Raw genomic sequence first — 72,089 nt, forward strand, 5'->3', positions numbered from 1 at the left:
ATCCAACAACTTTATTGATATTATTTTTATCACCCAATAACTTTATTGATATTTGAAGACCAACAACATTCAAACAATTGCAGTCCAACAATAATTTTATCATTGATAAGATTTTAATTAACTTGGCTTCCATTTCTAGTTGTTTTCACATATGAATTAAATAAATGCTAGTTTGCATTAATTGAAAACTCATCATTTTATTCTATACATTACTATTAATTAATTCTTTATTATTATATTATTTTTATAAAATAAGGGCATTTTAGGTATCTAAATTATAATATGATATTTCTTATAATTTTCTTGAGTAAATTTTCTTCCCAGTCAAATACATACTAGAAAATCAATTTTCTCTTCATTTTCCATTTCTTTTCTTACTATTTCTATCTAATCAAATGGAGCCTTAAGCACTTTACCAACTACCAACTAAGTCACTGAATAATTTTCAAAAAATTTGTTTTATGAGATGATGGTACTTTAAATGCCCTAAATAGTCCTGCGGCATTGTTAAGTTGCTGGTATGTATTGACAAAAAAAACTACCCATATTGTTATTGATTTCCTAAAAGTAAGAATTTTATAGAGTTATTCAATATGTGGATATTTTGGTAGAGAATTCTAAAGAGTAGATTTAACCATTTATCAGAATGCATTCTTAACTCTCACGGTAGATTGATCTATCCTTCCTTTTATTCTCAGTTACCACATTTTCTCCATATTTTGAAGCTTGAAACGTGTTTGTTCTGATTCAATTTACATTCTTTGCTATGAATGTCTCTTGTTTTGTACAATCATCTCAACTAAAACTGACAAATATGAGAACAATTGAGTTAATATATGGTGGTGTGTATTTAATTAACAAAAGCTTGGAATCGCTGTACATGTAATGCAATGTTTATATCATATATCATCACTTTAAATGAAACTATGTTTGAATTCAAATTTGAATTTGGTAATAAATCTATTTCAGAATAGTAATTGCATAAAACCTTAAACTTGTAGCTTTTGTAATAAATTATTATTTTATTTATTTATTTCTGAAAAGAAAATCCTTCTACCAACCAAAGAACTTACTTTTACTAAAATACTCCCACTAAGTCAAAAGAAATTTTTATGCCATTCGACTAATTAAAAAATGAGGCGAATGGTAAGTGTATTTTTGACAGTGAATAAAAAAAGTAACCCCTCAGTTAAATGTGATAATGCTAGTGAACTATAATTGAAACCACAAAGTAAAAAAAAATGATGTTAAAATATCATAACATGTGTCACTAGGACCAAAGAAAGTAGAACAAAAACAAAACAAAAAAAAAAAAAAAAATTGAGTGAGATGATATCACCAAATTCATGCAACATATTTATTCATAGGAAAAATTAATTTCAGAAATCATGTAACATAGATAATGTTACACGTGTTTGGCTCATAGATATTTTGGTATGTGGAAGAGCGGACATTTCAGAATTCAAGTGAGATGCAGAATATTGTTATGGTGGAAGATTAGGGTTCAGACCATTTTGAGAGTCTAGAATGACCACATTCTAAAGTTCTTTTTACCTTCTAGTAAAAGGACTTGGGGATTGAAAAATGATAGAAATTTTAACTACTAAAAGCAAGTAAAATATTTGAAGGGTTGAATTGAAAGACTGGACTGAAAAAAGAACTTCATTAACTAAGGAATTGAAGTTCATAAACTGGAATTTGAAGTGCTCACAAGTAAATCTAGACTATTAAGGAATTGAAAGATGAGTGCAGCAAGTAAAATAAGGTCAAAAAATGTGCTAGTAGTGTAGGCTTGCAAATGCTCCCAAGTCTTTCTATTAATGGAGTACCTGCAGTTCAGTCGAGTCTTTCAAAATTTTCTTCATAGCCCATCCAATTCGATGCTGCCATGTACGCTATGCAAACCATTTTCTCTCCTCTTGTTCCTCATTTTTAAGCCATGTGTGCTGCCACGTGGCAAATAAATAATCTCAAGCAATAAGATTGCAACACATACTTTCTTCCGATGGAATGCATCATGGGTGAACCTTTTCCCTTTTTTGCATTCAAGCCAAGTGTCATGCGCTCATTGGTCATTAGCGACAGTTTGATTAAGGCTTAAAAACAATCTTCCTCATGTCCATTTCAAAAATGCAAAGCCACCATCTTTTTATATTGGGAGGAGAGGTTATGCTATTGAAAACTTTAAAAACAAAAAAATAAATAAATAAAGTTTCGCTATATATATTGACTAATATTAGTGATTTTAGGTTAAAGAAAGGACAAGTAATGGTGCATTTGGATGGGAGAATTTGAGAAGAAAAGAAAAGATCTATAAAGATTCGGAGGGATAACTCCAAATCCCCCTTCCCACAAAAAAATGAAAAGATTTAGAGAGCGGAGAGTGGGTAATGACATTTTCATAAAGTCAAAATTAGTTTCCAAAAATATAACATTAAAGTATTTTCAAAATTATAGATGGAAAGTATAACAGTAATTCGATTAGTATCTTTTCTTCTCTTTTATCTCCTCTATCTTGAGCAAATAAGAATACTAATATTTCATTTTCTTTTCCTACCTATACAAACATAAGTGTAGATTATTATTATTTTATTTCATTTATGTTCTCTCGTGACTAATATTATTATTATTATTTTTTTTTCCCACTGTATCCAAACAAAGCCATGGAATTAAACGACAAAATAAAAAAATAAAAGGTGAGGATTAGAGTTTGAGTTGACAAAATTTATTGTGTGAATTTGCTCAAGCTTCTAAAAAAAAAACGAAAAAAAAGAAAAGCTACTAGTTAGAAAAAAGAAAAAAAGAAAAAGAATTTCAAGTTTGCAGACTACCAAGGTTTTATTAGAGGTATGTTCCAAGGGCGGGAAATCTAAACTCGAGCTCCTCTCTCGCGCCCTCATTATCAACTCATAAAATCTGGATTGGATTTTCCTGTTATCGTTTCTTCACCACTTATTTTTCAATCAGCTCTTGAAACCCAATTGGACTTTCTTTCCAGTGAAGAAGATGGGTTGGTCGCACCCAGACATATCACTGACAGATCTGTTGAAACTGATCAAAGGGTTTGTAGACATCTTGATTTTGGCATCTGGGTATCAATCAACTGGTAATCTTGCTCACTGGGACGCCCAAAACATCAAGAAAGTATTTCAATGGGGTCTGTTCTTTGAGAATGTGAGTACCCTTTCTCTATTTCACTGTTGCTTTCTTCTCTTTATTGGTTGATTGAACACAAACACGCTTATACTGATTTCTTCAGTTCTTCATGCTTTGAGCTGTAATTTTGATGATACAATGTATTAGGTTGGTCTTAAGGTGTGTCATTTGTGTATTTAGAAATGATATTCTTCAGTTTTGGGTTTTATTTTTCCCCAAAATACTTTCTTATTGATGTGTACAGTTGGTGTCCAGATTTTGATTTGTGAATTGCCGCTTAACTTTGATTGATTGAACTCTGGCAGGTTGTCACCAAATGTCAAAAATTAATTTTTCTTATTGATGTGTGAATTGGTATCTTATTGATTAATTGAACTCTGGCAGGTCGTCTCCAAATGTCAAAATTTTAATTTGTTTGGTTGAATGTTTTGATTTCTACTGTTCTCAAATTACTTACTAAATTATACTGTATATACCTAGTTGTTTCCTGCGAAGTGCATTGTACATTGAAAATGGACATTTAATGGTCAGTTGCACAAAACCAGTTTATTTTCTTGCTTCTTAAATATAATCTGTTGATCTGGCTGAATTGATTCCGATACACCCTTTGTTTATTGAATATAACTAATTTCCTTGTTCGTATTTCTTCTTTGAAGCAATATCTTCATCAATGGATTTTCACTTTCAAAAGACGTTGGGGTTAGAAAGGATCTTATGAACTTACTTGATAACCTTCTTTGTATAGAGTCATCTTTACGACCCATGATAATACCTTCTCTTAGAGAAAACTTTTGTTTTTGTTCTCATTGTTCTTCTGTCCTGTGTCTATGCATATTGCAAATTTGTAGCTTCTAGGGCACAAATGCAAATCATGGATGTCCAACTTCTTCTAGTCCTTGGGAGGTAGGTTCTCTATAAGTTGTAACTTTCTCCACTAAAATTTAATGTTGAATCTTTTGAATAATTGATAATAAAAGGCTGGGAGTTGCAACCCTTTAACTCCTAATCATTCGCCAAAAGATTTTGTATCTGACATGTTGGAGTTCACTGGTGCAGCACATTTATTTGGTTTGCTGCATTAAATCATTGGGATGCATATATTTTCGATTTTGTTGCTGCCATTTACTGATTTTAGCTTTAATTTCTAATTGACATCTATTTGAGGTGAATTTCTAGTTCTCTTTTAAGTTTGTTGGAATTCTGGTAACCAGTGAAGGGTTAAGATGATGTTCTTTCATTGCAATGTTTAGGTATTTATGCGCTTGAGCCACTTAGATGATTACCAAGACTCAGTAAAGGAGCTTGATGCTGCTTTATCTGAAATGACATCTAATCCAAACTTCCCTCAGGTAGGGGATTATTTAACTTTTTGCCATTGAGATAAGAAGGTTCTTTTTGGTAGTTAATTTTTTTTCTTTACTTTTTCTTTATTTTCAATGAAAAAATCCTTCAAAAAAAAAAATAAAAAAATGCAGGGTCTTGCACATCTATCATCTGTCACACTTAGTAGAGCAAGGGATTTTGTAGTAAAACAGCTGATCCATGCTCTACCAATGAGGGATCCACATCTCAGAGCTTCTATATTAGCAACCATTGAGATGGATCTTGATGAGCTTCAGAGAACAGAAAGTGATTACCTTCATGTATATCTCGAGAAGTTGATTCTGCAAAATAGCTCATGGGATCCAGTTTTGTATACGAGGGATTTCTCGGAGGACTCAACAATTTCATCTCCAAACATTCAAAACAGGAAAACTCAGGATTGCATTAGTGGCGAGTTTACAAAGTTTACTATCCAAGAACTCAGAAGGAGGCAATTGGTAGTGTCATGCATATCCTCAGCGGAGACTGGGTTGGATATTCTCTCTAAGATTATAAGGCAAACCAAATGGACTGATTCAGACATTAGCTTATTTAAGAAACAATCAAAGCATGCCACAGCTTCTCTGTAAGTTTTTTTCCCCCTTCTCTCTTCTGGATTTACATAACAGTATAACACAATATGGAAGACTTAGAGGTTGATTAATCTTTGATTTACTTGGTATTCCATGCGGGGTTGCAATTTGGGTGGGCCTAACCAAACTTTGGACGGGCTTGGGCAGCTCATTTTGTTGCTTGAGTTTCACTTGGGTTCCAAAATTTCAATCTGATCTAAATTCAGGTTGGGGTTGGACAGAGTTCTAAGGCAATCTGAGTTGAACTTGAACCTGACCTATGTTATTATTCTTATTTATTATTACTTTATTAAAATATAAATAACCCGAGTCCAAGCCTAACATGCCCAAGGCCCTAGTCTCACACTCCTACTCGTCTGAATTGACCCTATCTCGTCCAACTGAAGTCTAACCCGGCTTAAATTGAGTTTAGAAAATAAGCTTTGGCTTGGAGTAAGGCTTGGGTCGAAATTTTATACCTCCAGTTGACCCCTCAATCCACTCGCCGAGTTGCTGGCCTATTCTTTTGTTTGGCTATTTATTAATTTGTAAAATCTCCCTCTAATTATGAACTTATTCAATGTATTAGTAGCACACATGTTATTTGCCACAAAGAGGGAACAGTTGACTGTCTACGTTTGAATGAAGAATAGAAATAATTAGTGTTGTGCTTTAGTATCTCATGTTCTAAGGTATTGAAATATGAATGTCAACTTTTTTCATTGAAGTTGTTTCAGAACACCTTGTCGGGCTGGAAAATAAAATATTGATATGACAACAAATGTTGCATGGTTAAGACTGATGGTATATATATATATATATATATATATATATATAGACACATATATTTCATTCTTTTCAGATTTTCTGCTCAATTAGTTGCTGCATCTGATGGAAATTTAACATTTAAATTTGTACTTTGTGGTGTATGATGGTTGAACTCGCGTTTCTAATGATAGTTATAAAAAAAGTTTTTTGTGTATGGTGTGGTTGCAACAATAATCACTAAAGAGAAAATAAATTGTGGCTATTATTTGATATTATAATATTAACAAATATACTAATCTAAATGCAATTACAGAGGAATGGACATATCCAAATTCCACATGACGTCCCACCACCTATAATTTGTGTGACTTGTCTTTTTGATTTGCTTTTTTTGTCGAGATTCTCCTTAAATATAAGCAGGTTTTCCAGGCCTAATCATGACCCTCCCTCAATATGTATGATTTTTTTGCACAGTCCCACACCCAAAGGGAGTGGAAAAACCCTCCATTATCAATGAAAAAATGAGGATGGTTCTTGATTAGTCCTAAAAGCCCCAAGCTAAACATATTTGGCCATTGAACTCAGGACTGAAGAGCAATTGGTTGACCCTCCCTCAATATGTATGATTTTTTTGTACAGTCCCACACCCAAAGGGAGTGGAAAAACCCTCCATTATCAATGAAAAAATGAGGAAGGTTCTTGATTAGTCCTGAAAGCCCCAAGCTAAACATATTTGGCCATTGAACTCAGGACTGAAGAGGAATTGGTAGAATCTGTCACGTGGAACCACTGGAGATCAGGGAATCTTTCGTATTTGCTTGACAAGAGAACTATTGGATTGGTTTCAGGTGCCAGCATGATTTTCTCTGCTCCTAAGATTCAATGGATTCATGTGTTAGAAAGGCTAAAAGTTTCTGTGGATTCCAGTAATTGTGATTTGCATGAAATAATCGTAAGTTGATTCAAGTTTTCTGGCAATTATTACTTTTGAAGCTACTTATATGTGTGTAAAAATATCATAGGGTTCTATAAATGTGAGTATGATTATGAATTTATATATTCATCCACCCATTCTTACATACACGTATACTAAATATGTCGTAAGTTGTTTGTAAGAATGATATGGTAGTGCAAACAATGCAGACATCTGCACTCTTAATGGACTACTGAATTTAGAAATGATGCCATTATATGGGAATTGAGCTGTTTAATTCCAATGCTTTTGTGACATGTCTTAGTATCATTTCACAAAATAATACATAAAATTGTAAGATGCTTAACCACCATCTACCCTGAAACCTTAAGCTGTTAGAGAGGGAGTAACTTTATTATTTAAATCCTTCAGCATGCCCCCTCACGTGTGGCCTTCTTTTGGTCCAACAAGTGTTTCAATTTTAATTATTAGGGTGACGGTGAGGTTTGGACACGGGACCTTGCTTAGAGAGGGAGTAACTTTAATATCTAAATCCTTCAACATAAGAAATGTTTTACATTTTCAGGGGTTCAGAAAATGTTGGCACTTTAATGAACTTGCATGCAGTGTTGTCAATTTCTGCAAAATTGCTCCTTGGTGCTGCTGGCATGTAACCTATATACAAGGTTTGGTGATTAATTGCTCATTAGTATTAGGTTGAACAATCCTCAAGCGTTTTAGGCCTTGTGGAACAATTTATTTCCTTTATGAATTGTTTCCCAATGTCTGCTAGATGTTCAGAATTCAGATTAGTGAGTTTGTATATAAACTATTCTTTTGTAGGATATTTTGGATAAAAAATTCTCTCTTGCTTGTGTGCGAGTGCATGGTTTGATGCCAGTTTATGATGTTTGTGAATGTTGTACTAATGTTGCCTTTGATCATGAACACATTGAAGTCAAGTGAGACTGTTTCTTAGATTTGCAGAGGGAGGTGAATCTCTTGTTTGTTCTAGATTGAATTGGTTTATGCATTGATGTTTTTGTAGTTTGCTGGCTTTGGTAACTGCATGATTGACTTAAAGTCTTTTCTTTTTTCCCTTTATTTTTATTTCTTTTTGGTGTATCCATTGCCAAAGGAACTTCCATGAATTGTCGTTTCTTTATGTAACATTGTGTTTATAATTTCCATCTTGCAACAAACTGGTTAAAATTGTCTAATTCACTAGCTCAGAGGTGTGAGCTTGTAACTCAAGCAGAAGTAGTAAAGTGATTTAATTAGAAATACATTTCAAGTTACATGTTTAATGATGATGATTCAGGTGATGTAAAAAATGTAATACATAATAAATGACATGTATGTTTGGCAATCACACTGACACATATTTAACTAGCAGCCATTGCCTACTTCCTGTTCATTTTGAAAACTATGATTATTATCTTCAATGGATTTGGTAATTTTTTAAATTTTGGTCGGCTTTGATCCTCTCCCACACAAATGCTCCGCAACTTTTAATTAGTTTGGACCATTACAAAAATTGCTTTTGGGTTTTGTTTTGGAATTGACTAGAAGTGAACAATGTGAGAGGCAGATTTTTTTTTTAAAGTTTATTCCGAGACTCTCACTGTCAGAAGTTAAAGTAAGGTCGAGACCTATATCTATTACTAACTTAAAAATCCTTCTTTATGACACAATGTTTGACAATTTATACTACAAGGTTTGTTGCTTTTCTTTTTAATTCTGTGAAAATATGAAGCCATCTGGCTTAAGTGGGAGGTTGCATAAATGCCAACTTTTTTTCGTTGGGACACAACCCCGTCAAGAATGAACAAATAGCTTCTTTATTATAAAGTTGATCCGATGAATGCCCATATGACAATAACATTTTTTATATGAATAATGGAAATCAAATGCTTTCTTGCTTAGTGGCTCATTATATGATATACTGTTATTATTCTTTGTTTCTTGATGTTACATTAGTGGATGGCAATTTCATGTGAACATCGCTGTGGTGAATTCAGTTTGGTCCACTAAGCTACTCTTCTTTTGGATAGCAGTTCTTCTTTCCAAATATGAATTTCTTTCTCTCTCTCTCTCTGAATTATGGCAGGAGCTCCTGTTACTAGGATGTATTGCAAGCAGATGGAATTCTTTAATTGAACATTTTATGTCAGTTTCTAAGGATTCTCTCACTATTTCAAAGCAATACCATGAAGTGCACAATCTACTCCAAGTGAAATTTCAAAATCGTTACTCTAAAGAGGAAATGATAAATTTGAAGGTATATATTATGCTTAAAAACTAATTATTTGTTAATTTAGCTCGTTTCATACTAGAAGCATACATGAAGATGCATGTATATTCTGGATATTACTGCATCCTTTTGTAGTTTATTTATTGCATATTGATAATTTTTTCTCTAACCATTCTTTCTGTTTTTAATTAACGTTATACTTTGTCTTGGTTTTTGTGTTTTACTATTTTGTTTTCTCAGTCAAGATTGGGCCTTAAGTTGTGTCTTCTTATTTACTACTTTTTTCACTCATCTTAATGCCAAGTTTGATAGATGCTGCTTGCTAATCAAGAGAACCCTATATCCATTGATCTCTAAGTTGATTGTATCTTGGAATCCTACATGGATCTTATGAGATTAATAGACATCAAAGGAATATCTGGAAATTAATATGATTGAATCTTTAATATAATTAGATATGATTAGCCTAAGACAGATATGTAACCCCATATACAGATACAACAAATTGTTGTAAAGGTTTTTACAAACTGAATCAAAATTTCTTTATCTTGTGCTCTAAGAAGTGTGTGTATATGCGATACTATTAATTCTATATCTCTTATTAATATTATTTGAAAATTGTGTTATTAAGTTATATAGGCTTAGGTTCTTTTCTGCCAGGACCAGCTTTTCAATAATTATAACGTTGATGTTGTGTGGTAATAACAATTACTGATTTGCTTAAATTGGAAGTCGTACCACTATACCAGAGTGAGAATTTGAACTTCCAGTTCAGATTTTAAAGTTTACATGCTGTGGAGATTGTACTAGAGAGTATTATAAGTTTTTTTTTTTTACTAGATTGTACTAGAGAGTATTATAAGTTGACTTATTTGGTTTTATTATTACTATTATCATTTCCCTTCCAAATCTGGTGGTTTAATCTAGGAAAAAGGTATTCTCGATTATCTGGAGAAATTGTTGGCTGGTCAACTTCATCAACTGTGGAAGCTATCTCCTGCCCTTGGTGCAGCTGCAATTCCTTCATGGTACACATTGTTTTTCTGACATGACATTAAGATTTTACATGAAAGTTGAATATGTTCATTTGAAAAAATATTATCAAGAATTGAAATAAGATATTATGTTCAGTTTGTTTTTCTCTTAATACTCGTCTAAAACAAGGGCATCTTTGAATTTCAAGAAATACCATTATTATTACTACATCATCTTGGTGATTGTGAAGACTGAAGATGTCTCTAATTTGAACAATGGTCAAGTCCAATTTTCATTGAATTCTCAGCATGCCTGCTGAAATTTAGTTCTTTCAACTTATATCAGAAGCATTGCGTACATTTCGCCAGTATGCTAATATGTTTTATAATCCAAAGATTTGGACCATCTTGGTTGCAGGTCGCACTTGTTCAGATTATATCTAAGCGAATTGGAGTGTCAATTCAAAGGAGATTCTCCAACAATTAGGTTTTGAATTTCTTACACTTTTCTCATGATGTTGCTAAACAAAATTTTGCTATCCTCATGGGCCAATGTTTCCTTTCCTGTTAATCTTGTAGATGCTGCAGTTGTATTCAAGATAGAAAGGAGCACAAAGACTGTGAGTTCTCTCTCTCAGAACCTGTCTGCCCGTGTGTGTAGTGGACTTGAGGACCCCTGACTGCCTTCTTTAGATTATATTTCTACCATCAACACAAACAAATAATTATTTACAATCTTGTTACCCCTTCTATATTTCTGGTTTTTTTTATTTTCTATTTTTTTATTTTATTTATTTTTTATTTATATATATATTATGTTTAATGTCTTCTAAGGTTTTTAGAGTTCTTACTCATACAACTTAATCTATGCATTAGCTTTATATATTTGAATAGAGAATTATCCATAGCAACCTAACTAGCATTTAATGTGTGGTTTTCTCCCAGGTGAGCTTGCTGAGAGGATTTGGTGCCTTCACATCTTTCATGTTCGTGGCTCCCATGTAATGTGTCCTGCAAACGTGGCTTGAAAGTCACTCATTACCATGTCAATATTTGGTAAATGTCCATCTTACATGCATTGCTGATTGCTGGATGTCCTTACCTTTAATTCTGTATCTTTAACAAGAAAGATTGCATGCAGAAAATCTTCTTCTGAGAATTTCTATAGCTCTTCTTTTTGCTTTCTTTTTGGGGTTGGGGAAAAAATAAGAAAAGAAAAGAAACGAAAAAAGACCTGTGTTTAATTACCCCACTGTAGGGTTGTGTAACAAATTAACAATGTGGGAAATGAGGGGTCTGCTCAGACTGCAGGGAAATTTTTGGGATTATTAACCAGAACTTGTCGTAATGTATAAAGAGTACGGAAACATTAAAGATAGAGCATGCAATACCCATATAAAAATAGAAGAGTAAATGTGTCATAAAAGTGTTATTTACTAAAATACATAAATATGTAGTTTGAAATGTCAACTACATGTGTAATGGCCCTCACCCTACTCAGACATAATATTTTTCGCTTTTGTGTCAAAGAAGGGTGTTGAACCTTACATATAGGACTTCACATTTCCCAGGTGATATGGGATCGTGACACCCTGTAGCCTGCTAGTGTGGAACCTCGTCCAATGTCTCGCACCCGCCCACATCACACCAGCCCACAGAGATCGACACAATATGATCAAAGTTAAAAATTACGTAACAAAGCAACGGTACTCATATCTGATCCAGCTCTACACAATCATTATCTAATCATTTTTTAAAACTGGGGTGACTTATAGATGATCTAATCATATTTTTGAAACACTGAATTCTGACACAGTATTAAGTTTCAACAGTGTATCTACTTTTGAGTCCTCGGATGTTGAGTTTTTAACAATAGCCTCTACATCGCCATTGATTACATGGGGCATGTACATAAGATTAGTCTTCTTGACAATTTAACAAACTGCATGTAATTTGCTTCACCAGGAATGACTATTTTTCCAAATGAGGCATGATGCAATTGTTCTAGATTGTTTGTGTACATACATATCTATTGTAGTGCTCAACCCAGTCCTGTCTTGCTCCTCTTTGACTGTTGATTTAGTCCATATATTTAGATCTGTGTATACGAGGATGTTGAGGTGGATGATATGAGTGACTAGAAAAGATAAGAGATACTAATCAAAATGTGAGGGAGACTCTAGGCATAGCACCTATTAGTGACGAAACAAGAGAAAATAGACTTAGGTGGTATGGACACATAGGACGTAGACACGTTGATGCACCCGTTTAAAAGAGAAAAGTAGTTTGCACAGACGGTCAGAGAAAACCAGGACGGCCAAAACTAACGTGGAATGAAGTAATTAAAAACGATTTAAAAACATTTTAATCGTAGAGGAGACAGTATATAATAGATTTATGTATATGCCTCATAAATTTGTAGACTTCGATGGTTTCTTGTTAACAGACATCTGAAGTCAAGATTCATTCATATTAGGGAGACAAGCAATGCCACTGAAGATATTTCAAGATTTTCAAAGGAGACTGGGAAATTTGAGCAACATCACAGCAACCCGCAATCCTGTTAGCCGATTTCGTGGGTAAGCAAGCACAACAAGAGCTCTTTTGATGTTTTTCCTTCATGGTGCACAGAACAAACATGGCCACCTGTAGATTGATTTTCTCATGATGACTTGTTATATGACTTCCACGGAAGGAGAAATATCAGTATCACCCGTGTCCCGAATCGTAGAAAACATTTAGGGATGGTCAACCACCATTTTTGTTTCTGCTACTATCAAAAAGGTTAAAAGGTCCATGTTGCGGTTAGAAGGTACTTGTTAGATGTTAATATTTCTCTTAATGTTTGGTCTTTCTGTTGTTGTCCATTGTGGTTAGAAATGAAATTCTGTTGATTTTTTGTAAAATTTTCTCCATCAATGGTTGGTGGTGTGTCGTTTGTGAGGTTCTGGAAGCCACACAGAATTTTATGCCGGCTAATCATATGTTTTTTTCTCATGCATTGCCTGTTACAAAGCTACTTTCAATTAATGGTAATTAATAATATAGCAGAAATTAAAAAATTACCTATTTGTAGCTATTAATCTTATATATATAAGATTACAAGCTAATGAAAAATGGCCATATTTACCACCTCACTTTTTTTATTTACGTCTGCATGAACTCGAACTGTTCCCTCTCTCTTTGAGGATGGAACCCACTTCGCTATTGGCTTGTCTTAGTTTGATATTCGTGAAATGTATATTATATATATTTTAAAATTTTCATTATCTTTGTTCACTTTTTTGTGTTTTATTATCCTACTTATATTAAATTAGTATGAAACTTTTCAAAAAGAAAAAGATTAAGCATGGGATCATGATTTCATGAGCCAAACTAGTTGGGTTATCATTATTAATTCGGCCCATTTAACAACCTTGTTCATATTTGATTTTCTCATTTTATTTATTATTAATTTTTTTTTTTGGGGTCAATGTAAACAATATCCATGCAACCTTGCAGCATGCTCAATTGGGGACCTGTTTTTTTTCTTCGGGTTTCTCTTGAAGCAAATATATTTCCTGCAAACTAGGGAAAATATATATATATATATATATATATATATATATATATATATTTCCTGCACATGAAACACCTATAAATCGTTTAAACACAAGACTTGAGGGAAACTCATAACTTTTTCCGGTATACCTAACTATTTTTGTTGTACTTAAATAATTTAATATAAGAATGTAATGCCCCGTAGAAAAGCTGGATTTCATTAATAAACCATGACCCAATCACTATTGTGGACACATGGAGCTTAAAGGGGTGGGTCATGTAGAAGAGAGCGGGATGGAAACATGGGCCCCACTGTCAGTGGGGCATATAACAGAGGAAAAGTGTTAGCGTCAACTTTAGGCATCTTTCGGTACAAGATAGATATACATATATATATATATATATATATATATATATATGTATGTATGTATGTATATAGTATGATGATGTTCAATCTCATAAAACACTTCATAATTTATTATTTGAGAGATGCAATTTTGTATCACATGCATCGAGTAATTACCAAAAATAAATCTCTAAGAATGGTCTCGACCTCCCAACTTCCAAATTACTTAAAGGTCTTTGATATAGTATTCCAAATATAAGACATCCTACATACCAATTCTATAGAAACTTTCTTTACATCTCCAAATACCATGTAATGGCTCAAGTAATTATAAAAACAAATGAGTGGAATTTTTGTCAAAAATAAAAATAAAAAAACATTTACTTTTAAGGATATAATGGATATTAGTGTAGGCCGTATAAGCTCTTTCCTCTGAGAATCCCCCTTAAAAAAAAAAAAAAATTAAATGCATCAATTATTTTCAAGCTCGAAAATTTTCTAATTTAGAAGTCCTTTTTATTTATTTTTTGAAATAATTTAAGCTGATGTACACTCATGCATTTTGAGCATAAAAAAATAATTGACATACCAACCAAATCATGATCATGTTATATATGCTAAAATGGTGTCACCGTAAAAGGAAAAAAAACAAAAAAAAATCAAATCAAAGCAACTTAAATGAGACCACAAGTGATAAAAAAAAATGTTAGTTTTATCTTGATCAAATCCATTTAAACGACAGAATAGGATTGATAAAAAAGTATGCGATTAATTTACTTTCTACCAAACTATGAAGTGGGGTGTGATTATATTTGTACTTAATAAGATACACACATACATATATATAAAAATATGAAATCTAAACCAACTAAAAAGTGGCGACTTGGAAAGTTATTTTTTAGTTGGTTTATAGTTTGCACAATGAATAATTATATATATATAAAATTTACTTACGTGAGGTCAAAGTCAATCTAGGCCTTGTCTCTTTGAAATTTCTTGGTCATAATCATCCAATTTAGTAAAAAATGGCAAAAAAAGAACAAGCAAACTGTCCCTCTCCACACCCATCCTATTAACGTCTCTTCCAATCCAACCTACGACCTCCCAACTATCAGTTGGTAGCCTCAACACACACACACACACACACACACACAAAACTTCATTTCCTTAAAACCCCTCCTACCTATCTCTCTCCCTCATCAAATCCCTTTCTCTCTCTCCTCTCTGGCCATGGCTGGCTTAGTTGCAGGCTCTTATGGCCGCAATGAGCTTCACGTTTTGCATGGCACTGATGAGGTACATTGTTTGTTTTCTTCATTTTCTATCTTTCTTGTTTCATACTATACATACATACACACACATATATATTAATTATTGAATTCTCTGTTAAATATATGTGAATGTGTGTTCAATTGATTGTTGACACAGCCTCGGTCTCCAAGAGACAATGCTGTGGCGTCAAAGATATGTCGAGTTTGTGGCGATGAGATCGGATTGAAAGAAAATGGTGAGCTTTTCGTGGCGTGCCACGTGTGTGCGTTCCCGGTCTGCAGGCCTTGTTATGAGTATGAGAGAAGCGAAGGGAACCAAAGCTGTCCTCAGTGCAACACACGCTATAAGCGTCACAAAGGTACCTTCTCTTTCTCTCTCTCTCTCTATATATATATACATACATACATAATCACATTCATAAATCTTGAGTTGATTGTATGTTTATATATATAATGCACAAATACTTCTAAATTAAGGAGTATTACCACAATTTTGGTAGACGACTAATTCTTAATTGAGAAAAATGTAAAAGGACGAATCCTATGTACGCGGTTTAATCATTGCCTTACTTTTGCATGTGGAGAGACCGTTTCTTTATTTCGAATGTGTGAACTCCAAATTGTGTCATAACCTCATTTAATTTGAAAAAAATGTATTTAATTGTTTTTTGTTTTGATATCTGATGTTCGTCAGTTATTAAGGAAGACATACTTTTCCTAGCAAATAAAATTTTATTAATGAATAAGAAAGTACAAGACCCCTTCTAACTATCTATAATGAATGGATTTTGATGTCCCATACATCATCATCGTCTTTGTCTTAATTCCACGTGAACGAGATCAATCACATGAATTCTTTTTTTTTTCTTTGGTTATTTTCTATCACAAGTCATTTCTTCTATTATATTTCACCTTTTAAAATTAATTTTTTTTCAATAAAAGGTAAATTATATGAAAATAAAGGAAACTGTACAATGGCATTCCCCAACCTTGGAACTCAGCAATGCAAAGACAACTAGCCTAATCACAAGCCAATTAAGAAAATCCTATTATAGGAATTAGCAAAATAAAACAAACAGTCCATTAAAGAAACTATCAAAACCACCAAACTACGATGTTTCATAGATTCTAATATTTTCTCTTGCTGCAGGTTGTCCTAGAGTTGCAGGGGATGACGAAGAAGACTATGATGGAGAAGATTTTGAGGATGAATTTCAGATCAAGAACCACCATGATACCCCAGATCGGCAGCAAGTCACTAATCAATCGGTATTTTAATTTGAATACATCATACTTAAATTTTCTAGTAGGACCTTTAAACAAATTTCACACAAATTGAATTAGACCAATATGAAGAAATTTTTTATTTTTTTTCCTGGGAATTTTAAATGAAAATGTTAGTTATTACTTTGACTGCTAATGAATAGCTTGGTAAAAGAGCAGTGTTAAACTGAGTTCAAAATTTGATTAATTCCATCAGATGTTATCATTTTGAAATATATCACACACACACAATGAGAGGAAAGAATGGAGATAATCTAAACTGTTGAATCCCTAAATTTACTCATTAATTATATATATATATATATATATATATATATATATACCATTTAGTTTTGAATTTAACAAGCAAGAGAACACTAAAACCATGTTGGCATGGTGTGTTTTCAGGAAAATGGGGACTATAATCCACAGCAATGGCAGAACAACAACCCTGCTTTCTCTTCCTTTGCAGGAAGCGGTAACCAAATTTCTTTTATTTATATTTTCGGGTTTTTATGTATAAATTTATCAGATAATTAATTGTAGTTATTTGAATTGGTGATGGGTGGGGATACAGTTGCTGGTAAGGATTTTGATGGTGAGAAAGAGGCTTACACCAATGCTGAATGGAAAGAGAGAGTAGAAAAATGGAAAACCAGGCAAGAAAAGAGAGGACTAGTGAACAAAGATGATGGAGGAAATAATGATCAAGGCGACGAAGATGACTACCTGTAAGTTTTCCCTCTCCCTCTCTGCTCATTTCATCCATATCATGCACACAGATCTTCAAAATTTCGAGTCCAAATAGACTTTGTCTTCCATAGGGAATATATTTGCAGTACTCATACTAATTAACACCTTAATGTCCTCCTCCAGTATGGCCGAAGCTCGCCAACCAATGTGGCGAAAAGTCCCCATCTCATCCAGCCTTATCAATCCATATCGCATAGTCATTATCTTCCGGCTTGTCATTCTTGCCTTCTTCTTCCATTTTCGCATCTTAACCCCGGCATATGATGCTTACCCTTTATGGCTCATCTCTGTAATATGTGAGATATGGTTCGGCTTTTCTTGGATACTTGATCAGTTCCCCAAATGGTTCCCCATCAACCGTGAAACCTACCTGGATCGCCTGTCCATGAGGTTTGAGCGCGAAGGTGAGCCCAACAAGTTAGCCCCAGTTGATTTCATGGTGAGTTCTGTTGACCCTCTCAAGGAGCCTCCAATTATCACTGCGAACACGGTCCTGTCAATCTTGTCTGTGGATTATCCAGTTGATAAGGTGAGTTGTTATGTATCGGATGATGGTGCATCAATGCTACTTTTCGATACCCTGTCAGAAACTGCAGAGTTTGCAAGGAGATGGGTGCCATTTTGCAAGAAGTACAGCATTGAGCCAAGGGCTCCCGAGTTCTACTTCTCACAGAAGATCGACTACTTGAAGGATAAGGTGCAGCCCACCTTTGTCAAGGATCGCAGAGCCATGAAAGTAAGCAAATAAAACACACACACACACACACACACACACACATATATATGTATGTATTATCACTTGAAGCATTTTATGCAACCAAATACAAATTTCTTCAGCAATGAGATGGTGTCTGATTGGGATTGTTTATTTGTTTATATATAGAGAGAATATGAAGAATTCAAAGTGAGGATTAATTCATTAGTGGCAAAGGCTCAGAAGAAACCAGAGGAAGGATGGGTCATGCAAGATGGGACCCCTTGGCCTGGGAACAACACTCGTGATCATCCTGGAATGATTCAGGTTTGATAGTTATATCACTTGTTTTTTTGGCAAATTAACCAATATTTCCTAAGATTTATCAATAGTTGAATCAAAGTAGTCACTAGCTAGACTTCATAAGTATATATATATATCTTAAACATATAAATAAAAAAAATCCAATTCAAGCAACTTCCACTTGAAAAGGAAAATTATTTGAATTCATTTCTTTTTGATCCAAAGTGCAAAAGTTGCCTGTATCTGGTCATTGTAAAGCCCATTCATTTCCATGTCTTTCTACAGCTACTTTATCGCCTATAATCACAAGTTTGATGTTGGACGCAGTATTCATACTGGAAATTATGATTGAGGATTATTTATCAATAGTCATTTATTTTAGTGATTGGCTGAGTTGACACTTTCTTTGTTTGTCAACATATGCATTCTACTTCCAATTGCAGGTTTATCTAGGAAGTGCCGGTGCACTTGATGTGGAAGGCAAGGAGTTGCCACGGCTTGTCTATGTTTCACGTGAGAAAAGGCCTGGCTATCAACACCACAAGAAAGCTGGTGCAATGAATGCTATGGTGAGCATCTCTTAAAGTTAGTTAATTGGATGGTGAGACTATATAATAATGCTGATTATTTACCTGGAAATGTTGTATGTGAACACAAGGTCCGAGTCTCAGCAGTGCTCACCAATGCACCCTTCATGTTGAATTTGGATTGTGATCACTATGTCAACAACAGCAAGGCTGTAAGGGAAGCTATGTGCTTTTTGATGGATCCCCAGCTAGGGAAGAAGCTCTGCTATGTCCAGTTCCCTCAGAGGTTCGATGGTATTGATCGAAACGATAGATATGCTAATCGCAATGTTGTGTTCTTCGATGTAAGTTGCTCTTAAATCTGTATAATCTCTTTGAATTTCTCAGTGCTGTGGTTTTGTAAATTCTGCTTCATGTGCATTTCATATGTATTGCTGCAAATAAATAAATCGAGTTATTCATAAACAATTGAACTTGACTTTTTAAAAAGCTCTGTTCCTACTCTTTCAATAAGAAAACTAATCGAGCTAGAGCTAGACTTCATAAGCATTTTTTGCAATTTGACAAATTTCATACCTATTTATCGATGATTCAATAGATAAAATAATAAAAATATGAAAAATAATATGTCTGTGAGCCCATGGTTGAGCCAAGCCTACTCGTTAACAACCTGAGTTGAGTTCTTGAGTTTGTCAGGAGCTGAGCGTGAACTGAGCCTGTAAACAAACAAGCTCAGCTCGAAAAGTCTCAAGCTCGTCTTAGTCCCTATTCACAAATGAGAATGGAAAAAACATCAGATCAATGATGGGCCTTATGTGGACTTTGAGAATATTCAGCAAAGCACATTTAAGGCATTGGAAATTTGAAATCTAGCTCTAACATCTCTAACTGAAACTAACACATACCTTCAATGTTACTTCGCTTATAGATCAACATGAAAGGCCTTGATGGCATCCAAGGACCAGTATATGTTGGCACTGGATGCGTCTTCAACCGGCAGGCATTGTACGGCTATGATCCCCCTGTATCTGAGAAGCGCCCCAAGATGACATGTGACTGCTTGCCTACATGGTGCTGCTGTTGCTGTGGCGGTTCAAGGAAGTCAAAATCAAAGAAGAAAGGAGTGAGTGCTTTGTTAGGCCTTGGAGGATTATACAACAAGAAGAAGAAATTGATGGGCAAGAGCTACTCTAGAAAGTCATCTGGACCCGTGTTTGATCTTGAAGAGATAGAAGAAGGGATCGAAGGCTATGATGAGTTGGAGAAATCATCACTCATGTCTCAAAAGAACTTTGAGAAACGGTTTGGGCAGTCACCGGTTTTTATTGCTTCCACTTTGATGGAAGATGGTGGCCTTCCTGAAGGAACCAACTCTACTTCATTGATCAAAGAAGCCATTCATGTTATTAGCTGTGGTTATGAAGAAAAAACTGAATGGGGCAAAGAGGTGAGTAAGCATTACACTAAGCTCCTCCTATTTCATATCATTTCCAAGTCTTCAATTATGTTTCAATGATTTTTTTTGGGATTTTGACTTAATTTTAATATTTTTAAAATTTCACCTCCAATACATGACATTTTAGAGAGCTATTTGTTTTCAATATGAAACAAGAATGTCAAAAGTAGAGTAGTGTAGTGCCTTCAATGTATCAAATTCAAAGACCTTTTTATTAGTGTGATGTTGATGAAATTGTTCTGCTAACAGATTGGATGGATCTATGGTTCGGTCACAGAGGACATTTTGACAGGATTCAAGATGCATTGTAGAGGGTGGAAGTCAGTGTACTGTGTGCCAAAGAGAGCGGCATTTAAGGGATCGGCGCCAATCAATCTATCAGATCGGTTGCATCAAGTTCTGCGATGGGCTCTTGGTTCTGTTGAAATCTTCCTTAGTCGTCACTGCCCTCTTTGGTATGGCTATGGAGGAAAGTTGAAATGGCTAGAGAGGCTGGCTTACACAAACACTATCGTTTACCCATTCACTTCCATTCCTTTAATTGCCTATTGCACAATTCCCGCAGTCTGTCTTCTGACTGGAAAATTTATAATCCCTACAGTAAGTATGAGAAAAGTTTGTTCTGCATTTTATTTGGAGCTTACTATTTAAGTAATTCCTAAAATCAGTCACAAAAATCTGATAGAGAGGCTAAATGAATTTTGTAGCAGAGAGTAACCAAAATAGGCATCTAGAAATTTTTATGTTTCTTAATGACAAATAATTGTTTCACCAAACTTTTTCATGTGTCGTTTAAGGTACATTTGAGGCCTTCTCATCACTAGTTTTCTTTTATTTATGCAGTTGAACAACTTTGCTAGCATATGGTTTATGGCTCTTTTCATCGCCATCATAGTTACTGGTGTGCTAGAGCTTCGATGGAGTGGTGTTAGCATCCAAGACTGGTGGCGCAACGAACAATTTTGGGTCATTGGTGGAGTCTCAGCACATCTTTTTGCCGTCTTCCAAGGCCTCCTCAAGGTCCTTGGTGGAGTTGACACAAACTTTACTGTAACAGCGAAAGCAGCAGATGATGCCGAGTTTGGGGAGCTCTATCTCTTCAAATGGACCACCCTTCTTATCCCACCCACCACTCTAATAATCTTGAATATGGTTGGTGTTGTAGCTGGAGTTTCTGGTGCCATTAACAATGGGTATGGCTCATGGGGTCCTTTATTCGGCAAGCTATTCTTCGCCTTTTGGGTCATTGTTCATCTCTATCCTTTCCTCAAGGGTTTGATGGGAAGACAAGACAGGACTCCTACAATTGTTGTCCTTTGGTCAATTCTTCTGGCTTCAATCTTCTCATTGGTTTGGGTCAGAATTGATCCTTTCTTGCCGAAGCAAACAGGGCCAAATCTTAAACAATGTGGGGTGGAGTGTTAGGAGTGCCCTCACTTTTTTTTACTACAATTTTAATGTCTACTACCAGTGCTGGGTTGTTTCCTCACTTGTCATCAAGCATTTATAGAGAACAATGTCTATATATATATTGTTCATAAGAGAAATTTTGCTTGTATTTGCTAGTAATGCATGAAAGGTCTGGCGAGGTGTGTAAATTTGATGAATACATGAATGAAATGAAATGTGATGTTTCAAGTTGCAAATGGATGTTTTTGTGGACATGTTTTTAGGAATTTTATTACTCAAATCCAATGACAGATATTTGATTTTACAACAACTAGAAATGTTCATTCCTTTTTGATGGTCCATTTTGGGAAATTGGAATGTTCTTTGGCAAGAATAAATCTACAAGAAACACAGAGGCCCTTTGATGATTCCTAAGAGAATCAAATTGACACTTCAATTCTTGAAATATTTCGCAGGCATACATTTTTTTTTTTGGAAAATTAGACCAAACATATCTATGTCTATTTCAGTTTTCGCCTGCAATTTTTTTTCTATCTAGACGATAATGTGTTAAATGCCATAGCTATTAGACAGCTCTGATTCTCCCCTCGAGCTTTATCTTCTTATCCTCCTCCTCGCATTGTCTGCTTGCTTTGTTTTTCAACAAAACAAGACATGGCATTTTTCAAAAGCACTACATTTTCCTTTTTCTTATTCTCGTTCTCTCTACACTTCCATTGACGATCATATCATCAGCAAGAACAGAAGCAAAAGCTCTTGTAAAATGGAAGAACAACTTCCCATCTTCTAGTTCAGTAATGTCCCAGATTTTTCTAGATTTTTTTCAAAATTTTATTTTATTTATTTTTTGTGCCTCGTTTTGCATGTCACGTGCTCACCGAGGGCCGTTTAGGTCATTTTCTTGAGCCGAGGGTTTTAGAAGTGCATTTTAATTATTTTAAGTCAATTAGAGACAACGGGATTGATTTTAAAATTTTTGGAAGTCGGGTGATTTCTGGGCTCAGGAACCTCTCCCGGTTTTGCCATTTTCATTGAGGGGTATTGTGGACATTTCACACACATATACATTTGTGTATATCTATACATTGGGAAGATATTTTGTGGGACAAGGATGGCTTTGTAATGGATGAATGAGGGCATGTTGGTAACTTTGCCAAAAAGGTTGGATCACTCACAAAGTGACAAGTAACTCAATGAGGGCCTTTTATAAGTTTGCAAAACCAAGCCAACTTCTTCCTCGTCTTCATTTTCCGGCATCTCCTCTCTTTCTAAACTCTTTTCTTTCTCTCTCTATATCTATACACATGTCTTATATGTTTTCAAACCAATTTTGAGGGGTTTAGGGTAAGAATTTGAAGAAGACCAAGAAGGGAAAATTGATGAGCTTGGCAAGGGCTACAATTTGAGACCACCGTTGCTAGAGTTTGGAGGATTTTTGAATTAGGGCTTGGCTAAGGGCATGTTTGGCTAGCACACATTGGAGGTAGGGATTCCTAATACTCTAAACTTTGCCTTTCATTGAACAAAGATACTTGAATCCTCTTGAATTCGTTATTGTATGTAGATATGTGAATTTAAAATGACTATGTGTTGATTATGAAAGCATGCTAGTGTATGGTGCAAGAATGTGTTTATTTTCATGCTAAAGATGTGTATAACATGGCCTTGGTGCAAAAATTGTTTAAATATTGATTATAGCATGATTTGTGATGATACGATTTTATGAAGAACAAGCTTGTGATTGAATCAAATGAGAATGCCATACTTGGATTGAAATTAATGAAAATGCCATGGTTGTGACTATTTTCTAATGAATGCCATGCACATGTCAAGAGTATCGATCATAGAAATGAAATTGAAGCTAAATTTATGAAATTGATATGCATGCATAGCATAAAAGAAAGTGGAATGAGAAAGGGTATGAAATGGGAAATTTTTTATAAATGAAACCGGATTTCGCGAGTTCGGTGCTAATTCGACCTAGAGGGAGTGCGAGTCAGTTTAGGACGTGAAAAGTTGATTACTAGGCCCCAAATGGTTTTAGGATTTAAAACCAAGGATAATAATTCAATCTTGCATCGGTAAGTCGGTTAGCAGTTTTCGGTGTGAGTTAGGGTTGGTAGAAACCAACTTTGGGGAACGGTTATGCATTGCATTACATTCTATGCAATATTTTGATGGATTGCTTAAATGCTATTGTTGAGATTGATTTGTGATTCAAATGTTATAAAATCCCCTAAGTATGATCCCGGTTTCTCTTACTACCCAATGTGTGATGTGTGGCTCAAGGGAGTCCAAAGTTGGCGCCTTAGGCATCTTCTACTGAGCCTCTGTGCTCACCACTTCCATTAACATTTTTTAGGTTATTGCAAAGGTGTGGTTGATAACGGACCCTCACAAGTATAATTAGGGTTGACGGGAACATTTTTCGTTATTCGTGTAATCAATGTATAACTTATGTGATCTTAATTGTAAAGGCATTGTAATTGTGAATGAAAGTGGTCTAAACTTGTACCATTATTCTTTTGGACTATGTTTAATATAAATGATGTAACCCAAATGTTATAAATTGATGAATTGTTTTTCTTATCCATATCTATGTATGTTTGTGAGTTGAGTCAGGGGCAAAGAGGTCAAGTATGGCCAAAGAGGGGGCATTAGGGAGCAGGAACGGGGCATGAAAAGGCAAAGTGCCCATTTTTTGGGCAGTTTGAGTGCTCAGAGCAAGGGCCTGAGCACTCGGCTGACTAAGGGCCCAAGTGCAACATGGCCCTGTGTGCGCGCAGGGGGCGCTTGGAGTGTCCTCTGAGCGCTCTAAGGGCATAGCCCGAGCGCTCGATATTAGATTCTAGGGACTTTTTTATTTTTTATTTTCATTGGCTCCGAACTTTAACGTATAGGTCCCACATGCTATGTTACCCAGACTCGGGTACGGGTGTCGGATATGGGTACGTGTTTAGAAGTTGGATTCATCTATGTATCAAATTATAAGACACGGGGACACGGAATAGAAGTGTCCAAAACTTGGACACTTCATATACATATGGAAGTATGAAGTAATTACAACTGGATTCAGCTTGGGCTGAAAGCCAAGGCCCAACGTTAGAAAGAAAACATAAATAGATTGCATAGGCACAAAGCCAGGACAACTAAAGTTGATTGTTAACTAGAAACCAACCACCACAAATAAAAGCCCAGCCCAACATATTTGTGTGAGTTTTTTATTTTTTATTTTTATAATGATGATCCAGCCTACTTTGACAGCTTTCTCGTCTTTTTAGAGAATATTGAGGATTCAAATGCACCAGTTGTCTATTTTTATTTATTTTTAAGTAAAGTGGGCATTGTGGACCACCTTGCACCAGCTGTCTTTTCTCCAAAGCTTTTCACATTGTTTCACATGGCCTGTTCAAGCAAAACTATAAGGTATATATTTACAAGAATAAAAAAAGTCAAGGCACGATTAACAAAAAATGTTTCTCTTCTTTCCACAACTCCTTCTTCAACCTTATTTTCAAATTGAAGACTACTAGAGAGCTTTATCCCATTTTCAAATCGAAGACTACCAGAGATCTTCATCCTATTTTCAAACCGAAGACTACCAAAGAGCTTAATCGCCAGCTGATCAGCCGTGTTCGATTAAAAAACGAAGTGTCCTACACGTATCCTGTATCCGTGTTCGCGTCCTGTCAACACGGACACCCTCGCTTGAACTAGAGAGTTTAGGTAACACAGCCCACAGGGTATTTAGGAGACTTAGATCACTATGGCCCCGCCGAAATATGAGCGGAATTGACTGGAATGACATTTTTACACTTTTTAGCCTTAAAACGGGTGACCTCGAACCAAATTGTCTTTTTTCATTTACAAATGAATCTAACTGACTAGATATGACCTCGATGGCAATTTTAAGGTCCCTAATGTGTCGCATGGTCCAAAAAGACCAATTTACCCTTGTAACCCTAAGTGTTCCTGGGTCGGGTTACAACCCGGTTAGTGATTCGGACCCCCGGGTTTGGGTCATTATAAGTCCCTTGAATTCAATGCCTGTCACCAACCTCAAAAACCTTTGTAGTTGGACTAATATTGTCTATGAGAAAGTTATTGAAATTGTGTCTGAGAGATTGACGGCTAAGGGCTTTTTGTAACGGTAGGAGTAGTGATAATGGTGCTTAATAAATATATGAATGAATGTTTTGATAATTCATGCTTAGGGAAGATGAGTTGTATTACATGGTATATTCGAGTAGTTAGGTAGTTAATTCGTGCCAACTGAAGATGAGTTATGGCTTATTGTTTATTCATGTATACCTTCTTAATTGAATTAAAGTGTGCTTGTAGCCATTTAATTCCCGAATGTATATAAGTATGAATTCCCCTATAGTTGAGACAATTGACCACGTTACGAGGCTAGCAGTGAAGTCAATCTCTAAGTCCTTCTTACCTTGATCTCATACCTTGATAACTTAGTTTATTTTCAGTTTTGTTGCAATTTAGAAATATAAAACAATAAAATCATATTTCTCTTAAATCAAATCAGGATTAATTTATTACTTAATTAATGATACCAACACGGTCCTTGAGGTTCGACACCCTAAATGTAGCCTTATCCTTTAAGGATTCATTCTATTACGAGTGGTCTTTTATTATTGACATACATCACGGTGGTAATGGTGGTCGAAGCAGTGGTAGAAAGTGTTACTAGGGCGGCAAATGAGCCGAGACGAGCTAAGTTGAGCTGAGCTTTGGGTTACTTGGACTCGGCTCGTTGACTCCAGGGCTGTTCTTGGGCTCGGATGAGCCTGTCGTATCTAGCGCTCGAGCTCGACTCAATAAAATTTTCACAAGCTCGGGCTCGGCTCGAGCTCAGTTATGTACCAACGATCCCAAATCTATGAAATCCGATCTACATAAAAAAATATCGAAAAAGAAAAGAAAAAAGAAGGAGAATAATAAATATTACAGAACACTTTTCAACATGAAATCAAACCTTACAAGGTTTTATAGATCAATAAGGAACAAGTTTTTAAGGTGAAATCAAACCTGATTTTATCGACATGATCTATATATATTTTGCACTACTTGTATTAGAGAGAGAGAGAGAGAACAGTGTCGTGGAGGGCTGCTAGAAGATTCATGCGGTGGGGCTGATCCATTAGAGAGAGAAAGAAAAAGTTGTGTGGTGGAGGTTGCCGACGGAATCATGCGATGGAGTTAAAGAAAGACAGCCGTTGTACGCTTCTTCTAGTTCTAGGGTTAATTCTTTCCCTTAACATTTGCAAACCAACGGCTGAGATGAACTATAATCTAATGGTTAAAATGAACCCCTATTTGGATGGTGGGCTAATGAACTAAACTATTTGGGCCTCATTAATAAAATGAAATGAGTTGGGCCAACTTATATTCATATGGACTAAACTGTTTAACTATAAAATGGTAATACAATTTGGCCTTTGTGTTAATGAGTCTGCTTTCGAGCCAAGCTTTTAATGAGCCGAATCCGAGCTGTTCATGAACATGCAGCTCGATTAATTTGCAGCCTTAGGTGTTAGTGATGTAGGTGATGATGGTGGTGGAAGGCAGTGGTATAGGTGGTGGTGGTGGTAGGTTGTAGCAGTGGTGGTAGAAGGCGGTGGTAGTGGAGGGTGGTGGCAGTGATGAAAGTCGGTGGCGGTGGAAGGCAATGGAGTCGACGACAGTGTGGCAGTGACAATGGTGGTAGTGGTGGAAAGTAATAGTGGTTAGGTGGTGATGAAGGTTGGTGGTGGTGGAATGCTGTGGTGGTGACAGTGTCGACAATGGTGTCGGTGTTGGAAAGGCAATGAAGTTAGCGGTGGTCGAAGGTGGTAGTGGTGGAAGGCGGTGATAGTGGTGGAAGTCGGTAAGTCGGTGGTGTTGGTGGAAATGGCAGTGGTGGAAGTGGCAGTGGTGGAAGGCGGTGTGGTGGTTAAAGGCGACCATAAGTGGTGGCAATGATGGTTGTGAAAGCAATAGAGGTGGCAGTGGTGAAAAGCGGCGGCGGTGGTAAAAGGCGGAGGCGGCGGCGGTGGCTGTTTTTGGACTTGGAACATGAGGGTTTTTTGGGAATTTGATTTTTTTTTTTTTTTAAAAATTATTTGGGATTGAAATGACCATTCCTTAGGTTTAGTTATAAAATGGATTTTTTTTTTTACAATTAAAAGATCATTCTCACTTTAATTTGCATACTAAACAAAGAAATGTTGGTTGCAGTGGACATTCCAATCTAGCACACCAAACACAACATTAATCACTGGATCAGACAATTTTTTGAGATCCTTTAAAAGTCAAATGTTGTATAAATTTAATACGGATATATATCAAACTTGTTTTCCTTAACATCTGGGAAATATCAAAATAAAATATATACTTTTTTTTGAATGAAGACTTGGTCATCTACTAAAATTGAGGTCCCAAATTTAGAAGTCTTTGTGCTTTATATAATTTAATACACAGTCAACTTAAGATTCATGTATGTATATGCATGGGTAGAGATTAGAGAAAGAGAAGGTACCTTTGGTGACGCTTATAGCGAGTGTTGCATTGAGGACAGCGCGCTTTGGCATCTTTCATACTCATAACAAGGCCTGCAAACAGGGAAGGCACACCCGTGGTACGCCATGAAAAGCTCACCATTTACTTACAATCCGGTCTTGTCGCCACAAAGTCTACATACCTCTGTTACCACAGCATTGTGTTTTGGAGACTGAGGCTGTCAATAAGTTATTGAAGACGTATTGTTATATATTTATGGGAAAATTCAATACCTATATACTATGAAACAAGAAATATATAAAGATGTAAAATTGAGAAAACAAGTTATAGGACATATATATGCGTACGTATCTCATAAGTGCCATGAAAAAGGTGAAGTTCCTTACTACGCGCGCCATAAGAGCTTGCAACTAAGCCAACCATGGTGGTCGATGCCATGGCAAGGGAAAACTACTACTACTACTACTACTACGAGAGAGAGAGGGGTTTGATGAGCGAGAGAGATGGATGGGAGGAGTTTTAAGGATACAGAGTTGAGAGAGAGAGAGAGAGAGAGAGAGAGAGAGAGAGAGAGAGGTGTCTGTCTGCGTGTGTGCTTGTGTTGAGGCTACCAACTGATAGTTGAGAGGTCGTAGGTTGGATTGGAAGAATCGTATGAGATATGTTATTAATCAGATTTCAACTCATTTTTGTTGTTGTTGTTAAGGAAGAATCATATGAAAAGTTAATTTAAAACTTGAATGAAACTATTACCTAAATTTTAAAGGCTTTAGAAATATTAATCGTCTCTTGGGAATTCTATGCCTATTAATTACTAAATCTTGTGATTGTTGCATTAGTGTGCCATATATAAAGTCTCTCTCAAATTTCCGGATAAGAAAAAAAGAGTCTCTCTCGTTGACACTACCACAACACTTATGTATCTTCACCTCAATATACTTAAAATTTCACTAAGCCATCTCAAAAGAGAGTCTCTCTCACTGACACTGCCACAACACCCGGCCTGGCGACGCCACCTGACCAGACACTCATCTTAGTAACCACAAACACTTAAGCGTCTTCATTGAGGCTTGAACTCTAAATCTTCCTTTTGGAAAGTAAGAACCGGTAATGCTGGGCCACTTGGCCCTTTGGTCCCTTTCTTTTTCTTCTTCTTCTTCTTCGCCTTCATTGGTTGGGTCTCCTTCTTCTATTATTTGGTTTATCCACATTACACTAATTTATTACCTAAACTCTTCATCACTGTTTTGACTATTTTCAACTGCGTTTCGGCTTCTGAAAGGAAAAAGAGATTTAAAAAAAAAAAAAAAAAGGGTAAGGGAAAGGTTTCAGAATTTTCCATCTCCTATTATAGCAATTAATATCTCTGTTATTTAATATAATTCAATGCTAGTATGAAATTAAAGATAAGAAGAAAGCTAGGACAGTAATGAGTTGTGCAATGTACGAAACACGCTCTCTTTCTGCATAAGTTCATCTTGTAGCTTTCTGTAATTATGTCTACTTCTTGGCGGGAAGAAGACTGTTCCCTCTAATATGCATGGCTTTCAGCATCTCGATTGACAGATACATATAGAGAGAGGAATATTAGAGATAAAGAGAGGAAGAGAGAAGGTACGTTGTGCTGGATTTGGTGAGATAGGACGTCATATCAAGTGGTAAAATAGTGTCATATTTTTGGGTCTATTGCATGCATCAGTATGATATTTTCTCTAGTTTAATTAAATGAAAGGATATAATAGTAAAATCAATGTGTACAGTTAAGGAAACGAACGGCTCTAACTCTGACGGGTGTGAGGGTTATTTTTCAAAATGTTTAGTCTTGGGTAATAAAGGAAATCTCAGAAAATGTGGGAGGAATTCAATTTGAACTTGTATTTGAGTGAATTGCTCCCACTAGGGTCCGTTTGAAAAGCTAGAAGTAGGAAAGGAAAAGAAAAAGGAAAAAAATCAATTTTTTTGGTCAGAGTGAAAAAGAAATTTTTTGAGAAATTAGGATCCCCGCAAGTGATTATTTTCTTCAAAATATTTCTTGTATAAAACATATGAAAATTTATTTTCTTGCAAATGTTATTTCTTTTTTATTTTAGTTTTCTACTTTGCCCATGTACCAAGGGCCTTGTGGCCCAATGGTATTTCATCTACTTTCCAAAATGGATGGTGAGAGTTTGAGTCTCTAAAGAAGCAAAGTGTGTGTGTGAATGTGGCGTGTGTGAGTTTTTTGCCAATGATAAAAAAAAAAACTTTGCCCATGTCATTTGTTGCTCTTCTTCTGTGTAAATTGCTTAATTTATATGATTATAAAATACTAATGTTTATACAAAATTGATTCTTTTATCTGTATTTTTTATTTTTTATATTTTTTATATAATGATTGAGAGTAATAGATACATACATACATAAATATAAATAAATAAATAAATAAATAAATAAATATATATATATATATATATATATATATATATATATATATATATATATCAAGTATTTGTTGAGTGCATTACTACCAAAGGGTTGGGTGAAAATTAGGATTGGGGTTAACGTTGGGGCTTTCGGGTTTTTGTATTTGATTGGAATTCGTATATAAGAGTTAAATGAAAATATGTTTGGTGAAGTCCATGGCTATTTTATTTATACGTGCACTGTGTGTTTGGGAACTCCGTGGAGACTGGGTGTGTTTGATGGCCAACCACCGTTCTTTAGTGGTTGTGTGTTACAAGTGTCATTTATCCCATATCGGATCTGGATGGAAAAATGATTGGGTATAAATAGGTGGGTATGTAACACTATCCAACAACTTGACCTTTTGGATAAATGAGCAAACACCCATTCTTTACAATTGGTATCAGAGCCGGACCTATTGTACTTTTATTTGTTCAACTTATTGACAAAATAACATATTCACCCTTTCTAAGGGTATTATTGAGTTTTAAGTAAATTTTGATCATGACATCATTTGACAAGAGTATTAGATTTTATGAAGATGGGAAGGTGATCCGTGTTATTTAGGTAATCTACAGAAAAAGGTAAGTGTAATTATTCCTTGTTATTTTTAGGAAAAAATAGTTATTAAGTATATATAAATACTATTATTCTTAGATTAATTGTTATTCCAGAGAAAATTAGTTACTTGGTTAATATAAAATTCTTTGGCAACTAAATGATTTGAGCTTAGCTTAGCTCCTTGTCTAAACCCTCTTTGTCATTACCTACTGATGTCAACTTGTAATCTTGTGAATTAGCCTCACTTCATCTTTGTATTAGCATTGATGTCAACTTGTAATCTTGTGAATCAGCCTCACCTCATATGAATTTGTTTGAGCATATGAGCCTCATCTTATATTGTTCTCTGATTTTAGCCTTGGTTGTACTTGTACATAACTCGTTTTTATCAATCATTACCTACTGATGTCAACTTGTAATCTTGTGAATCAGCCTCACCTTATCTATGTTTGAGCATATGAGCTTCATCTTATATTGTTCTCTGGCTTTTTAGCCTTAGTTGTACATATATTACTCTTTCTATTTATGAAACTTACACTTACCTTATCCCAAAAATAAAATAAAATAAAGAAGTTGAAGAAGAAGGCACTAAATGATTTGAAACTGATTGCACTGTATGGCACACTAATGCAAAAAATCACAACAATACTAAAATGATTTATTCATCTAAAACAAACAGGGAATAGACATATAACTCCCCACAGGCCATTCTAAAACCTTTTAAAATTCATGTAAAAGTTTCATTCAAGTTCTAAAGTATCTTTTCATATGATTGATCAAATGAGTTAAAATCTGATTCATAACATATCTCATATGATTCTTCCAATCCAACCTAGCTACGACCTCTCAACTCTCAGTTGGTAGCCTCAACACAAACACACTCACACACACACGCAGACAGACACCTCTGCCTCCCTCTCTCTCAACTCCATGTCCTTAAAAACCCTACCACCCACCTCCCTCCCTCATCAAACTCCCCTTCTCTCTCTTCTCTTTCTCCGGCTCGTATCGTAGTAGTTTTCCCTTGCCATGGCATCAAACACCATGCATGGCACTGATGAAGTACGTAGATATCTCCTCTACCTTGTTTTTCTCAATTTTCTATCTTTATTTCTTGTTTCATACTAGCTATATAGTAATTGAATTTTGTTATAAACTTATAAGAATGTGTGTTTAATTAATTCTTGACAGCCTCAGTCTCCAAAACACAATGCTGTGGTATCAAAGATATGTAAAGTTTGTGGCGATGAGATCGGATTGAAAGAAAATGGTGAGCTTTTCGTGGCGTGCCTCGAGTGTGCCTTCCCGGTTTGCAGGCCTTGTTATGAGTATGAAAGAAGCGAAGGGAGCCGATGCTGTCCTCAGTGCAACACTCGCTATAAGCGTCACAAAGGTACCTTCTCTTTTATATATATATATACACACACACACACACTTGCATAAATCTTAAGTTGATTGTATGTTAGATTATATAAAGTGCAAATGCTTCTAAATTTGGGAGTTGTATTATCCTCGGTTTAGTAGATGACTAAGTCATAATTTGAAAAAAAAAATGAATATATTTTATTTTGATATTTCTCATATGTTAAGGAAAACAAGTTTGACTTAGGATAATATTTAAGTTATTGATCATTACTAGTGAGAATGTATTTATACTATCTCACCATATACGCGACACAATCTTGTTACGACACATCTGTGGTGAGATAGTATAAGTCTTCAGTGATGATCGACTATATATCCAAATATTGTACTTAAATTAATATGACATGCATTTGTAGTACAATACCATTATATGATTATTTGGAAGAAGGGGTATTTCCTAATTTGGACTATCACATCTATAATTTACTCCAGTGTTCATTTCTATGCAAAATCTCATATTTTTCATATATTTTTTTGTTGCAAACTGTTTGTCATAGTTTATTTATTTATTAGGGAATCTTAATCATAATATAATTGATAGATTCAAGAAAGTATGTTTGTCATAATTTTTTTTTATTAGGAAATGTTAATCATAATATATGTATGTAATGTAACAAACAATTATTGTTTAAATTTATACTTAAGTTTTTTTTATGGTTGTAAATAAAATATTATTAATGAGGAAGCAAACACATTATAAGAAGACTTGTCAACGGATTTCGATCCAAATTCGATCTTACAATTATGATATTGATTGAATATTTAATCTGATAATTCGTTAATCCGAATTTGATAATCTATTAGTTAGCAAATCGGATATGTATTATGGTCGTTAATAATTTGATCCGACCAAATATAATATAAAATATTCTATATATATATATATATATATATATTATTAGTCATATAATTGGTATATAGTTGATGAAAAAATTAATCAAAAAAGTTGACAACATAGAGTGGTTATGTTGCATAATATTAGAATTCTTGAGTATACAATTTTTTTTTTTGTTAATTCTTTTCTTCCTTGTTTTTTTTTTTTTTCAACGCTTCATTGTTTTTTCTTTAATAAAAAAATCAAATATATAATTTCTTCTCTCCTTATTTTTTTTTTCCAATTATTTTGTTCTTTCCCTCACTTTTATTTATTTAATTTGAAATTCCCAACCAAAAAAATTACTATAATTCTTAACAAATTGAGTTATCGAATCGAATATAAATTTACGAACACAAAATTCAACGAGTTATCAAATAAGATTGTATCACAAATATTTCTTATAATACATAATTCTAATACACATCTAAATTTTGCTATTTGTAATGAATGTACTTTGATTGATGTTTTAAAGTCATGTCAGTGAGATCAGCCAAATGAATTCTCTAATGTTTATAATTTTTTTCTAATCACAAACCATTTCTCCTAATATATTTCACTTTTTAAAATTATTTCTGTAAAAGATAAATTGTGTATACATACATAGATACATACATACATATATATATATATATAATATAAAGGAAATAAAATTTTTGCCCGCAAGGGTTAGCTCAACTAGTAAGGTTTTGGGAGAGCTCTGTTTAGAAACTAAGCAAAGGTAACGCCTAAATTTAAAATTTTAAATGATGCATGAAGTTGTGAATCATTTGAGAGTTCAAAGATGGTTAATTCTTGGTTACAACTCTCAAAGCCATTAAGGAAGTTGCAGCAGAGCATACAGAAGGAAGCTCAATCCTTGACGAAAGAGCTAGAAGCTTCCAAGTGGAAGCAATGGCTCTGGCCGTGCTGCAGTTCTTCAATTTCTTAGAATCATTTCTAAACACCTACGTTTGGAGCCCTGCATTGGGGTTTTGGAATTGGAATCAGAGAAAATCAAATTTAAATTTTGAACTAATTTTTTTTCAATTCCAAATTCAAAGTTTCCATTCGATTTTATATTATTCGTACTCTCAACCATATCTATGTCAATAGTTTTTATATGGTGTCTTATATGTATCTCATATTAGTCTTCCATAGATTATAAGATTTTAGTATGTTGACCTATGTTTCCTCTTGGTGCAGGTTGTCCTAGAATTGCAGGGGATGATGACGAAAACTATGATGCAGATGATTTTGAGGATGAATTTCAGATCAAGAACAACCATGATACCCCAGATCGGCAGCAAGTCACTAATCATTCGGTAATTCAATTTGAATTCATTATAGTTAAAACCCTAGTTGGAGCTTTAAACAAATATCACACAAAATTAAACTAGACTAATATGATTTATTATTATTATTTTTCCTTTTTCAAGGGAATTCTAGATGAAAATGTTAACTATTGGTTTGGCTGCTAATGAATAGCTTCAGAGGTTATCATTTTGAAATACACACACACTGAGATTAAAGAATGGAGATAATCTAAACTGTTGGTATTGTTAGTTTTATTTTGCATAAAGTGATTACTCTAAGATTTGGACCTTCTTCTTTAAACTTATAAGCCCAAATTTTACCATTGAATTAAGTGATCATCCCTAAATATACTTATTTGTTATTATATGTATATATACTTTTGCATTTAATTTTGAAAAATGTTTTGAATTTAAACGGCAAGAGAACACTAAAACCATGTTGGCATGGTGAGTTTTCAGGAAAATGGGGACTATAATCCACAGCAATGGCACAACAACAACCCGGCTTTCTCTTCCTTTGGAGCAAATAGTAAGCTAATTTCTTTTAGATATTTTTTTGGGTTTCTATGTATAAATTTATCTGAGAATTAATTGTAGTTATTTGGATTGGTGATGGGTGGGGACATAGTTGTTGGTAATGATTTTGCTGGTGAGAAGGAGGCTTACACTGACGCTGAATGGAAAGAGAGAGTAGAAAAATGGAAAACCAGGCAAGAAAAGAGAGGCCTGCTGAGCAAAGATGATGGAGAAAATAATGATCAAGGTGATGAAGATGAGTACCAGCTGTAAGATTTCCGTTTCCTCCTCTGGTCATTTCATCCATATCGTACACACTGAACTTCAAATTTTCAATTCCAAATAGATTTGTCTTCCATATGGAATATATTATAAGTACTAATACTAATTAACACCTTAAAATCCTCTACCAGGATGGCCGAAGCTCGCCACCCCATGTGGCGAAAACTCCCCATCTCATCGAGCCTTATCAACCCATATCGCTTAGTCATTGTCTTGCGGCTCATCATTCTCGCCTTCTTCTTCCATTTTCGCATCTTAAACCCGGCAAATGATGCTTACCCTTTATGGCTAATCTCTGTAATATGTGAGTTATGGTTCAGCTTTTCTTGGATGCTTGATCAGTTCCCCAAATGGTTTCCTATCCAACGTGAAACCTACCTGGATCGCCTGTCCATGAGGTTTGAGCGTGAGGGTGAGCCCAACAAGTTGGCCCCAGTTGATGTCTTTGTGAGTACTGTTGACCCTCTCAAGGAGCCTCCAATTATGACGGCAAACACGGTCTTGTCAATCTTGTCTGTGGATTATCCAATTGAGAAGGTGAGTTGTTATGTATCGGATGATGGTGCATCAATGCTACTTTTCGATACTCTGTCAGAAACTTCAGAGTTTGCAAGAAGATGGGTTCCTTTTTGCAAGAAGTACAACATCGAGCCAAGGGCTCCTGAGTCCTACTTTTCGCAGAAGATTGACTACTTGAAGGATAAGGTGCAGCCCACCTTTGTCAAGGATCGCAGAGCCATGAAAGTAAGCAAAGAAACCATCTTTATATATGTTACCAATTGGAGCATTTTATGCAACCAAATAAAAATTTCTTCAGCAATGAAATGGTGTTTGATGGGATTGCTTATTTGTATTACAGAGAGAATATGAAGAATTCAAAGTGAGGATTAATGCATTGGTGGCAAAGGCTCAGATGAAACCAGATGAAGGATGGGTCATGCAAGATGGGACCCCTTGGCCTGGGAACAACACTAATGATCATCCTGGCATGATTCAGGTTTGATAGTAACATCACTTGTCTTTTTGGAAAATTAACCAATATTTCATATGATGTAATTATGTGAATTGATGAATCAATAGTTGAATCAAAGAATTCACTAGCTAGACTTCATGAGCAAGTTTTCAATTGAAAAGGAAAATTGTTTGAATTGAATTTTTTTCTTTCTAAAGTGCAACAGTTGTCTGGATGGTTATTGGAAACCCCTATCATTTTATCGCCTATGATCACAAGTTTCAAGTTAGAAGTAGTCGTACTGGATATTATAATCGAGGATTGTTATCAATTGCCATTTATTTTAGTGATTGGCTTGAGTTGACACTCCCTTGGCATATTAACATATGCATTCTACTTCCATTTGCAGGTTTATCTAGGGAGTGCTGGTGCATTCGATGTGGAAGGTAAGGAGTTGCCACGGCTTGTCTATATTTCGCGTGAGAAAAGGCCCGGCTATCAACACCACAAGAAAGCTGGTGCAATGAATGCCATGGTGAGTATCCCTTAAAGTATGTAAATTGGATGGTGAGACTATATAATGATGTTGAGTGTTTACCTGAAAATGTTGTATGTGAACACAAGGTCCGAGTCTCGGCAGTGCTCACCAATGCACCCTTCATGTTGAATTTGGATTGTGATCACTATATCAACAACAGCAAGGCCATAAGGGAAGCTATGTGCTATTTGATGGATCCCCAGCTAGGGAAGAAGCTCTGCTTTGTCCAGTTTCCTCAGAGGTTCGATGGTGTTGATAATCACGATAGATATGCTAATCACAATGTTGTGTTCTACGATGTAAGTTTCTCTTAATTCTGTAAAATCTTTTAGGATTTCTCCGTGCTCTGGTTGTATAAGTTAAGCCTCATGTGCATTTCATTTATATTGCTGCAAATAAATCAAGTTATTCACGAACAATTGAACTCAACTGTTTTTTAAGCGCTCCTATTCTTTCAATTAGAAAATTGACCAAGCTCGAGCTTGTTTTTGGGCTCATTTATTAAAGAACTCAGAGCCCTCAGCTCATATAGGCTTGTGATCACGTGACTTTTGTGGGCTCATACTGACTGGTCTCATAAGCTTTTTGTAATTTGACAAATTTCATACCTATATATCAACAGAAATAATAATAGATAATAGTTAAAATATAAAAAGTAATATGTTTGTGTTTGTGAGCTCATGGTTCAAGCCAAGCCTACCCGTGAACAATCTGAGTTGAGTTCTTGAGCTTGTCAGGAATTTAGCCTGTAAAGAAACATGCTCAGCTCGAAAAGTCTCAAGCTTGTCTTGGTCCCTATTCACAGATGCAAATGGAAAAAACATTAGATCAGTGGGCCTTGTGTGGACTTTGAGTATATTCAGCAAAGAACATTCAAGGCATTGGAAATTTGAAATCTAGCCCTAACATCTCAATCAAACTAAACTAACACACCTTCAATGTTACTTTGCTTATAGGTCCACATGAAAGGCCTTGATGGGATCCAAGGACCAGTATCTGTTGGCACCGGATGCGTCTTCAACCGGCAGGCAATGTATGGCTATGATCCCCCGGTATCTGAGAAGCTCCCGAAGATGATTTGTGACTGCTTGCCTACATGGTGCTGCTGTTGCTGTGGTGGTTCAAGGAAGTCAAAATCAAAGAAGAAAGGAGTGAGAGCTTTGTTAGGCCTTGGAGGAGCGTACAGCAAGAAGAAGAAAATGACAGGCAAGAATAATTACTCTAGAAAGCCATCTGGACCTGTCTTTGATCTTGAAGAGATAGAAGAAGGGCTTGAAGGCTATGACGAATTCGAGAAATCATCGCTCATGTCTCAAAAGAACTTTGAGAAACGGTTTGGGCAGTCACCGGTGTTTATTGCTTCCAGTTTGATGGAAGATGGTGGTCTTCCAGAAGGGTTTAAATCTACTTCACTGATTAAAGAAGCCATTCATGTTATTAGCTGTGGTTATGAAGAAAAAACTGGATGGGGCAAAGAGGTGAGTAAGCATTACACTAAGCTCTTCCTATGTCACGGCATTCCAACTCTTCAATAATTTAACAAAATTATTGGGATTTTGACTTAATTTTAATATTTTTAACAACATTTCACCTCCAAGACATGACATGTTAGTGTGCTATTTGTTTTCAGAATGTAACAAGAATGTCAAAAGTAGAGTAGTTCAGTGCATTTGATGCATACAATTCAAAGACCTTTTTTGTTAGTGCGATGTTGATGAACTTGTTCTGTTAACAGTTTGGATGGATGTATGGTTCAGTCACAGAGGACATTTTGACCGGGTTCAAGATGCATTGTAGAGGGTGGAAGTCAGTGTACTGTATGCCAAAGAGATCGGCATTTAAGGGATCAGCGCCAATTAATCTGTCAGATCGATTGCATCAAGTTATGCGATGGGCTCTTGGTTCTGTTGAAATCTTCTTTAGTTGTCACTGCCCGCTTTGGTATGGCTACGGAGGAAAGTTGAAATGGCTAGAGAGGATATCTTACACTCACATCATTGTTTACCCATTCACTTCAATTCCTTTGCTTGCCTATTGCACAATTCCTGCAGCCTGTCTTCTGTCCGGAAAATTCATATTCCCTACAGTAAGTAACACAAAGAATTTACTTCCAAGACCATTGCAGTTATTATTTGATTTGCTGATCAATCACTTACATGTATGGGAAAAGTTTGTTCTGCAATTTACTTGGAGCTTACCATTGAAGTATTTCCTAAAACCAGTCATAAAAGACTGATAGAGTGTATAAATGAATTTTGTAGCAGAGAGTTACCAAAATAGGCTTTTTGAATTTTTTTGTCAATATTTAAGGTCACTCTTTCATTATGTTTCTTAATGACAAATACTTGTTTCACAAAACTTTTTCATGTGGTCATTTAAGATACATTTGAGATTTTCTCATCACAAGTTTTCCTTTCTTATGCAGCTGATCAACTCTTCTAGCATATGGCTTATGGCTCTTTTCATCTCCATCATAGTTACGGGTGTGCTAGAGATTCGATGGAGCGGTGTTAGCATCCATGACTGGTGGCGCAACGAGCAATTTTGGGCCATTAGTGGAGTCTCAGCACATCTTTTTGCTGTCTTCCAAGGCCTCCTGAAGGTCCTTGGCGGAATTAACACAAAATTTACTGTAACAGCAAAAGCAGCAGATGATGCCGAGTTTGGGGAGCTCTATCTCTTCAAATGGACCACAGTTCTTATCCCACCAACCACTCTAATTATCTTGACTATAGTTGCTGTTATAGCTGGAGTTTCTGGTGAAATTAGCAATGGGGATAGCACGTCAGGTCCTTTATTCGGGAAGCTACTCTTCGCCTTTTGGGTCATTGTTCATCTCTATCCTTTCCTCAAGGGTTTGATGGGAAGACAAGACAGAACTCCTACAATTATTGTCCTTTGGTCTATTCTTCTGGCTTCAATCTTCTCATTGCTTTGGGTCAGAATCGATCCTTTCTTGCCGAAGCAAACAGGGCCAATTCTTAAACCATGCGGGGTGGAGTGTTAGGAGTGCCCTTAATTTCCCTTCCTACAGTTTTCTTTTATTGTCTACTACTTCTGCTGGGTTGTTTCTTCAGCTTTCATCAGACATTCACAGAGATCAATGTTTATATACATGGTTCATAGGAGACATTTTGCTTGTATTTGCTAGCAATGCATGAAAGGTCTGATGAGATGTGTAAATTTGATCAATACATGAAAGATATGTGATGTTTCACTTTGCAAATGGAAGTTTTTGTGGACATGTCTTTAGAAATGTTGGTATGTTCTTTGGCAATAAGAAAAGAAATAAGACTACAAAACAAATATTTGACAATGAAACAACAAATTATTTTCTTTTGCAAGAAGTTCCTGGACACAGTAGTTAGGAACTTAGGGTGTGTTTGGTAGGGTTGATTTAGAGGGATAGGGAGAGAAAAGAAAAAAGAAGATAGTGTAAGTTTGTGGTTGGGTAAGTTAAGTGGAGGAATAGGGAGAGATAGGGAGGGATAGTTATCCCTCCTTATCTCTTATTTGTTTTTTCTTTAATTTTGAGATGATAAGGAGAGAAAGCATACTGATTTTAAGTAGTATTTTGATAATACCAAAATATACAGATTTATTATTCCATTCAAGTCCCATAGTTATGAAAGGGTAAAAAAGTAATTTGTTTACTATCATTTCTTTTATTTTCTCTCCTCTTTCTTATCTAAACAAGAACAACTATCATTTCATTTCTTTTCTCCCTTATCTATCTAAACATTAATAGAAATTATTACTATCCTTTCTTTTCTTTTCACTCATTACTAATACTATTCTTTCTTTTCTTTTCTCTCCTGTCTATCCAAACACATCCTTAGGAATTTGATTGAATAGTGAATACTCGGGTTTCTTTTCTTTCTGAACTCTGCACTCTACAACACATTTATGACTTAGATTAACATATTCAAAGCTTGTCCATATTGGTGAATGATAATTCAGGTATTACACTAATGAAATTCCAGCAATTGGAATAAATTTAGGAATTTCACGGGTAAGTTCATCAATGAAATAAAAGTTGAGATGCGTAAACAAAGGTATGCCTTACAGAATGGACTCTGTTCCGCAATGTAGTACTACAGGTAAGTATGTGATCACTCATATGCGTAAAATGACTGATATACCCCTGAAAGTGCAAGAACAATGCACCAGCAATGTGACTGAATTATACGGTAAGATGAATCTGTGAATAAATGTGCCATCCTTGATGACTACTGACCGACCTTAGCCAATCTTTTGACATTAAAAGAGCAAATTACAGAAAACAAGGGTGGGACCAACAACCCTTTCCTTTCCCAAGGCCATTGATTTGGCATTTTGGTCTTTTTGCGCGTCAACTAAAAGTTTCAGTTACTTGGGTGGACTAGAATTCTTCCCTAAGCCTTCTCAGCTTTCTGACCCTCTACCGTCATCTTTCTTTTGCCATTTGCCTTCTATTCGGTTTCATTTTTCCTCTTCTTCTCCTCCTCAAAAGTATGTGAGCTAAAGTTGAAGCGAGGAAGATTCATCTCTGTAGCTTTAGGAGCGTCAAAAGCAATATCCCTCAATTTTGTGAAGGAAAGTAAGGACAGAACAGAATGGACTCTGTTCCACATGTTCCTCTTGAGGTAGTCAAGTTTGCCTTCAACCTCAGTAAAAGGTAGGTAATGTGTAACTACACCAAGGAATTTGAAAATGGAATTAAAAAGATGTACTTCACATAGTGAATAATGACAACTCCAAAAGTGAAGGTAAGAATTGGGAGGAATATCTACGCCATCCAATGCCTTTGAGTTCGGATACTTATTGGAAAATGGAACTTTCCAGTTACCCCGAAAGACTATAAGTGATCCTTACAGAGTTTCTCAGCAGAGGGGTTGTCAGACATCTCTTTCATAGAAAAAAAAAAAACAGAAAGAAAAAAGAGAAACCCATTTCTCCGGTCTGTGAAGGAGAAGGAGAGCTTGGCTCTACCCCAAAAATTGGTATGTAGAGAGAAAACGAAGAGGAGAAAGAGAAATAACCAGGTAGGAGAGAATGGGTTGATGTGTGCGTTTCGTCCATGCTGATTGTATTTTGCTGATACTGTACCACAAATGAGGTGTGGTACCGGACCACCTAATAATTTCTAGTTACGAAGGGAATTATATAGACAGAGGGCAGAAGGAAAATTCCCAACCAATAACAAGACATTTGTACACCGAGAAGACAAATATCAAATATCCAATCAACAATTGGCAAGGTCCACATCAGCAAAAATGGAACACATGGCCAATCAGAAGTTACTCAAAACAGGTTCAGCAATTGACCTAGTCGGTTTCTTCTGATTGATATAATGAATCGGGCTGTGTTTTATTTTAATGAGTTTCAACAAGTTTATCAAGTTGATGTTTATTCTGAAATTTTATTGCATCATCAGATTTCTCATGTTGGTGTATGGACTGCTCCAACGGAGGGTCGTTTTAATCTTAATGTGGACACTTCCTTTGAGGCTTCATCTCGGAGTTGTGGCGGGGGAATCATTCTCAGAAAGCACAATGGACTTCCAGTGAAGGTTGCTTCAGTTTTTCTTTCGGATGTTGGAAGTGCAGAGGTGGCGGAAGCTTTGATTCTTAGAGAGGGGGTTGTTGTTTCCAAATCAGTGGGGTTATCTTTTAGTGGATGTGGAAAGTGGATTGTCAATTTCAGTCCTGCTGTCTCCCTTACCTCTACTGTTCTTGATGATAACAAAGTTTTGTTGCAACAAAATTTGGCCTTGGTTTTGGTTTGGGCTCCGAGGTCCTGTAATAAAGTGGCTCACCAACTGAGGAAATGGGCTTTATTTTAAAAACTGTACTGATCTGCATGGGCAGATTTGGCTCCAATGGCTTTCTCATGTAATCTTGGAGGGTTATCCTCTCTTGTTTCCTAATATAATTTATGTTTTTGGATTTTTTTTTTTTTTTGACCTAGTCGGTTCGCCAACAACCCAAGATCCCAAGATATCATCAAAGAGTAAAAACATGATCAGAAAGCAACTCGACATCGCTCTTCTTCTCACCAACCTCATTCATCCTCAAAGCTGGCAAGCAAATCATAATCCTCTCAACAAAATCAGGAGAATAAATAGAAAGTCAGTCATGAATTTAATATTCAACAAAGCACCAAGGAAAGAGGATGTGAGAAATAGAATGAAAACATTCTGAAAAATCACTTCTTGTATTCATTCCAAGGCAATGCCGAAATAGTAACAAGAAGTTTGATATAAGTTGTGATTTTGTTCAGTTGGTGGGGGTTTGTTTGACTTTTCTTATTCAACAAAATTTTTGCACCTACAGCCACCACAAGAATATTTTAAATTAATTTATGGTTGAAATTTTTTCTGATAATGGCCTAAAAAAGTCAAAACTTTATTAGAACACATATATATTTTGTTTACAGGAAAGAGTACACATCCACAGTAACACAACCCAGAAAGAAAGTTTTTGTTACCAATTAAGACCATTGAACCTCTAGTGATTATCCAATTGACCACCAACACCACTAGAAGCTATGAACTCAAGCACGCCGGAAACAAGCTCCTCCACCGTCGACGGCGATGTGGTGTCCACAACCAGCTTGGGCACGTCGCCCACGTCGTAATCCGAACATCCACCGTAACCCTCTAACAGCCTCTCAAGATCCCGCCAAGTGGACGGCTTATGCCAGTTGCTCTCACCACCCCTTCGCTCCAGCCGGCGCCGCCACTCCGACTCGTCGCCGGGCTTGCACTCCACTATCACAAGCCGAGACCCGGATGAAGCAGCCAGTTGAAGGAGGCGGTCGAGGTGGGACCGGCGAGAGAGCGGCGAGTCGATGACGACGCCGAGGCCCAAATTGAGCTGGGTGGAAGCAATTTGCCAGATGACTTGGTAGGAGAGGTCGTTGAGGAGTTTAGGTGCCAAGTCAGGGGAGGATAGTAGGAGGGAGTGTTGAAGGTTTTGTGTGCAGTCACGGACGTCGTCTTTGTCGATGAGAGGGCATCCGAGGGCTTTGGCTAAGGAGCGCGCGAGAGTGCTCTTGCCTGTGCCTGGATGACCTTTCATTGCTATCATAAGATTCATACCTGCAATAGTGAAGAACGGCTTCGATGAAAACCGGATAAATTTGTTAATATAATCTCCATTTAATATTTTTGACAATCAAAATTGGCAACCCACTTTGCCTTTTTGTATAAAAAATGGAAAAAGAGTAAAATAAGGACCTGTTTATCATGTGAGTTGGGTGATAATTATAGTGTATATAAATAAAAAAACTTAAATATCTGAGAAATAACATATAAGATAATGTTTTCTTGTTATAAGCAAATTGGTAATGGACAAGTGGAGTCCCATAGAAGATAGGAGTAAAATGAGGAGGTTGTTTATCACGTGAATTTGGTTATCAACTTAAAAGACAAAAAAGCTTACTTGTTAGGATATGTAATGAAGGAACCGATAAGGTTTACTTGTAAATAAATTGCTATTGGGAATAAAATTGGAGAAGACCATGAGATGATGTTAGTAAACAATTTTATTTTCTGATGGAACAATTTGAGGTGTTTTTGTTAGTAGCTTTAGGCTATAAATAAGAGAATTTTAGGACTTTATAAAGGTCCAACAATCACATCATATTAGATATAAATTTATAATTGGCTAATTTTGTTGTAGTGTCTGATCGAATTGTAATTTTATGATTTATTTTTGGAGTCTTGATGTCAGAAACAGAATCGTAGGATTGGACAAAGTGCAAACATTCTTGGATTCGATGAGAATATCATATTAGAGACAAAGTATGTTGGTGAGGGCACTTTGTAGTTCATTTTTGGTGTTTAGGACTTAGAAAATTTGAATGTTCAGTGAATATTTTAAAGTCTGCCAAAAAAATGGACCAGTCCAACTTTCTTGTACCGATTCAAGTTGGTATGTAATTCACTATTTCTTTGATGCCAAAAAACTGAAGTGGTCCAACTTTCCCTGGTCCGGTCCAAGTGCCTTAAAACCAATATGAAAATTGTTGTTTTAGTCCAATTTTGTTTGTTTGTTTTTTTTTTTTTAACCAGATTTTAGGGAGACGTTTTTATACTAATTGATAGGAAAAATAAACTTAACTTATCTTGAGCAGTCGTTAGATCTCTTCGACATATTTCGTTGTCAAAGATAAAGATTTTCATCGGATAAGAATGATAACATTTCTTATTTAGGATAACAAAAGACGACGTGGTTCAACAGGGAAATGATAACCTTGGCACAATTTAAGAAAGTCAAATGAGTAAATTATATCCACGACAAATCTGGCAACAAACGGATCTCCTCTGATCTCGCACAAGTGGATGATAAGGGAGACCTCAACCATCGACATCGGCGGAACCAATTTGGTTCCAATCGACAGCCATAAATAGGGCACCAAGCTGTTAAAGAAGATACGAGAAAAAACTCCTAAAGAGAATGTACATAATTATTATGTGATACGATTATAAGTACTAACTTGATCGTCGGAGGGTCCTCGACTGGCACCCCACCGGTGCCATTCGAGATGATATCCTTTTGTTTTGTAAGTAAACACCGTCGTTCCGAGTTGCGAGGATTTTTGCATCAACAGCTGGCGCAGTCTGTGGGAACGATTAGTTCTCTGAAGAAATAATAATCCTGACGCGGCTTGGCTAGGACGGCAAGACGAAATGTTCCGATCATGGAAACCATCCCAAAGTCATCACTTGACAACGGGTTTCTATATTCTTATATAAGGACGGGTCTCTACATCATAATTACCCGTCCATCATATTGGGGGCAAAACGGTGGGTTGCGTGATGCCACCGAGTGTACGATGACAATAATCAAAATTTGGCACGTCGACCCAGGCAGTCCAATGTAGTGTTTTCCATCTAGTGATGCTTGGTCCCTTCACTACTGAGGTTTGGTCGTCTAAGACCAAACTCTATCTCATATCTGGCAGCAGCCAACTACCAAGGTCTGATCATTAAAGACTAAGGCCTGGTCCTTCTGCGTCTACACAAATGAGTTGGTCTCCACCCATCAAGAAGATCATTACCAACAATGGGGTTTCTACCTACTAGTAAAGCCTCTACCACTGAGGATGTCTCTAGCAACGGAGTCTCATTACTCCTTCCGTTCGTGTAATCATAATGGCCTTCTACACCCAAGAATGTATCGAGGCCTTCAGGTCCAAGGAGGTCTAACATCCCTCCAGATCCCATGAGGTCTGTATTCCCAAGGAGGTTCCTAAGTGAAGGGCGATCATTGGACCCAACAAGGTACTGGCCACCAGACCATCATCTGTCAGCCGTTGGGTACCACGCCCCCATCCACCAGGCATCACGCTAATCGCTGGACACCAAGCCTCCACTTACCAGACGACAGTCGTCACCTCTCTTCCCTTGCAGGAATTGCCTATCGACTTCAGATTATGCAGAATTTTGGATTGATAATCCATTACAGGTTAATTTTCAATAATCATTTCTAACACGATCTAATGTTTTTAGACAACTGTAAATTATTGCAGCACTAGGCACCCCGTTCGCTGTATAAACGTCTATATCGGGGGCAGAATAGTGGATCACACGATATTAATCGTCGATCTACATATTTAGGGAAGTAGGTTTTATTATCGCTGTGTCGTATATAATTAAAGCTTCTTTCATTTACTAGAGAAACGAGACGACTACCTCTCGTATTAAAGGAGTCACCCTCCTTCAGACTACACCTCTTTCTCCCATAAAAGAACGAAGGGTCAACTTCATCTTCTTCCCTCGGTAAAGAGACAAAGGGTTAACTACTCCCATATTAAAGGGAAAGCTCACAATGCTCGAACAAATCTGCTTCCCTTATTAAAAGGGCCAAGAAAGTAATCATCAAACATGCTTAGCTCAGTAGGACTTGGCATTCCTGACGCTTGACAAGAATCTAATTTCCTTACTAAAGGGATACAAGGGATGATAATGAGTGTCCTGTATTAAAAGGACCCGGGCTGAATGAATCCCGTATCCTCGTACTATAAGGGATAGTAAATAAGTGTCCCGTATTAAAAGGACCCGGACTGAATGAATCCCATAATCAATATCCCTGTACTATAAGGGATAGTAAACAAATGTCCTGTATTAAAAAGACCCGGGTTGAATGAATCTTGTATCCCCATACTATAAGACATAGTAAATAAGTGTCCTGTATTAAAAGGACCCGGTCTAAATGAATCCCGTAATCAATATCTCCGTATTATAAGGGATAGTAAATAAATGTCCTGTACTAAAATGACCTGGGCTAAATGAATCCCGTAATCAATATCCCTGTATTATAAGGGATAGTAAATAAATGTCTTATACTAAAAGGACCCGGGTTGAATGAATCCCACAATCAATATCCTCATACTGTAAGGGATAGTAAAACATAATTCCCTTACTAAAGGGACGAGCTGAGTGAAGCTCGTAAAGCCTACTTCCCTTACTAAAGGGACAAGCTGAGTAAAACTCGTAAAATTTAATTCCCTTATTAAATGAGTGATGAACTGAGTGAAGCTCGTACAATTTATTCCCTTACCAAGGGAAGATTACCCAAGGGTACCAAAAATAGTACCCAAGGGAAGAGTACTTAAAGGTACCAAAAATAGTACCCAAGGGTACTAACAATAGTACCCAAGGGAAGATTACCCAAGGGTATCAAAAAGAGTACCCAAGGGTACTAACAATAGTACCGGAAGATTACCTAAGGGTACAAAAAATAGTACCCACGGGTACCAAAAATAATACCTAAGGGAACAGTACCCAAGGGAAGATCACCCAAGGGATCATTACCCAAGGGAAGAGTACCCACGGAAAAAATTACCTAAGGGAACATTACCCAAAGGAATAGTACCCAGGGGAAGATTACCCAAGGGAACAGTACCAAAAAAAAAAAAAAATTTTATTATTATTGTTCACATGAACAGTATCCGCGAGCACTGTTCCTGAGGGCAAAAAAAAAAAAAAAAAAAAAAAAAAAAATACATTCCCAAAGATAGATGAGCAAGCTTGGGAACGGGGGCAATTGATAGGGAAACATAAACCTAACATACCTTGAGCAGCTGCCAGACCTCTTCGACATATTTCGTTGTCAAAGAAAAAGATTTCCATCAGATAAGAATGATGACATTTCTTATCGAGGATAACGAAAGACGACGTGGTTCAACAGCGTAAGGATAACCTTGACACAATTTGAGAAAGTCAAAGGAGTAAATCATATCCCCGAAAAATCTGGCAATAAACGGATCTCCTCTGATTTAGCACAAGTGGATGATAAGGGAGACCTTAACCATCGACATCGGCGGAACCAATTTGGTTCCAATCGACAGCCATAAATAGGGCATCAAGCCATTAAAGAAAGTATGAGAAAAAACCCCTAAAGAGAATGCACATAATTATTATGTGATACGATTACAAGTACTAACTTGATCGTCGGAGGGTTCTTGGCTGGCACCTTATTGGTGCTATTCAAGATGATGTCCTTTTGTTTTGCAGGTAAACGCAGTCGTTCTGAGTCGCGAGGATTTTTCCATCAACACTAATTAAACTTGTTTTTCAAGTATGGTCTCTTTAACATCTACATAAACTCTCTTTTTATGTCCTATAAGTTTAGGGATTTAAGGATTTTAAAGAGAAAAAATATATTTGCTATGAGATTATTTTTCATAGAAAATCTTCATCGATTTTCTTGTGTATTTTTTATATACTAAAGAGCTCACACTATTACATGAGAGTATGGTATTCTCTGTTTGATCGGTGTTTTAGTATATTGAAGATTTAATTGATTCCGTTCAGAAAAGTAGGGGTTCGTTGTGCCTTTTCAAATTCAGATTGACGGAAGGAGGATTCGATATATAATACTACGAAAAGAATAGAGTATTCACGAAGTGTTCATGTCCTTCCAACTACCCTTCTAGAAGATTGAAGAGTAAACCTGAAGTCTAGAGCTATTAGATAAAAGAGTTGCAAAGCTAGAGGCATTCAACAACTAGACCTTGATATAGTGGAGTAGGTGTGAGCCTGAGACATAGTTTGTTATACTTTGCTTTGAGATATCATATCATTTCACTTTTGAGACTGTGAAAGTTTCCATGATTTCATCCCGATTGATCGGATTGCTTTCAACAAGGGTTTTCACGCTAATAACCTTGGTGTCATCTCAAACTTTACTTGCACTTTATTTATTTATTTATTATTATTATTGCTTTGTGGGTTTGAGTTTGGTTTTATTTCAGTAAAATTAAAATAATCTAAAAATTGGATAAAAGTGCGAATAAAACCTAATGACCCCCTTTCTAAGTTCTTTTGACATCAAACTTTGACATCCATTTCGTATAGCACAACTCACACATCATGTCTTGTAATACAATTTAATTACAATTTCTTTACTTTTCCTGTACTTTTAGTTTATATGCAATTTCCTTTTCATGCAATGTTCTCTTTTCTTGCTATTCTCTTGGTTCATTCAATTTCCTTTTACACATTTTAATTTATCCCACCATTTATATTCAAATGCAATTTAAATCCTTTGTTATTCCAATTTCCATTGCCTTTTATTTTAAACCTTTTTCATTGGCAAATAATACATGCACACCCACTCACACTCACTTTACTTCTTTGGGACTTGAACTCTCACCATCCACTTTGGAAGCCTTTAAAATTCTTTTTAAAAGTCTTCTTCGAGGCAATTTGAACCCTAATAAAAGTTAGTGTTTTCTTATTTTACAATTTTTACATCTAAAAGAGATAGGTTCTGCCGTTCTGGCACCGCATTAGGCACATACTAAAAACAGCAAGCCACGTCGATTTAGTGAGCAAACAATTTGACATGCTCGGATCAGCCAAATTCTACTCGGCTAGTGTTGCCAATTCAGTGAGAGAACAAATATTCTTTTTGAATTTAGATCTTGGATTTCTTTTGGGATTTTTTTATGTGCCTGTGATTAGCAATTTGGATTATCAAAGTAACATTTTTTTATTTTGACGTGGTTGTCTAAATATTAGTGCAATTAAATAATGGAATATTTGTTTATAAATATGTTAATTTTGAGTGAGATGTTTGGATCTTAGTTTATATTGTTTTGATTATCATTTGTTTTCATTTAAGTTACAAGTTCCAAATTTCAGGTTTTAAATAGGTGTAAAGAAAATTATATTATCGGAGTAAAATGTATTATATAATGTTGATGCAAAATTCATATATAACGATGAAATAGTTGTCACAAGATTTTATATACTTGTTGCAATAAAATAACTTATAATGACAAGTTATTTGTTGCAACATGATAGCTATATTGTGACAAAATGTTTTGTCACAAAATATTATGCATAGTGCAATTGACTTTAGTGTCAAGTTATTTGTCCCAAAATGTAGATATATTATGACAAAATATGTTGTCGCAATAAAATATCTTATAGTGGACAAAGTGTTTGTCACAAAATATTATACATATCACGAGATAAAGTATTGGGTTACAAAATATTATGCATAGTGCAATTGACTTTAGTGTCAAGTTATTTGTCCCAAAATGTAGATATATTATGACAAAATATGTTGTCGCAATAAAATATCTTATAGTGGACAAAGTGTTTGTCACAAAATATTATACATATCACGAGATAAAGTATTGGATATGTTGCCACAATAGTTTTGTTGCAGTTTTTATATTTAATTTGTTGCAATTTCTTCTACCATTAGCAACAAAACATATTTTGTCACAAAAAAACATAATGTGATGGACTTCTAGCAACAACCTTGTGACAAAATTATTTTTGTCACAATACACCTTTGGCAATAATCTGTACTTTTAGTGACAAACTATTTTGTCGCAAAAGACATAATTTCTTGTAGTGTTTCTTGTTCTCCCGGTGCGAAAAAAAGAGAGACAAGCTCAAGCCTGTTGCAACGTACATGCAATAAATAATGCGTAAAAAAATATAAGAGCATCTCTAATGACATCTCCAAATTTCATCCCTCCAAATTTGACACGTCATCGTTTTTGATGAGGCATATCAGCGTTTTGGATTCTCCAAATTTTAGCTAGCAAAGGTTCCACAATGGTATGTTTTTTGCTATCCAAAAATAATAATATTTTTATATCTTTTTGATTGGTTAAGTTAGGGGATGTAGTTGATGAGCGCTGAATATTGCATATTCGAGCTCCTAAATACGCATATATTAAAACCTAAAGTGATAAATCTATCCAGTTTTAGACTGATTTATGTTTATTTCATGTTTTTAAGTACTTTCGCAAAAAAATGGTTAAAACTGAGCTTTTATGATGAAAAGACTGACATTACCTTGATTGGTGAACTGGATTTGTAAAGGGGTATGCATTCATTGAATATAAGACTAACATTGAAGACTACAGAGTTGTTGTTGGTCATTTTAAGCAAGCCATGAGTCAAAAAGTGTAATACCCCTAATTTTAAAAGGATAGTCTCGATATTTTCTTTTATGATTTTTGTGCATTTGTAAATTCTTTACTTGATTGTTTGTCTATTTGTTTAATTGTTAGTTGTTTAATTGTTTGAATTGGTTTATTTTAATTGTTTGAATTGATTTCTTTGTGTTAATTACATTATATGCTTATGTGGATGCTCATTAATGGTTTAAATTAATTTATTTGTTTAACTGCCTTATTTGTTTAATTGAAAATATAGGATAGATGACTTGAATTAAATGTTTAAATTAATTGTTTAAATTAAAGTATTTAATGTTATTAAAGATGTGATTGGATGGTAAGGATTAAATGGGTATGGTTAATACCCATGGATGTTTAGACATGTATATATGGGTATATATGTGTAAGTGGATTACTTTAAGTATTAATAATTATTAATAATTTTATTATATTTTTATTCATTATTTAATGTGTAATATAATTCTAAGGTTTTTATATTTTCATGGGTTAGCCGACTTAGGTATTTTTCTTTTATTTTCTTTTCCTCTCCTTAGGGTGGCCAACTAATTCTGGGTTGGAATTAGAATTAGGTTTGTATAGAAACCTATAAATATAACATTATATGTCTGCATAGGGTTACACACAAACCCTATTAACGAACAGAGAGTTTTGAGAGGAAAAGAGAGAGAAAGAGTTGAGGGTTTTTGACACGAACAAGGGCTGAACCAAGGAGGGTGTTTGAAGCTTGCTTGTGGGTTGAACCAGGAGCAGTAGAGGGATTTAGAACAGTCTCGGATTTGCCAGAAAACTTAGGAAGATGACGTTAAGGTTTCAAAACTGAAATCAGAGGCAAGTTCTATTTCTTGCTCTTTTCCTTTAACCTGTGTTCTGTGCATGCCTAAATATTCTCCAAGATTAAATTGGACTTTAAAACTGTTGTTGTATGTATGTAATTCAGACTTTAAACTTTATATGATTTATTGATTAATTGAAATTTAATTGTTGATCAAAGTGTTTCGTATTCTGTTTAATTGTTGTTAGTATTGCATATTATGTTTTAAAAAGTTTCTGGGATAGTTTTGGGACATGGGCGGGCTTCTGGGGACCTAAACGAAACCTTACAGAGGGTTTTAAATATCGTCGGAGATGAAGATGACGACAGGAAATAGGGACAGAGCCGGCTCCTTAAGTATTTTTGCCCACGACTCTTTGTGAGAGAGAGAGCCGGCTGCATTGAATTAGGGAGCCGGCTCCCTAGGTCACAGAGCCGGCTCCCAAGGTTGGGGAGCAGGCTCCCTTGTGTGGGAGCTTGCTTTCTCATTTTTGAGAGCAAGCTCTCGTGCATAGTTACTTACTGGATTTTTTTCTTAAAGCACAGTTTTGATCTTTTTGAAATTTCAGGACTGTTTTGGGTTAGTAAATGGGATCCCGTGATGCATAATCTTTATCTATATGCTATTGTTTTGAATAGTATGAAAGTTTAAATAAGTTTGCATGCTGTTAGTGAACATGGAGGATTAAATTGCTTCATATTATTTCAACGATTTAAATAATTGTGACATGATTTCTAAATCTTGAATTGGATGTCTAATATGATCTCATATATATCAGATTTTTATTATGCGTAAGTTTTGGATTTTAATTGATGAAATATTTATATCTGTTTGTCAATTATTTGATTTGTGAATTATATGTACCGGTATGGGACGGTGGCATATTAGGGACGGATTAGTTCAAAATACTAAGTCCTACCTATTCTGAAATAAGTTGGATTAACTATCAAAGTTAAGTCCTGCTTATATATATGTATATGCACCGGTATGGGACGGTGGCATATTAGGGATGGATTAGTTCAAAACACTAAGTCCTACCTATTTTGGGGACGGATTAGTTCAAAATACTAAGTCCTATATATTTTGAAATAAGTTGGATTAACTATAAAAGTTAAGTCCTGCTTATATTTATGTTAGGTCAATAAACAGTTGAATTACGTACCTTACTTTTGATGAATTATTTATATACATACTTATGGTACTGTGATATGAGCTTGAGTCTCAGGATCATGGTTATGGTGCGTATATCGCCTAGGATGGATAATTGGATATAATTGTTGTTCCCTGGTAGGTCTAGGTATACATGCCCACGTGATGTGCGATTTGCATGTTACCTTCTATTCAGGCTGAGATAGAATTATAGGCTAGTGAGCGTCCTATAGTGCGTATTTATACATATATGGACTATTTTAGTTATTGCTGCGTATCGGGTCTCTGTTTGGATTGTAGTTAGAATATAATTTATTCGTGGGCCTGATCCACTATCATTTTTCTCAGGTATCCGACAGTTCCAATCATAGAGCTTGATCGTGCTGAGCAGAGACAGTCACTCATTCCTCCAATTACGTAGGATTCTTACTTATGTTTTAGATTTGGATTTTTTTTTTCCAGTAATTTATTTCTAGTTGGGATTTTATTTAGGGGTCCACTAGATGGATTCCCGAGTTGTTATCTTAGAGGTTTTAGATTGTCGGATTATTATAATTATTTAAAATTGAGGATTTATTGTTTAGAAATCTTTCAGCTTTATTATTTATTTCTTAATTCTTTTTGTATTCCTACTTGTTTAAATATTAATTATTTGGTATCTCTCGGGTTTCTGCTCGGACTTAATCACCCGTGACTCTATAATCGAGGGGTATTACAAAAAGGATGATTTTGGAAAAGTTCAAATGTCAAGGTTAGAGCCCCAAACCAACAAAAGCAAGAATTCCAACCAAGATAGCCAAGGCTTGAGCCTAACTTTTAAGGCTCGAGCCCAAATTTAAGGTGCTCGAGCCCGGCTTAGCAAGAGTGCTCAAACCTAAATTACGTCGGAATATCAAAAGTCAATTTGAAGAACTCCAGGGTTATTAGAGCTCGAGCCTTTGTTCTCAAGGCTCAAGCCCAACTCCTAGGCTCGAGCCCCAATGCATGGTGATCGATCACTGTTAAAGATTCATCCCCAAAATATTCTAAATGTTGAAGGAAAAGACATTTCGGAAATTATTTGACGAAAAATGGTTAAGTGTTGAAGTCAAGCTTGAACCCTACCTCATGAGGCTCGAGCTCAAGCCCTAAGGCTCAAGCCCTTACTGTTTAGTCAGATTCAATTGATGCGAGATTTGTCTTATTGAAGTCCTTTTTCATCCCAGATGGGCCCAGAAACCCTAAAGCCTCTCTAATCATTATAAGAAGTTATTCCTTTTCTATAAAAGGAAGCTAAAGGCCACAAAGAAAAGGGTCCTCTTCCAATTTTTCTTCTTAGTTTCAGATCTCTCAATTTGTGGCGGCTTTTAGGGTTTTGAAGGGAAGTCCTCAAGATAGAAGTGCAGACCTTGATGATGAAGACTACATCAATATAGACGATTTCTAGTGTAGTCATGAGTAGCTAATTCCTCTCTTAGGGCATTGATGTAGCCCGAATTCAAGTATTATGGTTTGATTATTTCAACTTTGGGCTTTATATATTTATGTATCTTGATTGCATAATTATGAGCAACTGATTACGGATCAGTTGGTGTTTTAATGAATTAATAGTTTTTGAAGAATTAATACATTGTCTTAGATTTAATTATTCTCAAACTCTTCTCAACCCATCCTTATTGGACGGTATTGGTGGAGGCCTATCGGACATAAGGATGGAGATTATGCAATGGTGTTCCAACGTTTTTCATGAATGTAACTCTTTCATAATCTATGCCTAGGGAAGATGAGTTATACTGCAACATTAGTTACAAGTAGGTAGGTAGATAATTCGTGCCAACCGAAGATATGTTATAGTTAGCTAAGTTCAATGAAACATTTTTCTTTAAAACCCAGATTAAATGAATGTTATTGAGTTTAATCCATATGATACATAAATTGTGAATTCCTAAGGTTGAATAGTTAACCATGATATGAGATTTGTGGTGAAGTCAATCCCTAAGTATCTTTATCCCTCATCTTCTCCTTTTTAATATAGTTTATTTTGTTTTTATGTTTGTGACAATTAAACAATCAAATCAGCTTCTCCTTAAATCAAAAGAATATTAATTGGACACTTGAATAATCAACAGTCCCTGTGGTTCGACACTCTCTATAGAGCCCTATCCTACAAAGATTTGTGCTATTATGAGTGGTTACAATTGACACACATCAGTAATTGTAATATGTTAATCGAGGATTCTTGGAATTGGATGGAGTATTTAAAAAATAGCTAAGATTGAGAAAATAAAGTATTTGTAACTTGAACGAGTAGATAATAGAGATGAATTGTATATAAGGTGAATGGTGGCAGGAGTTGATGAATTTATAGAAGTGAAAAAAAAAGGGAAAAAAAATAAATTTTTAGAGAAAAAATAATGCTTATGTCAACCAAATAATGCTTAAGGGCTCTTATTTCAACCATTTAGACCACCCCACCATGTGTCTATCAGTCTGGGCCAAATTCGACCTAGAAGTAATTTTTCAAATTACATTGACTAATACTAGTATAATATGAGAGTCATCATAAAAACTATCTAACTAAAATTTGAAATATTTAGGAATCAATTGTAGTATAATTTTTTCTATAATATTAGTCTTATTATATATATTGAGGAAAATATAATTTAAAATATGATAAAAATGAAACCTAAATAAATATAGATGGAAAATTGATAGAAAAATGGTAGAAAAAAAATATTGTTTAAAAATTAAATTTTCTTCATCAATTGTTCCATTTTATTTTATTTTATTTTTATTTCTTTAGTACTTTGATTCTACTTTGAGAAAGATATATCATTATTAGTTTGATGAAAGACTAATATATATATATTTTTACCAAATTAACTAAATAATATCTTGCAAGATTTATTATTAGGAATTTGTCATTTAAGACGTGGCAGCTAAAAATAATAGCATATATGATACAATTGTTGTTATTAACATTTTTGCTATCTTAGTATAACAATGCTTTAGTTTTTCCTTCTTGCGGATTCTCCAAAGACTCGTCAAGGGAGATGAACATATAATCTTAAATATTTTCCTTTTTAACACTATCTAACAAAAGAGTCTCTTAAGATGGTTCATGCATCTTTATTAAACATCATATAATTGATATTATAAATGTAAATGTAGTAATGATATGCTATATAGACTACCAAAATAATGAACTCACACTTTTGTTTTATAAGATTTGGACTTGGCCAAAAAGGCTTTAATTGAAATTCTATGAAATTTGAAAAAATATAAGTTGTTCTTATTTCCAAAGTCCACTATAATTGAGGCCAATAAATTAATAAGTCTTTTGAAAAAAAAAATTTATACTTCTTAAAATTAGGGTTTATTAAGGCCAATAATAAATAACAAATTTTAAGACATATAAATTTTTTTTGAAAAAGATTGTGGGGCCCAGTGGGGGTTGTTTACAAAAGTGTATAAAAAAATATGAAATTTTTTGGGATCCTTAAACCCCCTTGCCTATTACATGGACTTGGGTAAGTGTATCGGATACTTGGGTAAGTGTATCGGGTACGAAATGTTAAATCTATAATAAATAGAAGGACACATGGACTTGGCTAAATATTCATTTTATTTAATTATTATTTTATTTTTATGAGTAAATAGGTACTTCCCTCATTTTAAAGTAATAATATACTATAATTGAATAATGGATTCACTTTTAAAATACACATGTCTAACCAAAAGTGTCCACACATATTCCATACCCAAATCTGATCAATAAGTGTCCAAGAGTATTTAGCTACTTTTGAGAGTCATGTTGGACCTATTTTACTTGCTAAAGGATAGAGGCATTAGAGAAAGTAATTCAATTATTGACAACCAATTTGAAATTGTGACCATGATTGCATGTGCCATGGGCATTATTTTAGGCTTTATTCTGCACGTATATAAATCAGTACTCTCCCTACTAGTTTGTCACATGTATATAAAATGTATATATTTTACACACATAAATAATATACATTGTTACAATTCAGGTAACACCACCATTAAAAATAGAAAAAAATGAAGCTTTTTGCTTGTATACACTAGACACGCATTAGCACAATTTATCTAAACAGAAATAGGAAAATATGATATCCTAGCAGATCATATTGATTTTGATGATTATATTCATATATGAAGAATTGGAGCACAAACTGAAGGATCATATTAGTTGGGCTTACACTCCTCTGGTTCTCTCTGGTACATAAACAAAAGCAACCGCGGTTAAGACTCTTAAGATGACATCCGACTAAATCAACCAATTTAAAGATAAATATATTTGGTGTGCCCGATGCACCGGGTCATCAGAGTCATCCGTTCTACGTGTGTTGTGCACGGACGACTCTAATATGTCCGGCACCCCTATTGATCAGTTTGTGCAAATAAGGACAAATCACAATTTTAACAAGTAAAATTACAAAATTTACCTTGAATTATACTTGAAATAAATTATGAAAAAAATTCTAACTAATTTGAAGAAATATTCTCCATTAAATTTACATAAGTTTGTCTTTAATTTTTTATATTAATTATTTAAATAAAAATTTTAAATAGAAAATTTTGAAACAATTGTATATACTTCATAAAATAAATTCACTTTTTAATTACGTACCTACAAGCTTTATCTTTTATTCTATATACGTAAATAAACTCAAGTATTTATTAAAAATTGAGACAACACTGAAACAAAACGTGTACCAAATAAGTCAAAAGTCATTATTTTCAATCTCATTCCATGTATCTGTTTTTTTAATGCCAAAACGAATCTAACAAGATTTTAGATTCGTGGTAGTGGGTGACGAGGTCGCTTCCAATACGCCAAACTGAATGTAGTGAACGTGTGATTCAAGAAAAACCTTTTATGTCAAATTTAAATTTATAAAAATCACTACCAACACCACTACTAACGTACCAAGAGTGAGTAGGGATCGTCCCAAGGGATTATACGTGTTGGAATTTCAACTTCGACTCTAGCGTACCAAATGATTGCAAAAGAGAGTTGGGTTGGTTGATTAAGCTAAATTGAATTCAACTAAATAAAATAATATGAAATAAACAAGAGAGAGAGAGAGGTCTTGGGGTGTAGAGATCACCACCAAGCAATACTTTTCTATACTACTAACAAGTGATCAATTGAGGGTAATGGATGTGTTGCAATATGATAAGGGTGTGTGTGCATTAGGTTGATTCAATTGGCAAGGATAACAAATCAAGCAAGTATTGTCTAAACATCATGTGAAGAGCACAATATATCTAAACAATAGAGCATATATTGTCTAGACAACATGGGGATAGCGCAATAGATCAAAACAAGTCATTAATCCTTCATTAAGCTCACAATCCACATACAACACAATATTAGAGGAATATGCCATTTGGACTCACAAGCATGGAACATCAAACATCAAGAGTAGATTGTCCTCCCATCTAACATTACACTACCAATACACTAAATCTACACTACTAGCATGAAAATAAAGCTATCTAGACTAAGGGAGATGCACAAACCATCAAGAATAGGCATAAACCATCAAATGAACCAAAATAGCATTTATTAAGCATATCATCTTGATAATCTCTAGATCTATAGCATCAATACACATAGATATGCATCAAAACACTAAATCTAGAGATAAGCACATGAATATCCTACTCTAGCATACATAGACATATGGATATAATAGAATAGTCAATTGGAAGCATTAAACCATACAAACCATGAAATAATCAAGATTTATATATACATGAATATCAAGATGTATCATACAACACTAATCCCTCAATAATACACAAGATTAGAGTATAGAAAGCATGCTTGGGGCTAACTCTAGCCCCAAGAGGATGTCTAGCCACTCATGGTAGTGATGATCCAACCCTCAAGGGCTAACTCCATGGCTGCTCCTTGTTGGTGAAGATCTCCTCCAATGGTTGTTCTAGCTTCCTCCCTTCTTCCTCTCCAAGAATAGCCTCCAAGATGATTTTCAATGTGTGACAAGAGACTCTAGAGACTCCCTCAAAAAGTGTATCATATTCCTTATATAGGTAGGTCAAATACACCTCATGATGAGCTGTGGTCGTGCAAGGCATATTCTCCAATCATTGGATGAAGGACGGAATAAATGAGCTAGACTTTCACTTTTTCTCGCTGGAGGAAGTTCGATCGATCGAACCTTAACTTGGATCGATCGAAAATGGGTTCGATCGATCGAACTGCATCTTGGATCGATCGAAGTGGTCTAACTCCTCCGGATAAGGACAAGGCTGAGATATTTTCAAGATATTTATGGGGAAAAAGACAAAAGTGGTTGGTAGGCGTACAGCTGTGGATAAGATCAATCATTTGAATAGGACAAAATAGGGTTCGATCGATCATAGATGATGTTCGATCGATCGAACTTTGGAATTTCAGCAAAGGCCAAGGTTGGATCTATCGAGAAGTACTGTGATCGATCATAGATGTTCGATCGATCGAACTTTTCAGCTGCACAACTTGATTCCTTTTTGCTCATTTCTTTCTCCACTGTGCTCCCTCCTTTGGTTTATCTTAGGATTGCTTCAATTAAGCTCTTATTTGGCTGAGTTAGCTCAATTTAGGGATTAGTGCTTGAAAATATAAATAACACGTAATAAGTCTAAAACGACAAAGTAAGATAGATAAAGGTACTAGAATGCTTAAGCTTAACGGGTTTAAATGCGCACTTTTCAGTGCTCATCACACCCCCAAACTTAAATATTGCTAGTCCCCAGCAATGAACTAAGAAGTAAAGGAATGAAATAAACAACTATACAAGTATAAACTGAAAAGCAAGTAAAATGATAACACCATTTTCGTAGGGAACACGATTGCATTTAGCATATGCAACAAGCCTTTTAAACCCCTAGGTTACCCCTAGTGGACGAGTAAAGTCTCGTGAGGGTTTCCAGAAATGGTACCCACAAACATTAAGCTCATTCTTTCAAAAGAGGCACCAATATTGCAAACAAGCATTGGGAGAAAACTACCTCAAGTATGTAATTTTTCAACCGTTTCTAAGCAATCTCCCAAAATTTCAATATCAAGCAAGCAAGCATGGTCTTCCACACATCAAGAAAATGATCATGAAAATTGAAACAAGTCTAGAATCCATGTGAGAGGTCCGGCATCAAGTGTGTTGCTATCTTAGCCAACTAGAGAAGTAATCACATCATTACCCTCAAACTAGCACACAAATCTAGTACCGATCATCAAGATAAGAGAGTGGACCTTTTATTAAAACTTTATTGTTCTAGGTGCGCTTATTCTTTTCACTATATTTTTTATTTTATTTTTATTTTTTTTATTTTATTGAGGATCAAAGATGGAAATATTGTGCAATGTGTTGATCTCTTAAGCTTTCTAGAAGATTCATGTAGCGAGCGTTAGGTCAATGACTCCCAAACCAGATGGCTTTAGGGCATTAGGTGTTAAGACACCCCTACGGACTTACAAACTCAAATCAACTAGGTTACAAATCAAGACAACAATCATCTAATCATTTCCTACTTCTCACTTTTTGGGAGAAGTCCTCACTTTTATTACTTTTGCAACTTTTTTTTTTTTTTTTTTTTTTTTTTTTTTTTTTTTTTCAATTCAATTATTAACCTAGAGTTTGGGCCCTCCACCTTTTGGCGCGAGAAGTTCACTGCTTAATGAGGCAAGAATCCCAGCTACTTAATGAAAAGGGGTTGTTATCCACCTTTATCAAGAATGAAAGCTTTCAATGCACTACTAGCCCAATTGGGATATAACCAATTCAGTAATCAACAAAGTATGTACCTCACAATTGAATGCTAGCGTGCGCCGGTGATAGTGTAGAATCCTAAAATGAATCTCAAAACAATCACAAATTCAGGATGATGTGGACCACAAATGCAAGCAAGATATCAATCTTTTGAAAAATTTACTCCTAAATGGCATCCTCAAGGCATACAAGGAGTATTGGACTCTCAAGTCAAGCAATTTTTAAATTTTAAGCAATATAGTCCTCAAAAGATTAAAATCATAGCTAACATCAATCTCAAATCTCAATCATGCATTTAAAGCTCAAATCTTAAGTAGAATGCAACAAGACACTTTACCCCCAAACTTAAACCGCACATTGTCCTCAATGTGCAATGAGAACAATGGAAAAAAAGTGGAAAGAGTATACCGTGGTGGTGTAGACATGAAGCCCGGTCATGATCCAATTCAAAAGACGTCTCCCCCAAACTTGGAATCAACAACCTACTTGAATAGCCACGCTAGCAAACCCACATCAAATATCAAATGGGATAAGAATAATCAAATCAAGCATTCTAAGGCAATGTAACACATGATGCAAGAGAGATATAAGATCAAGCCCTAACTAAAGCATAAAGTATGCATGACTACACATAAGGGTACAATGATGAATCTTTTTATATTTTTCATTTAATGAAAGCAAGTATATACAAAATGCAAGAAAAACAAAGAATAAAATGCATGAACAAAATATAAAAAGAAAATTAAATAAGGCAAAATGTAATGAAAGAATATGTACAATGCAAGAAATGAAAAAGGAATATTTACAATGTAAAACAAATGGAAAGAATATGTACAATGCAAGTATATACAAAATTTTCTTACTTTTTGTTTTTTATTTTTTATTTATTTATTTATTTTTTTTTTATATGTGAAAACATGCAAAGAAAAATGAAAAATGTAAGAAATATGCAAAATGGGTGCTAAGTTTAACGTCTCTAGCAAGACGGAATGCTTCTTTGAAAAATCGTCTTTTTTTATTTTTTATTTTTTTAGACAAAACAAATATGTACACAAATAAAAATAAAAAGGTAAGTAATAAAAATGTAAGAAAATAAGGAATGCAAAGATCTTTTTTTTTTTAGACAAAATATTTTTGGATTTTTGGAAATAAGATAAAAGGAAATAAAATAAAATAAAAGAAAAATGTTTTTGGGATTTGATTTTTTTTTTAATTTTAAATATTTGAAATAAAAATAAAAATAAAGCTTGGAAATAAAAGTAAAAATGAAAATAAAATAAAAATCTTTTTGGAATTTTTGAAAATAAAATAAAATTAACAAAAATATTTTTGTGTTTTTAACAAATTTCCAAAAACTTCCTTTTTTTTTTTTTTTTAGTCAAGAGAGGGAGGTAACTAAATGAAATAAAATAAAATAAAAAAATAAAATAAAATAAAAATAGAAATAGGAAAAAGTCAAAAAGTGAAAGGGTTAAAGGGGCAAAGTTATGATCGATCGAAGATGAAGTTCGATCGATCGAACATAGCTGTGATCGATCCGTGATGAAATTCGATCAATCGAACATGTAAAATTTTGGAGATCCCGAGAGCATGCATTTTTAGAATTGAAACATGTCCAAATTTTTTTTAAGTGTTGAAGCTCGAGATCGATTGAACCACATATTGGATCGATCGAAATATAGTTCGATCGATCGAAATGGTTTACGATCGATCGAACTTTTGAAAATTTGGAGATCCCGAGAGCATGCATTTTGGAATTTGGATGCAGGTCCAAAATTTTTCTAAGTGTTGGGACTCATGTGGAGTTCGATCGATCGAATCCATAGTTGGATCGATCGAAGAACAATTCGATCGATCGAAGGTGCTCTTGTGATCGATCGAACTGGCACCAAATGCCTAATTTTGAACTGAAAGTGCAGAAAATCCTATGCTAAGCCCCAATGATGGTAACAAGAATGAAAATTTGAAAAATAGATGGAAGAATGTACACAAGAATGAAAAATAAAAAGAAATGAGGGAGGAATAGAATTGTGAAACTCTACGAATACTAGTGTTTAACGTCTCTAGCAAGACGTTAGGTCAACTCACTAATCAAATGAATCAAAAACTGGATATGAAACATCCTTATTGACCCTCTTTTCACTTTTCTCATTTAATGTCCCACTTATGACAATGAAATCATCCTCCAAAAGAATGACTTGAAAAGAAATAAAAGAGATGATATTGTTCCTTTTATCCACGGTCTTGAAAACAAAATCAATCATGGTTAGGCTTGCCTCTTTGTTGTGTTCTTGAAACACATTCAAATGATCATCCATATTGATAATTGGTGAGGCATTGTCTTTCAAAGACTTATTTGGATTAATAAGAAACACCCTCTCTTCATCCCTTTTCTCCTCCTCATAAATTACCATTTCCTCACCTTCTAAGTAAGCTAAGGAGTCCATTAGAGAGTTTATTTCATTTTTAGAGCTTTTAAAGTCAAAACCACAATTTTTATACATTTCCAAAAGACACTCCTCAAGAGGGTCATTAGAGATAATAGAAGGAAGGCCCTCTTCAACAAGTTCCTCCTCCTTCTCTCCTACCTCAAGTGTGGTCAACATCTCCTCACTCTCTAGAGTAGCCATCTCCGAGATAAAATCATAATTAAAACAAGGAAAGTCCTCATTAATCATGTTATGTTCTATTGGATTAACCACTAACTCACTTGCCACTTCCTCCTCTATACAAGATAGAGTGTTAGGCATTAGCTCACTTGTTTCATTCTCCTCACTCTCATCATCCTCATCTATATACATTGAAGTTCTTGCCATTTTTTTATTTGCCTCTTCCTCCTCCTTTTGATGAGAAAGAGTATTTGTAATTTGCTTAACTTGAGCTTCTAAGTTGGCTAAAGTTTGAGAATGAGAATTAATAAGTGAAGTGTGTGAAATATGCACATCAAGTAAAGCTAACACTTTTTCTTCAAATCCGGGTGAGTACTTAGAAGGTGGTGGAATTAATTCATCATAAAATGGTGGTGGAGGGCAATAGTCATAAGAAGGATTAAATGAGTGATCAAGTCCATAATAAGATGATGCATGAAATGAATTGGACTCAATCTCATAAGGATTAAAATGTGATGGAGGAGCGTAAGGTGAAGAAATGTAATTCCCCCCCAAACTTGGATCAAACAATTCCTCCATTCACAATTAAAACCCAAATGCAAGAAAAAATTGGCCTCAACAAGGGCCTATGCTTGGACAAAAATTTAGCAATAAAATGAGCCTCAACAAGGGCTATCACACGCATACAAAGAAGTGAAACAATTAAAATACAAGAGTTCCAAGAATTGCTCACAACGGTCCTTTAGCACTTCAATTCCAAATTTAGCTTTTAAGCTCCAATGATTGTTTTAAGTTCTAAAGTTCGCCTTCCTTGTAGTCAACTACCCAATTAAACAAATAATAATGAGAATCAAGAGAAAAGAATATACAATGGAAATAAAATAAAAATAGAACCAATCTAATGAACACTATTGTCTAGTTTAATTCTAACAAAACCGTTAATCCCCGGCAACGGCGCCAAAATCTGACGAGGTCGCTTCCAATACGCCAAACTGAATGTAGTGAACGTGTGGTTCAAGAAAAGCCTTTTATGTCAAATTTAAATTTATAAAAATCACTACCAACACCACTACTAACGTAGCAAGAGTGAGTAGGGATCGTCCCAAGGGATTATACGTGTTGGAATTTCAACTTCGACTCTAGCGTACCAATTGATTGCAAAAGAGAGTTGGGTTGGTTGATTAAGCTAAATTGAATTCAACTAAATAAAATAATATGAAGTAAACAAGAGAGAGAGAGGTCTTGGGGTGTAGAGATCACCACCAAGCAATACTTTTCTATACTACTAACAAGTGATCAATTGAGGGTAATGGATGTGTTGCAATATGATAAGGGTGTGTGTGCATTAGGTTGATTCAATTGGCAAGGATAACAAATCAAGCAAGTATTGTCTAAACATCATGTGAAGAGCACAATATATCTAAACAATAGAGCATATATTGTCTAGACAACATGGGGATAGCACAATAGATCAAAACAAGTCATTAATCCTTCATTAAGCTCACAATCCACATACAACACAATATTAGAGGAATATGCCATTTGGACTCACAAGCATGGAACATCAAACATCAAGAGTAGATTGTCCTCCCATCTAACATTACACTACCAATACACTAAATCTACACTACTAGCATGAAAATAAAGCTATCTAGACTAAGGGAGATGCACAAACCATCAAGAATAGGCATAAACCATCAAATGAACCAAAATAGCATTTATTAAGCATATCATCTTGATAATCTCTAGATCTATAGCATCAATACACATAGACATGCATCAAAAACACTAAATCTAGAGATAAGCACATGAATATCCTACTCTAGCATACATAGACATATGGATAGAATAGAATAGTTAATTGGAAGCATTAAACCATACAAACCATGAAATAATCAAGATTTATATATACATGAATATCAAGATGTATCATACAACACTAATCCCTCAATAATACGCAAGATTAGAGTATAGAAAGCATGCTTGGGGCTAACTCTAGCCCCAAGAGGATGTCTAGCCACTCATGGTAGTGATGATCCAACCCTCAAGGGCTAACTCCATGGCTGCTCCTTGTTGGTGAAGATCTCCTCCAATGGTTGCTCTAGCTTCCTCCCTTCTTCCTCTCCAAGAATAGCCTCTAAGATGATTTTCAATGTGTGACAAGAGACTCTAGAGACTCCCTCAAAAAGTGTATCATATTCCTTATATAGGTAGGTCAAATACACCCCATGATGAGCTGTGTTCGTGCAAGGCATATTCTCCAATCATTGGATGAAGGACGGAATAAATGAGCTGGACTTTAACTTTTTCTTGCTGGAGGAAGTTCGATCGATCGAACCTTAACTTGGATCGATTGAAAATGGGTTCGATCGATCGAACTGCATCTTGGATCGATCGAAGTGGTCTGACTCCTCCGGATAAGGACAAGGCTGAGATATTTTCAAGATATTTATGGGGAAAAAGACAAAAGTGGTTGGTAGGCGTACAACTGTGGATAAGATCAATCATTTGAATAGGACAAAATAGGGTTCGATCGATCATAGATGATGTTCGATCGATCGAACTTTGGAATTTCAGCAAAGGCCAAGGTTGGATCTATCGAGAAGTACTGTGATCGATCATAGATGTTCGATCGATCGAACTCTAAGTTGGATCGATCGAACTTTTCAGCTGCACAACTTGATTCCTTTTTGCTCATTTCTTTCTCCACTTTCCTCCCTCCTTTGGTTTATCTCAGGATTGCTTCAATTAAGCTCTTATTTGGCTGAGTTAGCTCAATTTTGGGATTAGTGCTTGAAAATATAAATAACACGTAATAAGTCTAAAACGGCAAAGTAAGATAGATAAAGGTACTAGAATACTTAAGCTTAACGGGTTTAAATGCGCACTTTTCAGTGCTCATCAGTGGGTAAGGGAATATTGTCCAATTCTGGTGTCCGGATTATTGAACATGGTTATGGGTCCCAAAATACTCAATGTCCTTCATTACTTGTATAATCTTTCCCAAAGCTGTGCGAGTCCTAGTGGAAGTGAGAGTAAAGAACAAAATTTAAATCAATGAAAAGTAAGAGCATATAAAAATAAAAATTGGATTAGACAATATGTTGTACTTTTTTCATCTCAAAATATTTCTTTTGGATTACCATTCTTAAAAGAGATTGTAATATTTCCATTTTTCATTATTTTTCAAAAATTTTGTCGTAGTAAGGGCATTTTCATCTTTTACCGTTTTGTGTATCAGACACTGCAGAGTGTGCCGGTTGTGTTCGATAGTTGGTTGGGGTATTTCATTGAGTTCAAGATTCTTTGAAATGCAAGGGTGGTCATTTTGACATTTTTTAGTTTTTCGGGCCGGACGGTCCCGTGTGGGACCCGCTACCGGAATTGTTGCATACGGAGATTTTAATTGAGTCCATTTGCATCATATTTATTTTATTTAATGTGTTATATAAGGTTGTAAAATTATTTAATTGTGTACATATATATATATGGTGTAAAATTAAAATAAAAGGAAAGGAAAAATAAAAGAAAAATGGTGGGACCCACATCTACGTTAAAGATAGACCAAGAGGCATTTTAAGCCTCATTTCCATTCTTCACTTTCTCTCCCCCGCTGGTATCTCTCTTTTCCTCTCAAACTTCCATTTTTGTTTTCTTTTTGCTTCAAGGCTTTGATCCTTGATATCTTCCTTAAAACTTGGTATTTTTGAGTGCTGTTTGCGACAAATTGAAGATCATGGCGAGATCTACGAGTTGATTGGAGTAATTTCTAGTTTGGTGCACTCTTTGATTTTCGAGATCTAGGGCACTAATTTGGGGGTTTTGCATAATCTTAAGGTTGGGGTTTCTAATCTACAAAATTCTTATACTTTTGTGAGTTAATTTCTCTTTAATTGTTGTCAAGCATGTTTATTTGTGTTGTCCATTTTTTATTATTGCTCTAAATGATGTATATGGAATGTGTGACTTTGTGATAGTTAATGGGTTGTGAATAAGCATGTTTATGTGAGATATTCTTATTTTTATGTGCTTATTATGCTAAATCAAGGATGTGTGAGAGCATGAGCTATAAGATTTAGAAATTTACTTGAGTTTATTTGAGTAGCTTATATGAAATTTTATAATTGAATTTATGATAGAAGCATGAAGAATTTGCGCATCCATTGGCAAAGGAAAAAGTGAAAAATGTTTTGAAAGCAAATGAAATGATTTTTGGGGAAAGTGTTTTGAAAAGTGTTGTGAAAACCGGATGCCTAGGAGGCGCCTAGTGGTACGTGGGGTTAATGTTATCCAGAGGGAGGTTGAGCTACCTAGGCCCAGACGACACCATGGAGGTGCCATGTCGTCGGGGATTGTTAGTTGAACCTCTCCTTGTGACGCCATAGAGGTGCTATACGTCGGGTTGCATTAACGGTTTGGAATGGTAAAGCGGATTTGTTTTGGGAATTGGGGAGAGACATGACATTGCATCCTATGGAGTGATATGATTCATTCATGACTCGAATTATTTCCAGTGTTAGTATTGTGGTATTTCTTTCGGAATTAATATGATCCCGCCCCCTTCATTTTCTATTTATTGTATGGATTCACGGGGAAATAAGAAGTGTGTCTAGACACTTCCTACTGAGCAATTTGCTCACCTCTTATATTTAACATTTTCAGGGCTCGGAAAGGAGATAGTAGACGCAGACCCATCTTGTAATGACCCGAATTTTTTCAACCTGGTGCGTCAGTGATGAACCGAAGATTGACCCGATAATGGATCCAGATGTTGTGATACCCCTCGGATCTGAGACACGGGTTGATCAGGCCTAGGCCCAAATCCGAGGGATATCAAATAATTAATATGTAATACGAACACAGATGACAAAATGAATTTAATAAATAAAGTTTATAAGCTAGAAGAAACTAGAAATAAAATCCTTTATAATTAAATACTTAAAATCCCATAATCCAAAACTCCATAAGTTTAACAACTCGGGAATTCATCTCTAGTGGACCCCTAATAAAAACCCCAAACTGAATGAAAGTAAAAATGAAGATAAAATCCAAATCTAATATCTGGAAAGAAATCCTACGTCGTCGGTAGAATGGAAGATCGTCTCTGCTTAGCATGAACAAGCTCTAGACTGGAAATGTCCGATACCTGAAAAATGATGAGTAGGTCAGGCCCACATGCAAGTTCTATACTACTACTACCCAAGCAGAGGCCCGATACGCATGTACATCCTAACCAATCCAACAATAGCTAATAGTCCGTAGATAAATATATATATATAATCACACTACAGGACTCTCACTGGACTACAGGCCCGTCTCAACCTGACTAGTAGGCACCATGCAAAAACGTACCCGAAGGAGGGCATGATTACCTAGTCCTAGCAGGGTACACATCCAACCATTATAGCCAGCTATGCATCCCAATGCATATACATTCCCTAACCAACGACTCTGAGACTCAGACTCATATCGTGGCACCATAAAAATATATTTAAATTCCATTCCAAACCAAAGTGTCACTCAATTATTTATTGATCTGACATAAAAGACAGGCAGGACTTAACTTTTGTAGTTAATCCATCCCTTATTCCAGAGTAGGTAGGACTTAGCATTTTTAAGCTAATCCCCTTAGTATGTCACCGTCCCATACTGGTGCATACTAAACATCCATCCAGAATTCATAATATATATATGACAGCATAACATATCAATATCAACATATCCAATCATAAGCATAACAAGAATGTTTAATTAGCATGCTTGTTCAATACATCCAGTACTTGATTCTCCAACAAATTTTAAATGCAGAGAATAAATATAACCATCCTGTAACTCACAATAAGCATAATAATAACACTAACAGATTTTACATGCTTACTTGTAATTACTCCACAACATCCCATAAGTTGACATAAACAATTTTTGGTAATCATCAACTAGTTCCTTATTAAGTATTAACTGAATTTATATTAGTTAATAGGCTTAATCCCATACCCCTGTTATATGATTTACATATCAAACTCATAATTCAATTGCTAAATTAAAATTAAACAACTTGAATCATCCGCACAAAGCAACCATGTAAACTTTCTTAAAAGTTTTATAATGTCCCTTCTACTAACCTTCTATGGTATAATATGTATTATCATGCCTTCTGAAGTTTTAGTAGGAATTTAAACATCACTGAGAACCTCTAAATAAACTCTCAGTTGCCCCTGGAAACCCATTAATCCAAGCACAGTAGCTAGCAGTCTCGCAGAAAACCAAAAAAAATGAAAACCCTCGAAGGAGCCGGCTCCACCCAAAGTGGAGCAGCCTCCATCACCAAGTAGAACCGGCTCCACCCATGGTGGAGCCACCTCCATTCCTAAAGAGCCAGCTCTACTACAAAGTAGAGCCTGCTCTACTTGAAATAAAACAGGCTCCTTCCCCCGTGCATCGTTTTTCCAATTCCGGCGGTGTCCAGCTGTGTTGATCCTCCAAACCAAATTTCTTGCTGATTAAAACTAAGTCCTTGGGTGTTCAAAAGTTAATTAACTTCCTTGATTAATAATCACATTCAGTGGGAACAAGAATTAAACAAAATAGTTTAAAAACGATTAACATGCACCTAAAAGAAAACATGTTGTTCAACTTTTTCTCCAACTCCGGCAACTTTATTCCTCCAACCCAAGTTTCTTGTTGGTTTAAAACTAAGTCCTAGGGTATTCCAGAGTAATTTAAATTCATCATTCATTAATTGAATTCAATTGGAACAAAAGTTACACAAAACAGAATAAAACATACAAAATACTTAATCGGAAACACAACCTGTTTTTGAACAAATTCTATGCAACCAAGTAGTTTAATTTAGTTTTTACCCATCCTGAGATTATGTTAGAGATGCAAAGAACACAGGCCAAAGAGATAGAGCTAGTATAAAACTTGCCTATGAGACTCGGTTCAGAAATCTCAGCGTCTTTCTTCTAAGTTTTCCTGGCGCCCCTTTGGTTTTCCTTCTCTCTGTTTCTTCTGTCTCCACAACGTGGTTAGGGTTCTAAACCCTTGACAGCCTTATACAGATATATTTATAGGTTTATAAGTTTACACAAAACCCTAGTTTAATTTAAACCCTACACTAAATCCTTAGTCGGCCCATATGAAACCTAATTAATGCTTAATTATGTCGGCTACATACGTGACGTCTAAAACCAAAACCCTTAATTAATCCTACTAACATAAAACTCTATTTATAGATAATCCATTTATACTAAATTAAATCATTTAACAATTAATTCAACTTCAAGAAAAATAATTAATTCTATTTAAAGAAAACAATTACATCCAATAATTAAAACCCAATTAAATAAACAATTAAATAAAACAATAAAAAAAAATAAGTCATTTAAATAATTCACAATTAAATCAACAAATTTACAACTAAATCAATAAAACACAATTTAAATAATTAAATAAATTCCAGAATTATCCTTGTTAAATTAGGGGTATTACAGATGCGGAAGCAAGAAATAAGACATTGGTCTCACAAGCCACAACACACCTCTAAAACCCTATGATGACCCTCCATGAGGTCAAGGAACTCAAAGAAAACAAAATACGGAAGCGACGTTTCAAAATGAACAAGAATGAACCTGGGGTTAGAAATGTCATTTCAAAATGTATGGATTTAGGTGCCATCGAGCACACCACTGGAAAGATAATGAAAAACAAATCATGATGGACTTAAGAATCGCATGATTCGGAGTCCGAACGAAGGAGTGACGATAAAATGAAGAAAAACGAGCAAAACCCGTTAATCAAGGGCAAAATGGTCAATTAGCAAATGTGAAGGGAGATTTGACTCTAAACAAGTCAAATAAGGTCCAAACAACCTAAACCAATCATTACACAACATTCCAAGAGGTTTCAAGAATATTGGACAAAAATCCCACGAATGCCCCTTCCTGGTTTAAACAAAAACTGACACCCTCTCACTAAAACATTAATAACTCCCAGTATGATTGGATTTTGAATACATGGTTGGTGTCATTAGAAATCTGACTTCAAGCTCATGAATTTAGGCTCAAGAATCACCCCATTTGGATTTGAAACAAAGAAGTTATGGCTGTTTGAAGTTGGAACAATGGTGCTGAAACTGAACTGAAGTAACTCTCGGGATCAGGCTATTTCGGTCGACCGAAATAATCTATTGGACGATCAAAATGACTTAAATCTCAGCTGAAAACAAGTTTTTAAGGCTTATTTGGTTCGGTATGCCGAAGTGAACCATCGGTCAACCAAAATAAGCCATCAGTCGACCGAAATGGCCCTGAACAGTAGAAATGGCTACTGAAAAATGAAGTTTT

General features: G+C 35.2%; 3 protein-coding genes across 4 annotated transcripts; all 3 read left to right on the top strand.

Annotated features, from left to right (window-relative positions):
• The first annotated feature begins 2,728 nt into the window (after positions 1 to 2,728).
• On the top strand, positions 2,729 to 13,000 carry LOC132306762 (uncharacterized). 2 transcript variants are annotated; one of them, XM_059804314.1, is made up of 10 exons: positions 2,729 to 3,174; positions 4,407 to 4,505; positions 4,632 to 5,104; positions 6,609 to 6,810; positions 8,882 to 9,052; positions 9,953 to 10,053; positions 10,418 to 10,486; positions 10,579 to 10,619; positions 10,945 to 11,055; positions 12,446 to 13,000. In XM_059804314.1, the coding sequence occupies exons 1-9, from the start codon at positions 3,007 to 3,009 to the stop codon at positions 11,025 to 11,027; spliced, it is 1,407 nt and encodes a 468-aa protein (XP_059660297.1). In that variant the 5' UTR covers positions 2,729 to 3,006; the 3' UTR covers positions 11,028 to 11,055; positions 12,446 to 13,000. The 2 variants fall into 2 exon arrangements, with proteins under 2 accessions (XP_059660297.1, XP_059660296.1); XM_059804313.1 differs by having other exon boundaries at positions 12,476 to 13,000.
• LOC132309422 (cellulose synthase A catalytic subunit 4 [UDP-forming]) lies at positions 12,487 to 21,798 on the top strand. Its single transcript, XM_059807733.1, has 13 exons — positions 12,487 to 12,561; positions 15,008 to 15,181; positions 15,314 to 15,515; positions 16,307 to 16,425; positions 16,828 to 16,897; positions 16,997 to 17,150; positions 17,296 to 17,908; positions 18,056 to 18,193; positions 18,613 to 18,738; positions 18,828 to 19,040; positions 19,625 to 20,143; positions 20,402 to 20,752; positions 20,996 to 21,798. Exons 1-13 carry the CDS (start codon positions 12,487 to 12,489, stop codon positions 21,575 to 21,577), a joined length of 3,336 nt encoding a protein of 1,111 aa, XP_059663716.1. The 3' UTR covers positions 21,578 to 21,798.
• Positions 21,799 to 34,069: 12,271 nt separating this feature from the next.
• Positions 34,070 to 40,183, top strand: LOC132306763 (cellulose synthase A catalytic subunit 4 [UDP-forming]-like). Its single transcript, XM_059804315.1, has 10 exons — positions 34,070 to 34,681; positions 35,132 to 35,201; positions 35,301 to 35,457; positions 35,602 to 36,214; positions 36,330 to 36,467; positions 36,832 to 36,957; positions 37,047 to 37,259; positions 37,917 to 38,438; positions 38,696 to 39,046; positions 39,386 to 40,183. The coding sequence occupies exons 1-10, from the start codon at positions 34,544 to 34,546 to the stop codon at positions 39,965 to 39,967; spliced, it is 2,910 nt and encodes a 969-aa protein (XP_059660298.1). The 5' UTR covers positions 34,070 to 34,543; the 3' UTR covers positions 39,968 to 40,183.
• The last annotated feature ends 31,906 nt before the right edge of the window (positions 40,184 to 72,089 follow it).

This window comes from Cornus florida, unplaced genomic scaffold, assembly GCF_030987335.1.
Source record: "Cornus florida cultivar Cherokee Brave unplaced genomic scaffold, ASM3098733v1 CherokeeBrave_3.0.0_Hap2_Chr05, whole genome shotgun sequence".
Lineage (NCBI taxonomy): Eukaryota > Viridiplantae > Streptophyta > Magnoliopsida > Cornales > Cornaceae > Cornus > Cornus florida.

Coding starts and splice junctions, on each gene's coding strand:
- LOC132309422 (XM_059807733.1), top strand. CDS start 12,487: ATGCCACTGAAGATATTTCAAGATTTTCAAAGGAGACTGGGAAATTTG. Junction 15,182..15,313: donor TTTTGCATGGCACTGATGAG/GTACATTGTTTG, acceptor TTGTTGACACAG/CCTCGGTCTCCAAGAGACAA. Junction 16,426..16,827: donor AGCAAGTCACTAATCAATCG/GTATTTTAATTT, acceptor GTGTGTTTTCAG/GAAAATGGGGACTATAATCC.
- LOC132306763 (XM_059804315.1), top strand. CDS start 34,544: ATGTTTCCTCTTGGTGCAGGTTGTCCTAGAATTGCAGGGGATGATGAC. Junction 34,682..35,131: donor AGCAAGTCACTAATCATTCG/GTAATTCAATTT, acceptor GTGAGTTTTCAG/GAAAATGGGGACTATAATCC. Junction 35,458..35,601: donor GATGAAGATGAGTACCAGCT/GTAAGATTTCCG, acceptor ATCCTCTACCAG/GATGGCCGAAGCTCGCCACC.
- LOC132306762 (XM_059804314.1), top strand. CDS start 3,007: ATGGGTTGGTCGCACCCAGACATATCACTGACAGATCTGTTGAAACTG. Junction 3,175..4,406: donor GGGGTCTGTTCTTTGAGAAT/GTGAGTACCCTT, acceptor TGCAATGTTTAG/GTATTTATGCGCTTGAGCCA. Junction 10,054..10,417: donor GCAGCTGCAATTCCTTCATG/GTACACATTGTT, acceptor TCTTGGTTGCAG/GTCGCACTTGTTCAGATTAT.